This window comes from Zingiber officinale, chromosome 8B (genome assembly GCF_018446385.1).
Source record: "Zingiber officinale cultivar Zhangliang chromosome 8B, Zo_v1.1, whole genome shotgun sequence".
In the NCBI taxonomy this organism is placed as follows: domain Eukaryota; kingdom Viridiplantae; phylum Streptophyta; class Magnoliopsida; order Zingiberales; family Zingiberaceae; genus Zingiber; species Zingiber officinale.
The window spans coordinates 37788456-37839503 of NC_056001.1; the positions used below are offsets into that span (position 1 = coordinate 37788456).

A 51048-nucleotide genomic window follows, 5' to 3' on the forward strand; every position below is an offset into this window, starting at 1 on the left:
AGGGGCACAATCTTATTTGATGGACTAAGTGTCAAGTAATGGTATACACTTAGGCACATCTAACAGTATCCTCCCCATCAGAATCACTGCTATTATTTGTGTGACCAAAGAAAATCAACTATTAATTTGTCATAAAGATAGGTTGACAAGATAATAAAATTAAAACCCCCTCTTACAAATGTTGAGATTTTGTATACGTCCACACTATCGTGCCATACAAAATTCACGGTGTATGAGGTAATTTTATTTGTCAGGTTGACAAGAAAATAAAATTAATGGGAAAAACCCCTCTTACAAATGTTGAGATTTTGTATACGTCTATACTATCGTGGCATACAAAATTCATGGTGTTTGAGGTAATTTTATTTGTCATAAAGATTTATTAACAAGATAATTAATGGGTAAACCCTCCTCTTATAAATGTTTGAATTTGTATACGTCCACACTATCGTGGCATGCAAAATTCCCGATGTTTGAGGTGTTGGTGAATTTAAATAATATTGTTTGAGGAATCAATGTTATTTTAAATTCAAAGATTTGACCAAATATTTGATCAAAGATAGACCAACTATTAATTTTATTTGTCATAAAGTTAGGTTAACAAGATAATAAAATTAATGGATAAAATCTCCTCTTTGATTTTGTATACGTCCACACTATCGTGGCATACAAAATTCACAGGGATTTTAAGGTGTTAGGTCTTGACCAAATATTTTTGTGATTCTTAGGATTTCATATGTTTGTCAATCCCCTAGTTGTTATACTATAGAATAGACTTAGTAGTCCCAATTATAATGATTGGAAATAGGACTTGGACATTAAGGTAGACTGTCCTCTTAGAACTAAGAACAATATAGGTGTATTTTATTCATTAGTTGATACAAGATTAGTGGTGTTATCTACCGGTACTTGGTGTGTAGATACGGGAGCCACTGATCATGTCTGCAATTCATTGCAGGGGTTCTAGGAAACCCGACAACTATATGAAGGGAAAATACCATCTACATGGGCACTGCTGCAAAAGTAGCAGCTGTTGCAGTGGGAGATGTTTATCCTCTGATAGAAATAAAATATGAATTTTCAGAAATTGTCTTTACGTACTAAGTTTAGAAAGAACCTAATTTCAGTTTCTAAACTATTAAAGAATAGATACTGTGTCTATTTTGATAACAAAATTATTATCAAGAAAATAGGAAAGATATCTGTTCTGATACGTTGGTTGACAATTTATATATCTAATAACTCCCATGATGCAATAAATAGAAATTAATAATACATCTTCTAACTTTAATAAGAGAAAGTAACCTTCGGAAATGAACCAATCACATCTTTGGCAGTCTAAGGCTAGGTTATATTAACTTGAGTAGGATTCAAAGGATAATAACCAATGAACTCTTGGGTTCATTGGTAGTGGAAATCTTTCCAACCTGCGGGTCTTACTTGGAAGGAAAAATAACCAAGAAGCTTTTAAATCTAAGGGGTATAGAGCCGAAGATATGTTGGAATTGGTTCATTCTGATTTGTGTAGTCCTATGACTATCCAGACAAGAGGTAGTTTCGAATATTTCATCTACTCCAGAATAGGTGAAGGAAGTTCCCACAGACGACACTAAATTGATCCTGTCCGAAATCTGAGTCAGACAAATGTCGACTAAAAGGGCGTCGGTGTTGACGGAGAGGCGACTTAGACACACCTAGCATATGTGCACCAGAAAGACAACCCCCACGTGGAGTTCAAGGACAGTGGTGATGAGACCAATGGTACTTAGGCTCTGCGCACACTCAGACAAGCACATGGAACGTTAGAAACTAGAAACCAGAGAAAAAGTCCCCGGCGCAGATCCTCCGACGCTCAAGTCAGGTACCTTTTCCCCAAAAGAATAGTGTACGAAGGAAAAAAAGACCTGTAGAAGATGAGTACGAATGTGTGCGTACCTACTCAAGGGAGAGGACCTCCCTTTTATATGACAATGCATACCTCTGGAACCTGATCGATGTTAGAGAATGTCAGGTGTCAGAGTCTGCCAGGTGATAGAGGATACATGGTGCCCTCTCATTGGTTGAAAGAATGCTCTATTCTCAAAGAATGACCGACCAATAGAATATTCCCTGGCTGGTGATAGTTATTCTCTGATAGACGATTACGATTCGCTGACACTGTTGTCATCTAGCGTTGTCTGTACCTGCTCAGGTTCAGTTACAGACCGCTCGGGAGACTACTGAGCTATTGGTCTGGGGCATTTAATGAGGAAGATGAGCTGAACCATATAAAACCCGGGCTGGTAAGAACTGATTGATCGGAGATAGGCCCAGAACTACTTGGTCTTATGTCTCAGATTTGGATACCCGACCTGCCAGTTGCCGATCAGGAGTTATGCAGCAGGTGAGGCAGGAAGGTCTAAACCACCCTCTTTCCTTGACTTTTGACAGTCACATCCTCTTGACTATTGATTATCACATCCCCTTGACTTTTGACTGTCACATCCTCTTGACTATTGACTATCAAGCCCCCTTGACTTCTGACTATCACGTCCCCTTGACTTTTAACTGTCATGCGCTCTTGACTATTGACTGTCAAACCCCCTTGACTTCTGACTTCTGACTGTCACACCCCCTTAACTTCTGACTGTCACATCCTCTTGACTTCTAACTATCATGTTCCTTTGGGGCCCTTACTTATATGCCATATTAGTTTCAGTTGGAGCTGACAGTTGAAAGGCTTAAACTCTCGAAGATCTTTGGTGTCAACTGTTGGTTAGTCCTAGGAAAATCGTACCAGTTCCATTGTAAAAAAAATTTGTACAAGTGTCGAACCTTTCCTTAAATAACTTATTGTGTTCTTTAGAAGTTAAATTAGGAATCGCAAACGGAACTTAACATTATTGATTCCAAATTTAACTTATCTGTTCTTAATGGTTTAGACTTGGATCGCAAGCGGAACTTAACATTATTGATCCAAATCCACCTATGTTATAAATTCAATTAAATATGAATTTCCAAAATTGGCTTCCAGGACTGCATAGCGAGACACATGGCCTTCTTGGGTATGGGATCATCCACCACCGCCTAGATAGAGCCTTTTAAGGAAAGCTAATATTTAATTTTCTTATATAACCCTAGGTTTAACCAAAAGGAACAATCGAATCACAAATTCAAAAAATAAAAAAAAAACACAACTTCGAAACAAATCTGAAAAACTAGAATCTAATGCCTCTTGTGTTTGGAATTCATACAAAGAAAAATAACTAGCATGATGCGGAAAATAATAGCTAATTATACCTTCTCTTTGTATGCTAATGACCTTGAGATCTTCTGCCGTATTCCTCGCCTCGCCTTGGACGTCGTGTGGGCGACGATCCTCCAAGATGAACACCACACAAAAGTTTTCTTCCTCTTCCTCTAAAATCCGGCCACCACCACCACCAAGGAGAAGAGAGCAAAATGAAAAGAAGAGGGGAGAGGGAGGGTCGGCCACCTAGAGAGACTCCACCAAGAGAATAAGAATTGATATCTCATGAGGCCTCCTCACCCCTTCTTTTATATTACTTGCCCAAAACAAATAAGGAAAGACTTTTTACAAAAGTTAAAATCTTCCTCTTGTTTTTCCTTTTTCCTTTTATTTTTCCTTTTCTTTCCTCTTGATTGAATCAATCACCAAACATTAATTGGATGATGATTTTTTTTATTTTCTTTTGTCGGCCCCTTGCTTGGGCACCAAGCAAGGTGGCCGACCACCTCATTAAGGAAAGAAAGAAAAAAAAATTATAAAATTTTACAAGTTCTCTTCTAATTTTCTAAAGTAGGAGTTAAAAAAGGAAAGTTCTAAAAATTAAAATCATGTTTTAAAATTTAAAACTTCTCTTATAAAATTTTCTTTTTTAACATGGTGATAGAAAATTTAAATTTTAAAACTTCTCTTCTTTTTTTTCCTTAAATCATGAAGATGGTTAAAAAAGGAAAATTTTAAAATCTTTTAAACTTTCTTTTAAAACATGTGACCTAATTCAAATAAGGAAAATTTTTAAATTTAAAATCTCTCTTTTAAAACTTGTAGTTTTCTACAAAGAGAAGATTTTAAAAATTCAAAACACCCTTCCTTGTTTGAATTATTGTGGTCGGCCCCTACATGCTTGGGCACCAAGCAAAGGGCCGGCCCTTTAAGAGGAGATGTGGTCGGCCATTGCTTGGTCAACAAGCAATGAACCGACCCCCTTTTTGGACACCAAGATGGGTCTTTCTTTGGATAGACTTGAGGTTTTAATGAGGCTACGACAGGGACCTAGAGGAAAAATTGGTTTTGGCCTTCCGATGAGCTTGAGTATCTCGTGTTCGTCCTGAACACACAACTCAAGTTCATCGATAATAACTCATTCCACTAGAGAGTTATTATTGCACTACCGCATCAATCCCAAATTACATTATGGGCTCCTTCTTATCATGAGTGCGTTAGTCTCCCTGTGTTTAAGATAACAAATGTCTACTAATTAAGTAAGTTATTGACAACTCACTTAATTAATATCTAGCTCCAAGAGTAGTATCACTCAACCTCATTGTCATGTCGGACTAAGTCCACCTGCAGGGTTTAACATGACAATCCTTATGAGCTCCTCTTGAGGACATTCTCAACCTAGATAACTAGAACATAGTTTCCTTCTATAATTAACAACACACTATAAGTAATATCATTTCCCAACTTATCGGGCCTAGTGATTTATCAAGCTAAATCTCACCCTTTGATAAGTTAAAAAAATAAATACTAAATATATGTACTTGTTATTATATTAGGATTAAGAGCACACACTTCCATAATAACTAAGGTCTCGTTCTTTTTATTAAGTTAGTACAAAAAGAACTTACCTTAAATAGTTCTACTAAATACACTTAGAGTGTACTAGTATAATTTATTAGTCAAGATAAACTAATACCTAATTATACTACGATTATTCCAATGGTTTATTCCTTTCCATCTTAGTCGCGAGCAACTGTTTATAATTTATAAAAACCCGACAACATGATCTTCTGAGTGTGACACCATACACTATGTTATATACTATATAAATTAATTGAACAATTACATTTAACAAATAAATACAGATATTGACCAATGTGATTCTTTTATTTCAAAAATAAATATTTATAAAATTTAAACTTTTAGTATACATTCCAACATCAACCACCTTTCTACTTGAAGAAAATTGAGGATTCATTAATAAACAAGGTGCATCATCGATATCAAGATTATATCGTTTTAACATTGTATCTTCACGCATATTGCATATAGACTAAATAGTTGACTAGATAATGTGTAACTAATCAAGTTAGCTATTAGTCTAATGTTCGAATAAAAATATTTTATTCTTTAAAACCTTTATTTTAGTTTGAAATTGTTGTGTGAGTATTTTAAAATTAGAGGGCGTTTCTTGACAATTTTTCAAAGCTAGGGGCGGGTTCATCAAATTTACCAATTCCGAATTCCGATCCTGTTTGGTCCCCGTTTTTAACTCTGGTTGATGGTTCCAGTTTCAGTTTAAGCGAGAAGGAAGCGGGCGGGCGACAGAAGAGAGAGGAAACCGAGCAAGGGTGAGGAGAATCCGTCGCCCAAGATCTGAAATCCTATTTCTTCACATTTAGGTATTCTTCGATCGAACTCTGTTGTCGATTTCGATTCTGTTGCGATTTCTTTGGCGTTTTTTGTTTTCTTCTTCGAATCGGAAGGAAATAAACTTGTAAGTGCATCGGAAAATGCCACTTTGGTCGCACGGATCTGTTAGCCGATCCTAGAATCTTCTAGATCGATTGAGTTTCACTATTCTTCTATCAAAAACAAAATGTGTTTCGCCTTTTTGCCCCAAACGCCACCTTTTGCTCCTGGACGATTTTGTTTTGATTTGATGCAAAAAGTTTCTGTCTTTTGATCGATGGGTCGGATTTCGTCGGTGTAAGTTTGAGAAAATCTTTACGTCGGACGCAATTTCCATTTCTGCAGAGGAATTGTAAATCATGATGTCAGAAATGGGCGAGCACTTTGATCAGGTCAATGAGATGATCCATGAGTACAAGGGTTCATCGTCATCTTCAGATTCGGACAACGACAAGCCTTCCTCTCATAGTTCAAAGAAGAAGCATTTATTTGGGAGGAAGGAACCAGTTCATGCCTTCCTTGGAGGAGGAAAGTGTATGATTCTATTGCCATTAGAACATTTATTTTCCATGAGTATCTGTTGTTGTCCCTTGAATTGAGTCTCTGCTTATTCATTCCTCTGTGCAATTGCTAGAGTAAAACTAACAATGTTATTATGGATTAATGGAGGACTAGAGATAAGATGATAATATATGCAAAGAAGATGAATTGAATGCGGGTTAATGTTAATTAAAAAGGGAGTTGTGAACATATATATAGTTTGTGGAATGTGTGCAGATGATCACTAATTGAACATGGAGCTTCTTGTTCTTTTGTCATCTCAAGGTTGAGGTGTGACTTCCTAAGATTTTCTTCAGAAAGAAGCATTTCAAAGATGAAATATTTTCAAGTTATTTACTTATTTAAACCAGGTGTGTTATAATAGGTGTCGCCTTGTCAGATGATGTTATGTTAACAATTTGTCTTGGCTGGGAATTTTGTTGAGCTAGTACTAATTTCTTACTCTCTTCTTTTGCTAGTAGGTTTCATATTTTGGTTAATGAAAATTTATCAAATCCATTGTGATCAACATAACTTGCTTTAGTTCAGTAATCATATCCTGATTGTGACTTTCTTCTTCTTTCAGCTGCCGATATATTTCTATGGAGAAACAAACAATTATCTGGAAGCATAATTGCAGGAATTACTGTCATATGGCTTCTTTTTGAATGGATTGGATATCATCTATTGACTTTTATCTGTCATTCTCTTATACTTACATTGGCTACTTGTTTCCTTTGGTCTAATTCTGCATCTTTTATCAATAGGTAGGATTCAGTCTTCCTTTCTGTAGTTGAATCAGGATTTTTCATTTAAACCAAAACATGTTTTCTTGGAACAGCAATCTGATTAGACTATGAATGAATAATAAGAGTTTGAATTGTCTCACAAAGTTTTCCTAACTCCTGGTGTTCAGATCTCCACCAAAATTTCCTGAAATTGCGATACCCGAGGACATATTCTTAAGGATAGCTTGTGCAGTAAGGCATGAAATAAATGAAGCATTTGCAACTTTTCGATATGTTGCCTCTGGGAAGGACTTAAAGAATTTTTTGAAGGTATGTGACTTTTTTTCTCTCTGTCTGGAGTTACTTGATTCTGTTGGCTTCAAAATTTTCACAATGTGTTTTGTAGGTGATTGGGGGTTTGTGGATCCTTTCGATAGTAGGCAACTGGTTCAGTTTCTTGACCCTTCTATACATCGGTCGGTTTCTTCTGTTCTATATCTCACAATTCTTTCATTCAAATACTAATTATGTTGGATCTCTAATGGTGCAGTCGTTATATTTGCGTATACCGCACCGGTCCTGTACGAGAAATATGAAGATCATGTCGACACAGCTGCAGAGAAGGCAATGGTTGAAATTAAGAAGCAATATGCCATCCTCGACACAAAGGTTCTTCAGAAAATTCCAGGGGCTCCCTTTTCCATCAAAAAGCAAGACTGAATCATTCTCTTCTACAATGTTTGAGCAACAATTAATCTCTGGAACAAATCTGTAGATCGCAATAATAGATTACTTTTTGGTCGGGCTATTTTTACATAGTTAGTGGATGCTTGACCTCAAGCCATCCATTCTTGCAATTTTCAAGTGTATTTTATGTTTCTTGGCAATTGAAGACACCAATCCAACATTAATTATATATTCTTTTCAATTCAGACACATCAAGTAGATTTTATTTTATTTTATTAAATATTTTTTATAGAAATATCTTTAAATCCCCTATAGAATTTTTAAAAACTAAACATAAATAAAATATAATAGTATTTTGTTTTCATACAAATCAACCTATTTAAGATAGGAAGATAAACATTAAACAACAGTTTGAAGAAATTAATTGAACATGGAAGGTAAACGTTAAACAATGACTATTTTTCTAATCGTTGTTCAACATTTATTTTTTTAATTAAAAAATCTATAAATACATGACGAACTCTCATTTTTTTTTTCATTCATCTCTTCTTTTGTTGTTTCGTTCATCATTTCATTCTCTATTTGTAATAGAGATGGACAAAAATGTTAATGCTTCTTTTATAAATCTTTTGAATTCTTTAAATACTAATAAAAATACATCTTCTCAAAATATCCACATTCCTCCAAACCATGATACACAGTATCCTCAATTTTTATCTCACGCGCAATACCGTCTAAATTTTTAAAATATTTCATATGTTACACGTGCTCTTCCAAATTTTTTAAATTTCCAAAGTTCTCAAAATTTTTCACTCCACCTTCAAATTAATGTCGCCCCAGCTCCAGTTGGTATGTATTCACACCTAGAATTGGTCAGTCATGAGCAATCAATTTTGGATGCCTACTATGCCTTTCGTATTTTCACCTCCTCAACCACTAGTCATGTTTTCGAATGAAGCAAGAAGGATTACTATCGACCCATCTATCAGCGACAAAAAACCTCTAACGCCATCATCTATTCTAACATCTCAGTGGCCACCACACTCATCACAAGAAGAGCGTGAAGTTGAACCAGAGAAAGATGATTCAAAATGAAAATTCTGGTCTTTTGATGAAAACATGGTCCTTATAAAGTCATGGGCAACTATCAGCACCGACGCATTCATTGGTAATGACCAGAAGATCAAGTTTTTTGGAAACGTATAACTGATTATTACAACAAGCATCGGCTCATTAGAACTCTAAAAATAAGCTATCAGGTGCTAAAATCACATTACTATAAATTTGTACCGATGGTAAATGAATTTTCTGTTACCTATAATAATTTGTATACTCATCATCGAAGCAGATGGAGTGACGAGAATGTGTTGGAGAACGCATTAAATATATGGAAAGCCAACAATAAAAATAATGATTTCAAGTATATGCATGTGTGGAGGGTTCTCAAAGAGTATGAGAAATATGCTCCACAATCAGTTGTTCATTCCTCTAACAAAAGGCAAGGACATCCGAATTAGGGGGGAATATTTCAGCATTAAATCCAAATCGTTGATGTGGATGACTATGAAGATTGCATTCGTTTGATAGGGCAAAAGGCAACGAAGAGAAAGGACAAATATAAAGTCAGAGAGTGCGACGCAGTAGAACAAATCCTCAACAAAGAATGACAAGATATTAACGAATATCAAATGGAAAAATGACTTGCAAAAAGTTGAGATATTTCATAAGGATTATGAAATTCTTATGAAGGATATTAGTGAGATGACACCAGGACAACTTAGAAAATTGTTGAAAAAATTAAACAAAGACATGACATGGAGTAGATGTATTTAAGTTTATTTTTTATATATTATTATAGTTTATGCCTTTTTATTTGTTGTATGAATATTTATGTATTTGTTTAATTATTAATGTTATTCCTCGGGTTAGTCATTTATGGATTTAAATTTTATAAAAATTTAATTATATATAAGGTAAAATATAAAGGAGAGATAAAAGAATATATACATATGAAAAATGTGCGACCTACGAAGCTGTTTAGAGGTTTTTTTTAGTAGTGGAGAGATATATAGGGGTTTCTACTTTTTACGTGGCATGGCATTGAAAGAGTTCTTTAAGGGTGTCCACCACTATGAATGCTCTAAGATCTATAAAGTTTGAGCATCCACAGAGCTCCCACTGTGATGTGGCTTCGCCCGAAGAAGGAACTCTCTCCCATAGGGGAGGGAGCTCCTTCAAAGCGGCTACTTCATTATTTTTTTTTGTTATTAAATATTTTTATCTCTAATTTAAAAAACAATATATTAAAGTATAAAAAAAATAATTTGTGATTAATAATCTATGAATTTAAATTTTATTTCTGATTAATAATTTATAAATTTAAATTTTATTAAAATTTAATTATATATAATATAGAATAGAAAGGTAACAGAAATATATATAATGAAAAATGTGGGGCTTATGAAGGAAGTTTTGAGAGTTTTTTTTTATAGTGGAAAGATGCATGAGATTTTTATATTTTTGACGTGACGCAAATGTGACAACGAAAAAACTCATGGAAAGAGGAAGGAATCCTATGATCCGCAAATGTTAGACCATCCCCTAGTCAAATATTTGCATTGGTGGGAAGCAATGACCTCTACCTGTTTAACATGTGGGGGGACATTGCCTCCACCAATCCACTTTTTCTAGTCCAGGAGCGGACTAGGAAAGGTGGTCTAGAGGATCTCATTACCATGAAAAAATTCTATGACTGTGGGTGGCAGATCCTCTAGTCCGCAAAGGCTGGACCAATTCATGGTCTAACCTTTGTATTGGTGGGGGGCAATGGGACCCCACCTATTAATAGGTGGGGGTCATTGCCTCCCACCAATTCCCTTATCCTGGTCCAAGAACGGATCAGGATAAGGGGACCAGAGGATTCGGTCCCTGACTATGGATCCTAAGTATTTTTGATTAATTATGTATTTTAATTGATTAGATAAATTCTAGTTAAAATATTTCTATATGAATCAAAAAAATATGAACATATTTCAATTTGAAAAATATAAGTATTGTTTAATAAATTTTGAAGTGCCACGTGCCCTTTGAATATTTAAGATTTTTAATAAATTAAGTGTAATCTTTTTGTTAAATCATCAAATATAATAAAAAAATAATATAATATTAGATAATTATATATATATATATATATATATATATATATATATATATATATATATATATATATTTGATTAACAAAATACCATTTAAATAAATTATCAATACTATAAAAAGAATTTTGATCATTTAATCGGATAAGCTATGAGTATACTTCTACGTGTATAGATCAATTCTGACTAGTATTCGCTCATTCCTTCTGGTTGTTTATGGCGGTAACAGTTATCTTAGACCCACCTGTCGGCGGGGATAACTCAAGCGGGGGAAGACTGGGCCGCTCACGTGCCAGTCCCCTCCCCGTCCGGTCGCTATTTACAAACTTCCCCTCTCGAGCGCTTTTGCTTATTCGCGACGATCACCCACGCGAGAGCTCTCGCCCGATCTCTGTTCTCCTCCGTCGTTGATCCCTGATTGGGTCGGCGGAAAGAGATCTCGGCGTGGGGCGGTCGATCAGCCGATCAGGTTTCCCGGCGGGCAATGGCCTCGTCCACTCAGGGTTTAGTGCCCATCACCAGGGCTTACTTGGCCCACTACTACGACAAGTACCTCTTGCCTCCGCTGCCGGAGGATGTCGCCCGGTTGACTGCAGAACTTCGAAAGCTGTCCGATGGGCTGGCGAGCGAGTTCCCCCTTACGGAAGGTGATTTCCCTAATTTTTTTTGTTTACAGACCCAAAGGGCTTCGGGATCTGGTTCTGAAGTTGTTTTTCGTCATTATATGTTCCGATTGATTTCCCGAGTATTCTGTTGCACGTTCTTTTGCTTGCTTGTGGACAAAGTTTGGTCGTCTGAAGTTGGTAGACATTGCTCAGTCAATCGGTCAATAAAAATATCTCAAGTACGCGGAGTTTGATCCATAACAGAGCATTGCTGATCTTAATTACCTTACATCGATTTTCTTTCATTTCCAATCTCTTCATCAACTGCAACTGTTTGATGATTCGTAGTCTCAGCTTTGGGATGAAATGATGTTGGTAAAAAAACACGTTGATTACTAAAGTTTCTGTTCGTCACAGCTATTTGCTTTTGGAATAATTTGAGTAGCACATATCTTATAACGCATGTTCTATACTACTAGTTTTTGAAGTGTGACTACATGTAACAAGTGGCAACCACATTTCTTGTTGAGTCACAAGAGAAATGAATAACGAGTACATGTGTTCTAGTTAAGGATAAAATATTGTTTAACTGTCGAACTTTTGTTTGAATGCTGATTAGTCAAACATGTTGATTTTAAGTTTGTGAAAGAATTTAGGAATACTGAACATGTTGAGATATTTGCATTTGTTTAAAGTACTTCCATTTGCAGCTTATGGAGATAACATGAAACTTTAACTTGAGGCATCCTTTCACTTGTTTGTAGTCATTCGATGTGCTATATAGGGCTTTTTTTTTGACAGTTATGTTTAAATTGGATATGAACCATTTAGCTTGATAGTGTTTCTGAGTTCTCCTGTGGTGAATTTGTTATCCTATGGTATCTTCGCTGCTCAACAAATTGCAATCCTCATTGGTTTAAAAGCATGTCATGTGGCTATGTCACAGATGACATATATAACTTTAATCTTTGATAATCACACGTAGATCAAGCTAGTGAATTAGTTTAACCCAAATTTATATCGTTTACTTATTGTCTGTATAATTAATTCAAATATATGAATCAACAAAATAAGATGAATAGAGATTCCTTGACTAAATTATGCGTCATAAGTGTGCATGAACGTTGTTTTGATGATTGAACAAACAGAACCTTTTTTCCATAAACCGTTGGTTTTCATATATCAGTCTACCTTAGAAACTTAGCTATAATCTTCCTTTTTTTTTTCAAACGTTAGGTGACTTGTAATTAATATTTTGACAACTATTTATTTTTTTATAAATTTAAATAATATTTAATAATTTCTTAATAATGATTGCAAATTTGTTGAAGGGGAGCCTTAACGTAATGGTAAAGTTGCTGGTGTGACCTAAAGGTCATGAGTTTGAGTCTCGGAAACAGCCTCTTGCAAAGCAGAATAAGGATGCATACTATAGATCCTTCCCCACTGCCTGCTAGCTTCGTGCACCGGGCTGTCTTTTTAGCTACTGCAAATTTACTAGTCAAAAACAGTATCCTTGACCCAATTGCTTTTAACTAGCATGTGGTTGTTGCATTATGAAATTCTTGATGTTTGTGAATCCCTTGTACCTGAACCTGTTATTAGAAAAGTAAGCTGGTAATACAATTTTGGCATAAACTTTTTCATACACTAATCACATGCCTTTTCCCTATATTTTGAAGCTGAGGAGCTCTTGGTTCAAGAAGTGGATCGCCAACCTGCTCATAAGGTTGATCAGAATTTGTGGAAGAACAGGGAGAACCTTGAAGAAATTTTATTTTTACTCGATCAAGCTCATCGGCCAAGAATGGTACAAATTCATTCCTAATTAATTAAAATTATTTCTTGCTTTAGTTTCTATTTCCTGTTGCCTTGTAAGTACAAAACCATATTTTCTATTTTTCTGTTCTTTAAGCAAATATCGAATATTCTTTCTATTTTACTAGTACTGCGACTGGACGAGCTTTAATTATTTTCATACCTATTTATGCAGTTTCAAGAGAAAGCCAACCGTGAAGATGTAGCTATAATTGCTACACTTGGAGAACTTGAGACGAAGCTTAGGAACACTTTGAAGATACTGGAGGTGTTTCAGCAAAAAAATGCTGATCATGTGTTTAATATAGGTTGGGATACTATTGAACTTGCTCTTTAAGTACTGCAACAGTAAATCATTAACAATCAACACATGGAAAAAAAACAAGTCTAGACACAATTAACCTATAAACCTATGCCATGGAAGTTGCCTTTGCTAATCACATATAAATCAGTGTGCTGTGGTAGTGTTAGTTTTTCTGGAAACCCTTGTTATATAGAGACCAATTTAAAGCCATTTTAGACCTTAAGAGGTATGAAAGGAACATCGTGCAAAATCATATTCCACTTGTAAGGCACTTAATTCTATTCACCACTGATATTCAATCAACCTAATTATATCAGTAATCTATTATTTGAAATTCTTTCAGATTGTTGCCTTTATTTTAGAGTCTGGTCGTGGTTGGTTGTGTAAATACACTATGCACCAATGTAGACTGGGTTCAGGAAACGTGTGGTTTATAGCATCAGTGGAGTGTCTCGACTCTCTTTTTATGGTGGTAATCCTGATGATGTTTGGTGCCTGCTACATCTTTTAGATACTTACATGATATGCAATAGTCGAGCTCACACTGTGCCTTCAATGCTCTATTGTATAATTTGCTTGCATTCCTAAACGTCTTAAAACCTATTAGTTTATTGCTAAGATTCTTTTTTGGGTAATTGATCAGGGGTCTGTAAATGTATTTGCAGTTATGACTTACATGCCACAAGACTTCAGAGGCACTCTTATCAGACAACAAAAAGAGCGTTCAGAGAGGAACAGGCAAGCAGAGGTTGATGCTTTGGTTAATTCTGGGGGAACCATACATGATCGGTACACTTTGTTGTGGCAGCAACAAATGGATAGGTGGATATTATATCCCTTGAATTTTCTTTTGAAGTAGTCTTTTAGAAGATACTATTTCTGGAATGTTTTATCCTACAGAAGGAACCAATTAGCTCAACTTGGTTCTGCAACAGGCGTGTATAAGACACTTGTCAAGTACTTAGTTGGTGTGCCACAGGTACATGTTGAATTTCAATGATAGTTATTCATCTTGACCTTGTTTCTTAAGAATGATTTTGTGGACTTGTATACTATATTTATAAGGATGGCAATGATAGTTCAGAATGTCTTCAGTTTGAGGAGTGTTAAGGAAGAAACTTATACTAAAGAACTTTCTCATATGTATGTGTGTGTACTTCTCACTAGTGAGTCTCACCTATTAGGAAACCACAAGAATCATATGTCTTATTGTTTAGGCTTTACCCCTCAGGTCTTATAACAAGCTTTCAGTAACTCTTGCTATCCAATTTAGCCGGCACAGGTTTTACAAGCTTAGAACAACCCGACAATTTCATCCTCTTCCTTAGATACAACTCGACAGTTCCATCCTCTTCCTTAGACAGTTACCTTTCTATAGAATGTATACTTGGATAATGTCTGAATTCTTGAAGACAAAGGAGAGGAAAACAAAGTTTTTCCTTAGGCCTAGAAAATGTTATTAAGCTTCTACACAAAGACTAACAAACATACAAACTAGGGATTTACAAGAATCTAAGCTAAGAAATTACTAGGAAATTACAAACAGGCAAACTAGAAAATTATAAGTATACAAACTGACTTACAAGTACAAGCTGAGAAGAAATAACTATGGTGGATGCTTCAAGTGTGGGTAATCATCTATGCTGAAGCACGCAGGCTCAGGGGTTTTTGTAGGAAGAAGCACGCAGGCTTTAGGAAAAGAAAAACAATCCAACAAAGTAGATAAAGAAGAATCTTTTTATAGGAGAAGCGAGTTAGGGCATCTTCTTTTCAGAAGATAAGGATTTAGTGGAGAGGTGAGTCGGGGCATCTTTAGTGCATGCTGCGTCAGAAGAGGATAAGGTTGAAGAAGTGAGAGTTATTGAGGCCATTAAATGGTTTCATGATAATCCCTCTCTTGGCATCACTATTTACTATGCGGAAGAATACAATTATAAACTCAAATGCTGGAGGTCTTTCCTCAATGTTCTACTCTGACACATTAGCACCAGGATGTAGGTGTTAGTGTAAGTCCTAAGAGTTAATCAAGAGTTAATTGATTGTATCATATTTCATTAATAAAAGACAATGATTATTATATTACTTTAGATTTATGTTAGATAAATAAATAAAATAATGTCCTACAATAGTAAGTTCTAGTCTATAACATATGAATTAGTTGAATTGATAGTGGGAGTCTGTAGATATATCTTGACACTACTCTTAACTCTTCTTAGTAAGCATTAATATGCAAGGATAATATTAATGCATTGAGATTAGCATGTAGGTCAATTGATGACTTAATCTCACAAGTCATGGATATGAGATATCAAGTTGACACATGGATATATATTAGAGAATATGTACTGAATTGATCTGTCATGAGATGTTTCATGGATCGTTATATGAGTGTCATAAACATTCTCATAGTGACTATTGGTATGAATAGTTCTTAGACATGAAATCACTATGGTTCTCTACATAAGGAGTTGTGTACTTTGGTATCTTTAAACGTCACCTATAACAAGGTGGACTATAAAGTCGATCACTAGTATGCAATAAGTTATGCGGAGGGATGTGAGTGATGTAAATAGGATCTATTTTTTCCATATGACGGAAGTGATATCTATAGGCACCTTGATTAAGTAGGACACAAGAATGTATGGTCGTGCTCAAATTAGTCAATATGAGATATTGTGCTTATTTGATTGAGTGTGTCTATTTAGGGATCAAGAAACACAAAGATTGATAAGAGCATGACACGATTTATGCCTTATTGATCAATCTAGATATCAATGATACAAGGATTGAGTCATACAAGATAATAGACACAGAAATGTTAGGTCGGATCTCAACATTCTTGTCACTTGGGTAACAATGATGCATTGCTAAATGCCACTCATGCTTATGCATCTAAAGTAGTTTTAGATACATTGTCAACGTTACGATAACCTATTGGGTCACATACAAAGAACATGTTGATTTTGAGATGGGTCTATTTTAATTTGACTAAAATATGATGGACTCTAAGGCTATAGGATTAAGTCTAATATGAATCAGACCCATTAAGTATCCAATCGTTGAATTATTGGATTGAATCTAATCCGAATTAGATTCAACCTCTTAAGAAGGTTAATGTCCATTAATAGAAATTAATGGATCATTAATCAAAGAAAGACCAAAAGCAAAAAGACCTTTGGTATTCTTGGATGAGTACAAAAGGATATTTGATGATTTTTGTGTATGACACTTGGGTTCTTGCTTGTCTTCTCCTTCTTCTTCCTCCTTGGCCGAGACCCCCTTTGTTGGTTGCTAGCATAACCTTAGGTGATTCTTCTTCTCCAAGTTTGTGAGTTTTTGAGACAGACGGAACATGTTCGTGTGGATACCGAAAGAGGCGCGAACACTTGATCGTGCTGAGATCCACCGAGGACAAAGTTGATATCGGGAGTTCGTGTTTACGCAACGAAGGTAGAACTCTCAATTCAACTAGTATATGGTTTCCTTCGCATGGATCTTCTGGAAAAAATCTTATTGTTTATTCCGTTGCGTTTGTGTTGTTTTGCACTCAAGATCCTTATAGGATGTAGGTGCCAACTACTTTATTCTTTTAAAAGAGCAAGTACCATTTTGAAAAATTCTTTTACAAGGGAAAGCTCATTACACCCTTTACTTTAATGGACTTTGGGCTTTTACAACAATTATGGATACATGATCTAAATTCAGTGTTAGCATTTCCTTATAAACTTGGTCTCATCATCTAATTTGCCCTAGAAGAACAGGAGAATTTTGTACTTTGTTCCTTTCACCGTTCTCCTCTAGAGTGGATCAATTTAAAGATTGTACCAGTCAGATATATCAAGGTAGATAAACCAGGAATTAATATCCCTATTCTTAAATTCGAAGAATATTCTTCAAATCTTGGTAAAGACTGGACATCAGCTAAACTTATTGAAGATCAACTTAAACACTAGAGATCCTTCATTCAAGGCAGCTCCTGGTTATGGGACAAATATCAAGATCCATTCGACTATATGCTAGCCAGAGAAACCTATACTAAGAAAATATACCGGCCGAAAGATATGGAAACTATTTTTTTTCCATTCAAATACTTAGCATTCCACTCTGTGCCAATACTACCACAAGAAGAACGAAGAATGACTCACAAAAACAAAGATAGCTCAGCATTCTCACAAAAGCCATCAACTTCAACAACACCTCCCTCTCTGGCTCCGAAAGAAGCCAATATAAGCAACATGATGGAAATCTAACAACTTTTGAGAGCACTAACTCTCACTTCTTCAGCCTTTTCCTACGCAGCATGCACTAAAGATGCCCTCACTCACCTCTCCACTAAATCCTTATCTTTTGAAAAGAAGATGACCTAACTCACCTCTCCACTAAAAAGATTCTTCTTTATCCGCTTAGTTGGATTGCCTTTCTTTTCCTGAAGCATGCGTGCTTCTTCCTATGAAAACCCCTGAAACGCGCTTGCTTTAGCATCGATGATTGGCCACACTGGAAGCATCTACCATAGCTATTTCTTCTCAGCTTGTACTTGTAAGTCAGTTTGTATGCTTATAATTTCCTAGTTTGCGTGTTTGTAATTTCCTAGCTTAGATTCTTGTAAATCCCTAGTTTGTATGTTTGTCGGTCTTTGTATGGCAGCTTAATAACATTTTCTAGGCCTAAGGAAAGGCTCAGTTTTTCTCTCTTTTGTCTTTAAGAATCCTCATACCTTATCCAAGTATACATTATGTAGAAAGGTAACTATCTAAGAGGATGGAACTGTCTGGTTGTTCTAAGCTTGTAAAACTTGTGCTGGCTAAGTTGGGCAACAAGAGCTACTGAAAGCTCGTTGTAAGACCTAAAAAAGCCGGATAAAGCCCAAACAATAAGACATATGGTTCTTATTGCTTCCTAATTGGTAAGGTTCACTAGTGAGAAACAAATTTGACAAAAATACCCTTCCAAAGTGCCTAGATTCATCCCAAATCTTCTAAAACACCAAAACAAAGATTGGTTTTGTAGAAATCATTAGCAAATAGTAATTTCATAAAAATATTTGCATGACTCAACTCAATACACAACATCTTTAACTTCAAAATGAAGTACGACTATGTTATGATGCACACCCCATGTGTGCACCCCGTGTGCACGATTGTGGGCACCTGACCACTTGCAGGTGCCACAAAAGTTGATTGCACAGTATGGCACACAGGGGTGTGCAACATAACACACCCCTAGATATATATAGTAGGAATGCTAGATTTAACGATAATATTTGAGTTTTGAAGATAATTGTTTAATACCACATTGGCTATTTAGCTGGTACTATGTTGGAATCCTATTTTAAGGATGTTTTATTTTCTCTTTTCAACTTGAATAATAAAGTTTTATTTTCTCAGCTCTTTAATATTGAATTCTCTAATTCTTATTATTGAAGCTACCACTAGTCCCTAATCCACTGATTAATTATCTAAAGGGCAGCCCGGTGCACGAAGCTCCCGCTATGCGGGGTCCCGGGGAAGGATCCATTGTACGCAGTCTTACCCTGCTTTTTGCAAGAGGCTGTTTTCAGGATTCAAACTCGTGATCTTTTGGTCACAAAGTAACAACTTTATCGTTGCACCAAGGCTCCCCTTCCCACTGATTAATTATCTAATGTGGAAAAATCGATTCTCTCAACATCCTCAATTAAACTTTTTTCTCACACGCCAATTTTGTCTTTGGTTACTGATCCCATAAAGATTTACTCATTTGCAGGTTTTATTGGATTTTATACGCCAAATAAATGATGATCAAGGGTAACCTTGGAGAATTTACTTATCTGTGTGTGTTGTGTAGATTTGCCCTTTATTGGTGCATGACTCGTGTCCCGCTCTATTTTTTTAATCTTTGTGGTGCTTTAGGCCAATGGAAGAACAGCGCTCTCGCTACGGGCCATCTCTTTACAAGCTTACAACCATGGTGCTAACTATCAGATTGTTTCTTCTTCTTTCCTGGGGTCATTTTGAGGAGAAAAAAATGTATTACACACTGTCCTTTTTGTTTATATCCTTTGCTCAGTTATCTTACACCACATTGTTGTATTTGTTGAGCAGAGCGAAGGATGAACTATCTCTTTTGCAGCAAACTATCCATCTCTACACCTCTGAATTTGAGAAATTCATCGCATTTATTGGGTATTAATGACACTGCTTAAATTCTTGAAAGTTCTACTGCATGTTCCATTCATATGTGACAGTTTTTTTTTTTGAAGAAATTTTTATAACCGAAATCCATGTTTTTGTTCATCTGGCTTTTTGTAGCTAATTGTTCAATTTAACTACCATACTGATAGTTGGGGCAAACACAGCTTCATGATAATGATGACAATGTCAACTAGTATTCCCCAATATTTGGATTATAGTTCCACCAGCATACATACTAACTTAGACTCACTTTAGTTGCTCAGAAGGGAGAAGAGGAGAGGAGGAAGAGGAGATAAAGTGCAATCCATCAAACCTGTTTATCTGGGTAAAGGAAAGAGGAAGAGGAGAAGGGGATGGAAAAAGAAAATCACAAGATTACTCTTCTTCCTCATCATTCACCTCTGCTATCATGCTCTGTCCTCACCTCGCCTTGCCTGAAAATGCTGCCCACTCCTCCCCCATCTTGCCCTTGCATGCTTTGACCTAGCCTACTTTCTGTGCCCAATGCCTCACATCATACTGGCCCAATGTCACAGTCATCTCCCACTTGCATTGCACTTGTAGGGAATGGCAGAGAGAACTTTCCCCTTCCTATTTACATGGATTACCTGTGTCCCACCCAATTTTGGGCAGACATGATTTTGCTCCAAAATCCTTCCTCCAAATGCTACAATAGCTCCTTCCTATTGAATTTTTTTTACTAAGGTAAATGGGGGAGAGGCCTCAAAATTTCTGCTCTCCTCTCCTCTCCCTTCCCAGTATGTAAACAGGCACTTAAGGATGTTGAAAATCTGGAATGATTTTTGTTGTATAAAATTTGCAATGTGGGTCTATTGTTACTTCATTACTGGCTCACTTGCTTTCCTATCTTAATTGAGGTTTTGCATTTCTTGTATTGATTCAATTTGTGATGTGTATTTACTACACAAGTTCATATATTTAGCCACAAGCAGGGAGCTTACAGTATTTGATATCAGTTCACCTGTTTGATCTGAGTCCAAGCTGCAAAGAATTAGTGCAACGGAACTTAGTGCAATTCAGGAGTGGATTTTAAGTTTATACTCCTTAGCAAGTTTCTGTAAGTGCAAGTATAGTTGGATACATGGAGGGAAAATCTGGCTTATATCGATCCTAGTTAGGACTTGAATTGATCATAACCTATGATCATATGCAATGATATCTAACTGTTCCTGTTTTCAGTTGTGAGAACCTCAGCTTATATATACCTGAGTCACACAAATAGACATTTGAAGCTTGAAATTAATTGAAAGCGACCCATCTTTTTCATGCTGTCGCATCCAAAATCACTCCAAATTGTATGCACATCTTTTTTAGTTTTAAGTTGACTTTTTTGCTTGTCAATCCCTCACTACATAAAATGCAACCCCTTAACAAGTATATTGCTTGTTAATAATTTTAATAATGCCTTATGAATTTGAAATGATGCAATGATATAAAAAAAAAAAAATTAAGTAGAATTTTCAAAAATTCTTGGTATATTATATCTTATAAATTACAATCCTAAGTTCCAGCTTAAGGATTTAATCCTATTAAGACCTCATCATTCCTTTGCAGTGTCAATCTTGCCAGTCCTGGTCTTAAGTGCATTTAGGTAATTAAGTATCATTTAATTTTGATTTAATTAAATGCTAGGTGTAGTTGAAAGTTTTCAAACTTTTTTTCTAATTTAATGAATGTAAATGAGCTCAGATGGTGCCTAATATTGGTCTTGTTCATCAATGCTTGATTGATTTAGAATTGTGATTCGAGTAAACTGGTCATTGGCTGACCTACCACTGGAAGTCTGTGACTCATTAACATGGAAAAGTGCCCTAAATAGTAGTCTTTCTGGTAATATGGAAAAAAGAACATAAGGATAATTTATGATCTGTGCGAGTTGACTCAGTTTGAGTTGAACAAGTATGAGCAACAATAATAATAGTGGGAGCTACACAACAACAAGCCATGACCCTGAGTCTCACCTATTTGGGGAAATAAATAACATAAAGATGTTATTTTCCTGGTCACTGAGTGGGTTAAACATCACAAACTGGGCTCTTAGATTTGCTATTCTTGAGAAACATTGAGAAATATCATTAGTGATATTAGGCTATTAGCAGCTCTTATGAAAATTTTCAGTGTTTTGATGTATTACTGCTTGTATTTTTCAATTGAATAATCAATCATTCCTTTGTTTCTGTAAGATGCTCACTATATGCAGTTCTGACAATTTAGTTTTATCACAGTGAGGTGTTCTCAAACTCACCATTTTTCATTAAAGCAGAGGATGCAGGAGCCCTTGAGTCAAGGTATGTAGTTTTTCATCTTATACTACTATCTCTATCCACTAGAGGTTAGTTTACTAAACTGAACTGAACCAATGATACAGAGTATTCTGTTATTTATCAGGAATAATGATGATTATAAAGAAATCATCGTACCTGCAGGGAAAACACATGAGGTATGACATATCCTTCATATTTTCTCTTGTGAGTCTGTGACTAATGATGCCTTACAATTGTTATGAATTTGATCTTACAGCTCGTATGTTGGTCTATTTGGTTGATGTAAGTTACAACTAATTGTTTGATATTATTGTCACTTTTTTGGGAACATATCTAACTTAACAAAATTCAGTGCTGAACCAAACCAATTTCTAAGGCTTGTTTGATGGCCTGCTACTCACCATACTGAAATAGTTGATATGATGAACACTAGGACCCACTAATCAGTAAAAATTAGAAGGAAACAAGATTTTAGTACTAATCTAAGATCTGTGTAATACTGATGTCAATTATTAAGACCTTACTGATTTCATCTTTAGCATTATTTTTTTTTGTTGTCATGTTGTTGTTCTACACAGAGAACTTTCTTAACCAGGCTAGATGGCTGGTATCTGATCACTGTTTGCTTAGTTTTAAAGGGAATCACTAGGTTGTTGTTTGTTATGTATATATTGACCAAAAAATGTCCAAATACTATGAAGGTCTGTGTTGTTGCATGTGTTTTTGTTTCATATATTAATCTTGAATCATGTTTTATGATTTTTGGAGGTATTATAGTTATTGTACTCTCTTTATGTATTTGTTTTGGCATTTACTACGTTCAATAATTAGACCTGGCAACACAAAGTGCTTCTAGAGTGTTAGGCCAGTTCATGTGATAGCATTATCAATCATCCATGGGAGTTGAAACCAGGTGTCACTTCTTCTCTGTACTTGTTTTGCAGGTAACATTGGCAGTTGAATCTGTAAATTCATACATCGCGTGGGATTTCTCATTGATTCAAGGGTCACTTAGCATGGTACTTCTTAAATCTTCATATATAATAATGTGTTCTTCATAGTTCTTATGGTTGGATTTAGATTGCGACCAATGACTTGATAATTTAATAATTATCTTATCTGGTCATCTTCTGTGATTAATTTCCATTCTGGTTGTGCTGATTAACATGTATTACGGTAATCTGCATCTACTCAATACCCATTTGGGTTGAAATATTCATTTGAATTGCCTTTATTTAAATCTTTATCATCTTGTCTAGTATCTCAATTAATTGCCCCACGGGTTGGCATACTTGGTCCCTGTATGGGTGTTTGCTTCAATAGGTATTGGGGTCAATTCCCAACCGATGCAAAATGCCTTCTTGGGTGTCTGATCTCTCCCATATAGGGCTGTTGTGCTAAGGCAAAATGCCCTCCTGATTTACCTGTCTATATCTTATGTTGCTGTGGGGCCGGTGATACCTGCTGCTTGAGGTGAGTATGAGTGAGCTGTGAGCATGCTATACAAAATCAGTATGAGTGAACTGTGAGCTTACAAAATCAGGATTTGAATAAATTTAATTTTTTTAATTTACTGAAACTCGTCATTATACATGGATTCTTAAGAGGGTTGACTGACTACACTTTTCTGTTTAGGCTATGACAGGTTGCATAGTTCCATTCGATCTATCTTTGAATTTCCTCAGGTTTCATTTTATTTGGTGGTAGATTATTCCATATTGAGAATTCAAAACCAGATTTGTATATGTAGCTATTATTTTGTTTCTTTCTATAAGTCTGGGAAATTGCTTAAGCTGTCTACTATCCACATTGTTAAAGCATTAAGCATGTGCTAGCATTGCTACATTACTTGCCATTCCTTTGTTTTCGCCACTTATTTGATTATTTTAAGTATGTTTGATCAACTGCAAAGATATAATTTTAAGATTCCACAAGTCACATTTTATTGCAATGAACAGGATATTGGTTTCCGCATTGAGTATGTAAGCCCATCTGGTGGAACAACAGTAAGCCTGTTGAACTTGGTCGAGGTTATATATTTAGGACTAGTTTGGACTGATTTAATTTCAAGATAATTTCCTTTGCCTTCCAGAGGATACTCTAATGTATTTCTTACATTATAGTCTCGTTGTTTGCTGATTTATCTGATGAAGGTTTCTTTTTGCAGTTAATCTTACCATACAGGAGATATGAATCCGACCAAGTACGTCAAGACTGGTTCTTATTACATAGAATTGATATTTTAGTTGAATTTCGTGTCTTCAAATTGATTCATTTATTTTGTTTGCAGGGCAATTTCTCCACTATCTTGACTGGATCATACAAACTAATTTGGGACAATTCATATTCAACATTTTTCAAAAAGGTAAAAGAAGCTTCTTTATTTGTCACATTTTGTTTTGTTCCCGTGTATCATTATCACGAGTCCTAGCTAGTTAATTTTTCATTATCCCAAAGTTTCCGTATTGGTTGTGTTAACCCTAAGCAGATCTCTGAATTGAAAACCTGCTTCTGGTTTTGTGGAAGCATACACAACCTTGGATTCCAGCGTCCAAGTTTTCTGAGTTGTTTGTTTGTTTGTTTGAATAATCTCGACAGAGCTTGCGGTACAAGGTGGATGCCATACCCCCTGTTTCCGATACACCATAACACTTTCAATCCTGATCGAGTTCTCATTGGGTTAGTCTATACACCCTGGACCATATCATGTAACTATTAACAATTCTTTTACACCATTTGTCTTTCTTTGCATTGAATGAAGATCATATAGCTCGAATCACTTGCAACTAAACTGCATGCTTCAAACTGATACTGTACTTGTCATGAAGATGTATATCTGGTAATCTGAAACTGTACCTTTGGTGAAGTTTGCAAGTTTCTTTGCTATGAATATGGTTTTGCAAGTTGTATATTTTATGTAATTAAATGATGACAATATAGGTTTTAAGTTTCATAGAATAATGATCTGTGTTTGCTATATCATAATTCCATTAATAAGGTAACATGAAATAACAACAATTTGAAAAATAGAATACTTGACCATGCTTTAAAATTTCGAGTCATTGGAGTTTAAATTTATGATTGGAACAATATGATTTTGATATTGTATTGTGTCAATATGGTTTTGATATTTTTTTAATATAAAATATATTAATTAAAATTTTTAAAAAATTATGGAATTGCAATATATCCATGAGCCCGTGGAGGTTGTTGTGGGATTGCAGTACTCGCTACGACCACTGTAGGATTGCAGTAGCTTCCGCAATCCCACAGGTTCTTCACAGGATCACAGCACTCTTGCAACTTCGTGGATGTTGACGTAGGATCATGGAGGATTGTGGTATTGATGCTCTTATTGGTGTTAGATGGTAGGTGGAATGGTAAATTTTGTCGGATGAAATTTTAAATTATGATCCTGAGAGTGTTAAAGCTTTAGTTAGTATGTTCAAATAAATAGGGGATCGAATTTTACTATGTAAGTTGAATAAATCAAATCGATAAAAAAAAATAATTAATTCTATTGATTACTAAATTAATCAAATTTTTTTTAGCAGTTTATTGATTCTCTACTTCAGTGGATTCATCTGAATTTTTTAAATTTTTTTTAAAACATCAGTCCAGCACATGAGACGATTGCTTATGATCTATTAGTCAATCATTTTATAAAATTTAAAATCCATATCTTACCGAATAAAATTATTTTTCATTAGTTCTTTTAATTTCGTTTTACTTATATTCATGGTGGTAAGGTAATTCGTTCGCGCCGAGAACATCTCCGTCAGTCCATCTCATATCAAAGAAAAAATAAATCATGATTATTAATCTTGAATAGTTAAATAACGTATGGAGGGGATAGGCATCAGGTGATTCAGGTTACTGATCAAAATTTGACTTTCTAATCTCATTGTGGTAATTATCCGTCCCAAAAGGACAGTTTACTTATATCCTTGCGATAATAATAATGTGAGGCAGATTTCATCACCTGTCGTTAAATTACTCTCTTTTTACAACTTTTTAATTAATAATTTTCAATAATATAATCTATTTCTCTTTTTGAAAAATGCACTAGTCAATATCTCACCAAATGAAAATTTGATTTGACTCTAGTTTTATTTAGTTCATATGTTTTTCTTCAAAAATAAATTATTTAGCTGTTAAATAAATTACAACGTTTCTTTTTAAAACCATTTCACTGTCTTTCAACTAAATCTCGCAGAAAGTAAATTCAGAATAATTCAAGCATTGTCCCCGATCTTTTTTTTTATAAACACTATTATTATTATAAGCATTGTGCACAAACAAACCAACACAATCCATCAATTACACACACTCTATTTTTTTAATAATTATTTACACATTAGAAAAAGAAAAAAAAAAAGGCGGTGGCATTTCTATATACAAATTTAAAGCAGTCACCTCTTTTCAAAGGATTCAAGTGGAAGCAGCAGCAATAGAAGGATCATCTGGTGGCACACCTTTGGGAATCAGATTTCAGAAACCTGACATACTCCTTTTGGGACATCTGGCCACCATTCACTGGATCCAAGGTACACTTATAGAAACTGGAGAAAGAAAAACAAAAAAAAAATTAGAAAAAAAAAATAGAACCGGAACAAGAAAAAAAGACTGCTTGTTGGCCAATTCTGTGACATTGCAGCTAAAAAGAGCAGGATTACTCAACTATTATCAAATCTTGAATTTGTTAATAATAAAACAAACAAAATGAACGACACAAATCATGAATCATTTTAGGCTCTAAATAAGCTCATTTTTATTTAATAAATCTAAAAAGCAAAGCTTGTAATAACCCATGGACAAATTGGTTATGATTTTTGTAGACAGATTTGAACCTTGGTGATTGATCTTGTTTGCAAGTTTTGAACAGGCTTCTTGAACTCATTTATAAGCACAATATGACTGCCATAATTCTAATCATCAATTACAATCTATGGTAGCAGTGTCGTCACAGTTGAATCATGTTTGCCCTAATTGTTTGGTCTAGGTTCATGATCTTTTATATCAGATTTCTCTGCAAGCTTATATCATCATCATCATGGTTATTGAACCAAGTTTGTCCAATCTATCTAGGCCGGTTAATCAATTTTATCTTTTCATTGAGATGTTAAATCAATGATTTTTTGTTTGAAAAAAAAAAACTTCTCTATCTCTTAGATCTTCCACTATAGCTGGTTTAACTCTTCTACCTATAGAAGCTTTCATTTTGATATCCATTGAAGCTTTTAGGCCTAATTGCTCTCAGATATTGGTAATGTTATTTTTATCCTTTTTTTTTGTAATTTTAGGCATTTAACTTTGCATTCGCATCCATTCTACTTTAATTTTTCGTATGTAAATTTTTTAACAACCCAACACTTTGATCCATAATATAAAAGAGGAATCCTTTTAACCTAACAGACACATGGCGATTACACAACCCTTCTCAAGCTCCACCCTTTTTAGATTTTTATCCTATTAATGATATTTTATCAATACTCTCGCTAAATAAGATCCAAAATACTTAATATTGTTGCTACCCATGCCCACCTATTCTAGTCCATAAAGTCCCAAAATATTTTTAGCCAATAAAATATCTTCAATATAATTCAAATTCACTCTAATTCCACTATCAGCAATTAACATGATATCATCTACAAATAACATACAGGATTTACTTTGAACACGATTAGTTTGTTCGTCTAGTACTAACGCTAAAAGATAGGGGACTGATGGCTAACCTTGATGTCATCCTATGACTAAGAAAATCATTTGCCAAAGCAACTCTATTGCCCTATCACTAGCGAACATTATATATATAACATCAAATTCCTCTCTGCTCTAAAATCCATTAAAATAGTTGGCTAACTAATCTATTATAAACTTTTTCCAGAACAACAAAAACTATATGTAAATCCTTGCTCTAATGTAGTATTATTGTAAAGTACTAAATTGTAAGATTGAGCTCAAGATTCAGTAGCTCAAACTGGATCTCCTCAGGTATGCCGAGTCAAAGTCAAATTCGCCTGTTCACCTATATAACTAAGCTGAAACGAAGATTGGTGAGACTTATAGATGGACAAAGCTCAAGCATGAATTCTGTAGCTGAGTTAAATTGAGCCTTGTAGGGATTGCCAAGTCAACTACACATTACGTTTCTCCAATATAAAATTTCCTTCTTTGCGATATTGGCAGCAGGTCATCACAGAAACCTTATTAAAAAGACTTATGGGAACCTAATTTCTTAAACATATACAATATGGAATTTTTTTATCATTATGAATGTCTTTCTTTTGGTAGATTGCACAAGCATGTAAATACCATATATGCACTTTGCAGTGAATTGACCTTATACCGCTCATGTTTTTTTTTCCAAACTTTGATGCACACACATAAAAAAAAGCAAATAACAAGTTAAACATATTTGTATAATGGAAAGGACACATAATCACCAAAGATTTGCATGAGAGAAAAATGGATTGATACCTTCCATCCATGCCAACAATCAGAATACTATTATGAAGTCCGAATGCAGCAGTATACCGAGTGCCTTCTGGCAAGTGAAACTGAGCAAATGACCATTCAGAACTGAAATACTTTGGGAGCACACCTGTGTAATTAAACTTAACATGAGAAATGTTTTATATCTTACCAGCTCGGTTGATTTATTTGAGATTGCATGAAATGAAAGGCAGAAATATTGTAAATCTGTTTCCTAGATTCCATTGCAAAACAATATTCCTTTTTGCAATAATAATTCTAGTCCAGAAAATTGTTTCTTCACTAAATAAAACAAAATACGAACATCTTAGAAAAAACAAATTTTTATCTCACGTTATGCAGTGCAATGCAAAACTTCATAGTTGATATTCGAAGTTGGTATGCAGTTCCAGAACTTAATGCGGCAGTTGAATTTTCCCATTCTGGCAATTTAGACTCCTAATCCTAATTTTCCAGCCCATAAAGGAAGAGATTTAGATAATGAAGGTTTGGTTTCTTATAGTTGTTATCTCATTGCTCAAATAAAGATAAACTAAGCAGCATAGCCATTTTTTACTCTGGCTGAATAATAACTACAAAATGATTCTGAACTCCATTCGAAATGATCAAACTACTGTGGGACAGGAAATCCTAATCATTGTTACTAACTGTATAGCAGAGTCATTTCTCCAAAAAAGCACATTTCTATCATTATCATTTTAAATGAGTATCTAGGCCAAAGAAAGAGGAAAAACTAGAACACCTTCATTCCAATCATGTGATGCAAAAGGTGATAACACTCATTCCAAGCGCCCCTCCACTGCCTGCCCCAAGGCCTTGTGGAAGGGAGGTAAATCACATTACCGAGCAGCCTCCTAGATGGAAGGAACTTATTCCCTAAGGGAATGAACCCCAGGGGATTCGAACCTCGCTCCTGTAATACAAATCTACCACCCGAGTACCAACTCAGCTACACCCGTGGGGGCACCTTCATTCCAATCATGAACATCAATAAAGAGGAGAAAAACACTTGCAATAGTAGACAATTTACCTCTCATAAAGTACAGTGATGAGTTAGCGTTGGCCGCAGCGGTTGGAGATGATAGAGGATCGAACGGAGTGGAAGAGTTCTGTTGTACAATTGCTGGACTTTGAAAAGGTACAATCTGAGTTGAGGATTCTTCTCCACCCACTCTAACTCGAAGGCTGAACACATGTACAGTTCCCTTATCACTGGAGACTACCAGCCACTGCACATTTGGAGAGAGGGCAATGCTATATATGTCAGCCTTATCTAGTCCTCTGCGTACCTACAATTTTGAGTGATGGATGAGTAACTACCACTGACATGGAAATTTATTTACAAACGTCAACAATTTAAGATAGCGTTTCATCTATATCTATGGGGAGATAGATAAACTATGACTTGCATAAAAAGAACCACAAAACCATAGCGTACAGAAGCTACTTGTTGAGAAGATTGTGCCATTCCACAACTCATTCTAATTCATACATCCATCCAAGAGCTGCTTGTATGGTTTCATTATTCTTGAAATCATTAACAAGAACAAAAAGGTAAATATTCTATTCTACTTCAGCAAGCTTGAGCTTAAAACCCCAGCCGAACACAATTTACTAATAGATAGGAAAGAAACAAAGTGGAAAATGATGACACTGCAGCACTGAATTCTAGATGGAGCAAGATAAGGATTTGCAACAACATTAACTACATTTACATTTTAAGCCAGCTGCAACTCAAGATAAATTGGTACAGACCATAACATTGGAAATGGTAACAAAAGTGAATACCAAAGGGCAGGGAGAGGAAAAGAAATACAAATACCTCGTCATTCATGGAATTATTCTTCCTCTAATCTTGTCAAGCTAAATGTGTTATCAATATCCCAAAACATGGATTGAAATCCTATTTCAGTTTCTAGAGTCCAAGACAACTGAATCAGCTAAGAGCTGGTCAAGTCAATTAGTGTATGATGCCAGCATTTAGTACAATCAATAACACAACAATAATTTTTGGGGCATACACAGCTTCAGGATGATGCTGAATAATACAGATCCATTGGCTTTGGCCTTTGCTTTTGTATCATATACATGTCAATCTTCCTGTTCAATGATAAAAGCTATGCAACTATTTTTTTTCTTGAATCAGAAGTTATAACTTCAGTTCAGACTCAAGATTGGCATATATACATGAGGGTAAGTTATACACAACACGTTTATCAAATAGATGTGAACTTTTTAACAATTTTCCTAGCATAGCATTGACACAAGAAAATTATGGAAGTTTTACCTCTTGTAGTCGAGTACCATCCATTGTATTGAATATTCTGATAAGTGTACCCTTTGAGCTTGCAGTTGCAAGAAGAAGCCCGTCCAAGGTCAAAGACATGCAAGATATGCGAGAATCATGAGCATTAATTTGTTTTGTCACATTCAGACCAAAATGTTCAATCCGAATTTCTCCACGGCGTAGACCAGGGCATGCCATCACAAAAGTGTTAGAATGATGTGAGAGGCAGCAAAGTCCCTTTGGATTAGATATAGTCTCCATTTGATGAAGAAGCTTCAAGTCTTTGAAATCGTGTACATAGATCCTGTTCTCAAGAACTATGACAATCCGATCTTGTCTCAATTTCACACATCTTACATTAAATTTAAATGAAAATTCAGCAATACAACGACTCTGATGATCATCCCAGATTATTACTTTGTTAGGCGGGTACTGAATATTTGTCTCACCACCAACCAGAGCCAGAATATTTGAACGAAATAACATTTCAACAATTCCAAAGCCCCCACTTCTCAAATCCCTCCTGAAAGTTTCCTTGAAACTGTCACAATTGAATATCCGGAATCCATTGCTTGTTCCAACTGCAAAACACCCATAATCTTGATTCCATGACACTGAAAGCAGCTCATTTTCATTACCATCATCACTTTCTGGTTCAGGTTGACTAAATGGAATTGTTGGTGGCCAGGATTGTGGTGCCTCTAATGAGGCAATCCTCATTGGAGGATGAATGCCAGGGGATGTTACTGTTGAGCTCATCATGAAGCAAAGGCAACAAGTGACAAAAATAACTCAAAGGTTATCAAAAAGTAAACTATCCAATCTGCAATTTGAACAGAAGATTTCAAGCTTATCACAATGAGACCTAAATGTTAAAGCAGCCTGATGAAAGCAATCAACTTCACAACCGAAATCAAAGATCTTTAATTGCAGTAAGAGAAGAGAGAAGCATTGTTCAGCATTGCTGAGTTAAAATATTCACAATACAGATTTTTTTTCAAGGAAAAAATGTTTAGCAATGCACAGCGATGGCATGACCATTGACTACTGCACTTAATTGCCAATCACAAATCTAGAATCTTAGCATAGGAACCTCTGAAAAATTAATACGATATACAATCTCTATGATTCGTGGATATATAAAGTAAGTTCGTCAGTAAAGAAAAAAATAATTCTCACATAAACAGTCCTGTAATGTGCAACTGGCTTGACAAATAGAAAAATAAAGCTTGAAGATGCTAAAAATATTGCAAGTGAATGATAATATGGAGAAGAAGTAGATATAGCATACATCATATGCTACAATGGTTCGTGTTATCACATTCATAAACCATGTGTTGTTGATTTAAAAGAAAGGAACATCAGACATCTTGAAATATGACCTGAACATAAAATGTCGATCCAAAAAAAAGACATGTAAAGAAAATCTGAATTGTATGCTAACTACCTCATTGTAGAGATCGCCCATTAACATTGAGCTATGCCAAAATAGTATGCACAATAGACCAACATACGTCTTATTTTTTAAGCGTATGGAAGATTGTTGGATTCCATAGTTACCAAAGGAACAGAAGAATGCATAGACCACATTCCCGACTTTTAACACTAGTCCTATTTTTAAAACAGATGAAATATTCTTCGATTCAATAGTTGTCAGATACAAATCCATGTTTCTCAAATCAGACACCAGGCTCCCATCCAAAATAATAGAATAACGAAAGACAAGAATCCCGACTTTTAAGGTCGTTTCCCAGAAACCCATTCCCTTCCTTATTTTGCCCCTAAAAAACCAACAGCATTCAATGGCCAAACGAATAGAACAGCAAGCCAACAACAATCACACGCAAACAAATCATCGACAGAAAGGAAGAAGGAACCAAGAATACCTTTTAGATCCGCGCTCGAACAGGTAAATCCCCAACCGGATCGACCAAGGAGATTATTTAATTTGTGCGCCGCAGGCCCGCAGCGCGATTTTCGCTGACGAATCCCTCGAATCGCAGTGGGGGCGATCTCGGAGAGGTCGCAGCTCGCCCTTAAGACAGAAAAGAGCAGACCGTGATTTGGGATCCTCTCCAAGTTACATAACATAACAGCTCACTTGCTCCGTCCATTTCCCACCACCAAACGGTTCGTTTCTTTTGCACTTGATGATGAACGGTTACAATGGAACGAAGTTTGCGCACGGTGACGTTTGCAATTGTAGAGGATCCTGCTTCCCAGCACAAATCGGCATCAAGTTACCAACGCGAACGGACGGTTGGGATTAAATCAATGAAAATATCTTTCGTCGACGTGATGTGCATGAATGTGTCCCCTTCATATGGGCCATATCTGGGAGCCCACGTCATCTGGACCATGTCTGGGAGCCCACGTCATCTTTCTGGTACAATACTCAATAAACGCTGTGAATAAATTATCTAAATAAGAATATTTAAATTAAGTTTAATAAATATAAAAGAAGTATGATATTTGAACTAATTAATGTAATTAGAACATCCACATCAGATACCCTATTTAAAAATTTTACCTTAAATTTTGAATAAGGTAGTTAAAAATTTTTTACATTAACTACCCTATCGATTCCCTAAATTATACATTTATGAACAGTACTTTTCTAAATTTAGGGAATGGATTCCATTCCCTAAACATTATAGAGGAGAGAGAAGAAATAGGGAAGCTGATATATGATGATTTGAAAAATGGATATCCAAATTTAATAAAGTAATTTTTTATCCTAAATTATGTATTTTGGATAGGGAAACTGGTGTGGATGTATAATTTTATTTTTAATAGTCTAGGTGTCTCGGTTCAATTAGTTCTGGAGATTGATAACCGGACCTCATAAATCGATCATTATACCATGATAATCTAGAAACACGAGCGGCTCCTCATTGTTGCACCTGCTAACTTTCTAGTTTTTTTATTTTATTAGAGAAAAATATCCTACAATATATCATAATTAAGATTTAGATATTTGAGAAAACTACTTATGCATTTTACCGTAGTACCATGGTTAGGATGAGAGGAAATTCTCTATAATTATCAATGAACGTGCACACGTGTTGTATGAACTAGGCCCCATAGATCCGACAAGACTCCCCACCAAAGCTATATGTGGATTCAACCATAATTGTTGTGTAATATGATACATAAACATATACACGTAATAGACTCTCCTTTATAAAAAATTAATTTAATTCTTTATATTAGATATTATATTGATATGAACAAATACTATACTTAATCTTAGTCAAAAATCATTCCCACCAAATCTATGTAATAGTGCAATGTTAGAGTGACGTTTAAACTCTAAATTCTTGATTAATTAATGAATTTTATTTTAATAATACGTCGTAACTGAATTTCGAATTATAGATAATTGATTAATAAGAAAATTTTTTAATAATTCATTGCAGCTGAGTCTAAAGTCTAGATTCATGTGTTTATAGAAATTATTAATAAATTTTAAAATTATTTTTATAGAAAAATAAAAAAACATTAACATAAATTTTTTTTAAACATTATCAAAATTACCTAATAAGGAGACAGATTCTTAATATAATAAAATAAAACAGTATAATAATTATTGAGAGAATTAATCTCCATTTAGGAGGCTCAAGTGATTTGAGCAACTTTCAACGCAGAATAATTTATTATTTTCATAATTTCAGCAGGTTCATACTGCTTTAATTGATTAACTATTGATTGAGGACGTGACCATGTATATTTATCTATTCGGTGTCTATAATTTAAAATAACTCGATTTAGCCGCGAAAATGTAAAGTCATTTTTTTAGGGAAAACATTTGTTTTTATGTTTTTTAAGAAATATTGAATCAAGAAAAATGGAAATAATATTCATGGTTAACTTTTTTTAACTCAATGTAATAATATTATTTAATGTTTAATTTGTAAAAAAAAAATATCTTAGTGCTATTCTACTTAAAAAAAATTTAAATAAGTTGAAAATTTAAAACAACTATATATATATATATATATATATATATATATATATATATATATATATATATATATAGAAATTTGATATCCTGCGCGTCGCACAGTGCGCGACTGTGCGCGCGCGCAGGATATCAGTGATTTTAGTTTTTTTTTTATTTTTTTTTAATTTTTGAATTAAAAAAAATAATTAAAAAATTTTTTAAAATTTTTATTTCTAGGGTTCAGGTTTTGGGTATAGTGTTAAAGCTATTTTTTTTTTTAGATTTTACCTTTGGGGTTTAAACTTTCCAATTAGGTTATAGTGTTTGGTTTTAAAAAAAAAATAAAATAAAATTAATTTAAACTTTTATTGAGTATTGTAATATGTTAAGGGGATATATTAAGATATTAAAAATTTATATAAGAAAATGTTAAATTTTTTAATTGATTTTTTAAATTTAAAATATTAAAAAAATCAAAAAAATAAAAAAAAACTGACCGATCTCCTGCGCGCGCACAGTCGCGCATTGTGCGAGCGCGCAGGAGATCAAAACTCTATATATATATATATATATATTTCCTTATATATATATATATATATATTTCCTTGGTTCCCAAGTTTCCGCCTCCTTTTTCCACAGACGCATCTCTTCGGCCAATAAATTCCACGCAACGTTGTCCCCCTGCTATTTTTATTTATTTTTCAAAAAAATATTTTTCCTATTTTCATATACATAAAAAATATTTAAAAAACAAAAAGAAAAAACCAAACCAATGCTGACGTCATCCACTGATCGTCACGTTTGTGACAGCATCTCCTCGAAGCTTCCTCTGTAATTATTTCATTGTTCTCGTTCCGAAAATACCCTCCTTTTTTTATCTATATATAAACCAAACGCCCCTTCTTCCCGCAATCACCACCACCACTGCAGCAAAGGGACAAGGCCAGGCAGAGTCTGCTAATGGCGTCTTCGACAACGGCAGAAGTCGAGTCATCGTTCTCCGGCGCGGTGGCGCAGGAGGTGGCGAAGATCCGGGACTCGGCCGCGCGACTGGGGGAGCTGCTGGCGGCGGAGATGGCTGGGAATTCCGCCGTCGGGGCCGTGCTCGGGGACCTTTTGCAGTCCTCCTCGAGAGCCTTCTCTCTGGTGAACTGTACTCTTCCGGAAGGCGACATCGGGTCGCCTTCTCCCCGCGAGGCCTCGAGCAAGAAGCGGCGGACCAGCCCCGCCGGCGACGGCAGAGGTGGCTGCCGGAGGAGGTACTCATCTTTTAGAGAAAAAAAAGGACAAAAGTATTCTTTTAATACTTATCGTTGACTTAGTTCGATGGCTTCTTCGAAGTTTAATTTATCAACAACTTGGAATTCTTTAACACTTTCTAAATCGATCGCAGATCGAATTCGTCCGCAAAGAAGGTTTTCAAATCTGAATCTCTCGATGATGGTCAAACATGGAGAAAATACGGGCAAAAATCGATCCAAAATTCCAATAATCCGAGGTAAACTTTCTTCGATCGAACCGATCGAGCGATCGAGTTAATTCCAGAGTTGACGATGAACATGAACTTGCAGGAGCTACTTCAGATGCACTCACAAGTACGACCAAGGCTGCTTGGCTCGCAGACAGGTCCAGCAAGCAGAGGACGACCCCAAAACCTTCGTCATCACCTACGACGGCGAGCACACCTGCAGAGATCCGGCCACGGCGAGCGACCACATGGCCTCCGCCTCGGGTTTCAGAGAAAACGCTTGCCTGATTCGGTTCGGAGCAAGCTCCTCTGCTTCGTTCGGAGCTCCTCCTAAACAGGAGAGCACCGAGGAGGACGTAGCGAGCAATCTGACAACCACGAGCACTTCCTCTTCGTCGGAGTTTTACTCTCTCGGGCTCCCGGCCATGCTCCCTGCCGATGAGAGGCCGGCGCTAGGTGCTACCGCCGCCGGCGATGTCACTTCTGGGATTCACGATGATCTAGAGCTGGAGCTGTTGATTGACTCATGCCTTGGGGGCGTTTTAGGATTTGATGATGGTAGATTTTACTATTTATGAACTCATAAATGTGTACAGGAGAAGGCAGTTTTTATTTTCTTTTTTTTTTCTGTGTCTTTTTTTAAGGTGTTTTCGATCCGATTGTAGATAAGTGGAGAATCAATAAAGTGTTCATTTTACTAGTCTTTAACCTTTTTCTTCTATTTTAGTATAATGCAACTACCACTTATTTCTAATCTCATTAAAATAAATTACTCTAAATAATAAAAAATACTATAGCGTATCGAAACTATTTAGGGAATACCTTTTTTTATTGAACCTCACCTGCTACATCCTTCTAAAATCCCTCTCCTTTGACATTGCTATAGTGTGTTTAGTCATCTTCACGTATCAGATTGGGCACTTTAGTATTATCGTGGGTTGAATGCCAGGCATCATAGGTTTATCTTTGTCATTCATCGAATACCGTCACTAACTATTTGTCTAGTTACGTGACTTGCGGGTTAATATGAAGAGAAAAATTAGAAGAAAATAATAAGAGAATCCGAATAAATAAAATAGAAAGTCCTAGATTTATTCAAAAAAAATTTATTAATAATTGAAGGATCATTCCTCATATAGTTAGACATATCCTATATAAACCTAAAAGAAAGCTGTGTGTCCCGCAAAGAAATACTAAAAATATCATAATTATTTTAAATATTATAAAAATATAAATTATTAGAAATAATAAAGATACTTTGAAAATGACTTAAATAATAAAATTTAGATCTAAAATTTGACGGTCACGAGTTCCTTGATAATAAATGTAAATTTTGAAAATTCACATGCATGGCTATCAATAAATTTGATTCTGAGTACTGTGTTAAAAATTATGATGTTTTAAAATTTAAATTGATCCTGTATCATTATGTTAATATGACAAAAGATAAGGTGAGGAGATTCCACAGAGTGAACACGAAGTCATTTTCTATATCATTTAACACCACTGAGTAAGGAAGTGGAATTTAGATTCAAAACTTGACTATTATGGATTTTTCGGTAATAAATATATATTTTAAAAATTCACATACGTGATTATCGGCTAAGTCTGATTCTAAATATCGAGTTAAAGATTACAATCCTTTAAAATTTAAATTGATGTCACATCGTTATATTTAAGGGTGAGCAATCAAATCGATCAATCTATTTATACCGATCCGAATTGAATCGAAAAAAAAATCCGTCAGATATAGAGTCGGATGTAGGGTCCTAATATTACATTATCCGATCTAGTATAGTCGGATAGTTTTTTATCCCAATAACCGAACCAACACGATCTACGATCACCCCTACTTGTAACAACTACTGTCGATAAGTTGTTACACGTTGTAATAATTACTGTCGATAAACTGCTACACGTTGTAGTAACTACTGATGATTAACTGCTACAACGTGTAATGAATAATATCTATTATCATTTTTAATATATTTTATATTTCATTTGATATAAGGTCGGATATCCAAATAACTGATAATTCATAAGATATCTGATACATAATAACTATCGAATATAAGATTAGATGTAGATCCTAATATTATATTATTTAATCTAGTAAGACCGAATAATTTTTTATTTTAATAATCGAACTAATTCAATTCATGATCATCCCTGATTATGTTAATATGTTAAAAGACAAGATGAGGAGATTCCACCGGATGAATATAAAGTCATTTTTAATATCATTTAACACCGTGAGTAGAGGAATTAATTCATGTCATTCCCTTTTTTTTATACATACACATTACGTTCAACACCGACACAGACGAATCGATAATGCAAGCATTCCACATTGAAATCGATAATGCAAGATTCCTTTCTCGTTGATCCCTCGTCTTACCCCAAATATCAAGGGGGCATGTAGACGACAAAATCGCAAACACTTTGGGGCAAAATGCAAAATTCCGCTCCCAGCAATTTCATACTCGAAACTTATCCGTAAGACAGCAATTTCATACTCGAAACTTATCCGGATCTTACGTCGATGCACACGTGGTACTATGTCGTTGGTTCATTTTTAAAAATCTCCGTCCATAGCGTCATCATTTACCCCCTTCCTCTCGCCGGTCAGAGGCATGTGTGAACGCGTATGGTTTGACTGTCTTCACGCGCTTTTGACAGGCACTAACAAGTGGACCAGGTACTAATACAATCTAAAGCAATAGACACTCCACCATCAAGATTATTATATAAATAATTTTTAAAAAATTCCGAGAATCCAACTCGAAAACAATATTCATTTTATGGAATAGAAGAAGACATCTCGATGTTAATGAAAATAAAAACAGTAAAATATAACTAGAAATCGAAAAGATAAATTAATAGAAGCTCGATACGACACACAAGTTTTTTTTGGATTCTTTCATTATTTGAGTAGCTTGAGCATAATGTATTATTATAGAGCTCTCCAACCGTTTATATACTTCGACTACAATATTTATCTTTTGCGAAAGAATTTAATTTTTAATTAATTAACTATGCGTAATTCTAATATTAAAAATTTAGTAATACATTGTTTGGGCAATCAAAAATATCTATTTGCCTCCACAGGCGTGATATAATGATAAAGTATTTAAAGGATCAAATAAAAGGATTAAAATTTAAATCTAAGTAGGGATAATATTCGGGAGATTTTCTGAGTCCGTATAAATTATTGCTGCCGTTAGATATGGTAGAATTTAGGGTTTAGGAGGTGGTGAAGGAAATGATCGGTTCATCTTCCTCCATTTAATTTCAATAAAATATAAAACATCGGTTATAAATCTTCTTATATATCTCTGTGGAGGTGATCGAAGCAATAGGTAAAGGAGAACATTCATTGAATGAGATTTAGTTTGTGGAAATAGGAGAACGTGCCAATGTGATGATCTTTCCGAGACAACAGCTTCTTCTTCGTGGTGATCGTTGTTGGGACACACCGGTGATATTCTCTGGCCAACAATTTATTTTTCTCTAAGCACTATTAGGGTTGTAAATAAGTCGAGTCGAAATTTGGGATGTTCAAACTTGTTTGATAAGGTAATCAAGTCGAGCCGGACTTAAAATAAACCAAGCTTTTGAAATGAGTGTTCAAGCTTGCCTTGGTTTATTTTTTATGAGCTTGAGCTTGTTTGAAGCTTGGCTTGAGCTTGGTTCGTTTAGATGTTACCAAGCTCTCAATTCAAGTTTGGCTTGAGCTTGGTTCATTTAGATATTATCAAGCTATCAATTCAAGTTTGTTTGATTGTTTGAAACTTTTAGTTATTTGATTAGTTATTGAGCTTAATAATTTAAATTTATTTATTTATTTTATTATTTATTTAGCATATTGGAAAATATTTTATTAATGAATATGGTTTGTAAATATTGTTCATGAACGTCGTTTACAAATATTATTCACGAACGTTAACAAGCTAAACACATATGTATTCAAGCTTGTTTATTTAGCTTAACGGCTGTTAAAATTATTTATTTAATTAATCTTATATATATTAAACGAACATAAATAAAATTTTAACATTAAATTTATTCATAAATATTTGATTTATTTATAGTACTATGCACTGTAAATTTATTTTTGTTTCGTACGAAATTATTTATTACAAATAATAATGATATTAAAGCCAAGTGTACTCGGGAGAGGAGAAAATCCGCGCCGGAAAAAAAAAATGCGAACTGTTTCAAGTCTTCTCCGTTCCCGGGATTGACGCAAGTGCCGATGACCACCTAGGTGGAAGGTGACCTGTGTCCTTAGAGCATCCACATCAGTTTCCTTATCACTATATCTAAAATTTAGGGTAAATAGCTCACTATATTAAATTTAGACAATCACTTTTCACTACACACTACATCAACTACCCTAAAATTTTCATTATCTTCAATTTTTTATTATTTTATTCTCTTTCTTCTATTTTTTATTACTATATTTATAGAATTAGTGGAAGGAGAGAGAATGAGTGGAAGGAGAGAGATTGAAAAGAAATATTATTATATATTTAGGGTAGAGTTTTCATTCCCTAAATTTAGAGAATTACTATTCATCAAATCTAAATTTAGGGAATAGATAGGGTAGCTGATGCAAAGGTTTTTTAGCTACCCTATCCAAAATTTAAGATAAAATCTTTGGATAGGGTAGCTAATGTAGATGCTCTTAGCCGGGCAAATATTTAGAACCGTATCTATTACCATTCATTCATCAAAACAGTTCAGAAAATATTTGATTTTTAATTTTTTATAAATCAAACAGAAATAAAAAAAAAAAAAAAAAAAAAGGAAAAACGTGAGCAGTGTCTCACGTGTGAAAAGAAAAGACGAGAAAAAGTGTGAGAATTTTTCTTATGCGAACAAAAAAAATGGAAACAGGAAGTGTTTTTTCTTCGTGGTAAAATTAATTGAAAATTAATCTTTGTTTTTAATTTTTTAATTAATTATGCTTATTGGATTTGAATTTGTATGATTATCTAATGATACAATCTGAACCGGTCTAGTTCATTTAGATTAAATTGGTCTAAGTATGATCTCAATTTAATTCAAACTATTGATTAGTTTAACTAGGTAGATTAGGATGATTTAATTAAATAAATTTAAATAAAAAAAAAACTAAATATCCCGATTAGATTAGTTCTAATGAGAACAAGAGATTTAGGATCCAGTCTCCCGATCGACTAAAATTTAGTGTGTCAGTCAATTGAAACTCCCCAAATATAAGAAAATTTATTTTTCTTATTTGTTCATGTATTTTATATATATATGTGAGAAAATTGGATTTAACCGATTTTGTTACTAGTTTTGTCAGTTTTATACTTAAATTATTATTTTCAATTACAGCTAGTAGATTAAGGAACTTGATTATGACATGATACATGGAGTCAAATGGCTTATTGGTCAGCTTGACTGACTGTTCTAGAAACTCGAACGAGAAAAATTTTCAATCTTGGACGAACATAGAAGATGAGCTTTAGTTCAATCATTGCCAAGACATCTTAGAGATGTAGCACACCAATTAATAGATCACTCTAAAGGGTGTATCTCATATTCAAATATCTGTATGAATTTACTTCATTTGGCATGAGATCTTAACAAATTTCCGAAATCCAACTCGAAATCAATATTCATTTTATGGACTAGAAGAAGACATCTCGATGATGTTAATGAAAATAAAAACAGTAAAATATAACTAGAAATCGAAAAGAAAAATTAATAGAAGCTCGATACGATTAAAGTCTTCAACTTTCCCACAAGTATTTTTTGGATTCTTTCATTATTTGAGTAGCTTGAGCATAATATGTTATTATGGAGCTCTCCCGAGCATAATATATTGTTTATAGAGCTCTCCAACCGTTTATATACTTCGACTACAATATTTATCTTTTGCGAAAGAGTTTAATTTTTAATTAATTAATTATGCGTAATTCTGATATTAAAAATTTAGTAATGCATTGTTTGGGCAATCAAAAATACCTATTTGCATCCACAGGCGTGATATAATGATTTAGTATTTGATGGGGTTATAATGAAGGTCCATTCAGCTATCACGATGGACGTCATAAGAGGTCAAAGTTAAGATGGTCAATACTTAGATGATATTGGCCGGATTGAGCAAAGCATGTCTCGACCGAGGAGAAGGCTCTCTGATCCGCCGTTGCCTTCAACACGGGGAGCATTCAAACAATCGACGCTCAAGGGAGAACGACATGTAGAAGTTGAGCCGAGCGGTTACCCCGCTCGGCCAGACAGCAGAGTCTGGCATCGACAGTGTGCAACTTTGGCCGAGCGGCTACCTCGTTCAGCCTGACAGAAGATCTCGACAGTGTAGAGTGGAACTTTGGTCGAGCAGACAAGAAAGGGTTATCAAGGTTCTTGCCGACTAGACAAGGCACCAGATCGACGAATAACAGGCCGAGCGGCCAACCCACTTGGCCTAGCGGTATAGTACATTGATAACCATCAACATCCTTTTAAGAATTGGTGCCGCCGACATCGGGCATGGGCTGCCAGAAGATCGTACGGTGGAAGGTTCCACTGTCACTTCAGAGATATGCTCGGCCTGTTAAGGTACTGTGTCAGTGACACTTTACTGACAAGTCTTTTTAAGGAAAACTTTGAGAAGCGTGCTCGCTTGGGAAACGTGCATGCGCACTATTGAAGCTCTATATAAAGGGGGGTCCAAGCATTGCCGGAGGTATGCGATATTTACTGTTTGCGCTACCGTCTTCTTGTTGTTCCGCCTCATTCCTCATCGCCGGTGATTGACTTGAGCGTCGGAGGGCGAACACCGGGGACCCCTGTTGGACCGATATGCCCGCTAGAGGGGGGGTGAATAGCGTTTCATCACTTCGTCGGTTGCTTTGTCTTGATAATATGCAGCGGAATACTAATACAAACACAACCAACGCTAACTCAAGGATTTACTTGATATCCACCTCAAGAATAGGTGACTAGTCCAAGGATCCACACACTCACGCACCCTCCACTATAAACCACTCCTTTACGGTAACTACCGAAGGCGGAGAAACCTTACAAGCTCACAATACAACAAGAATATAAAGAGAAGCAAATACAAGGGAAATCTTACAAGATTTGTACAATAAACCCTAACTCTAGCTTCTTCTTCTTGTTGCAACTCGCCTCTTGACTTGGACGTGCCTCCAAGAACCTTCAAGACTGGCGAAGAGATTTGTGGAGAAGTCGCAGAAGAATCGCAGAAAAGAACGCCAAGTTCTAGCGAAGAAAACGCTCCGCCCAAGCTTTATACAGTGCTCCCAATCGATCCAAATTAGATCCAATCGATTGCCACGTCACATATGCACAATCCCAGCCATCCATTGTTCGTTTCCTGCTCAACGGTCACTTCCCAATCGATCGATCGATCGATTGGGACCATCTGAATCGATCAGCCGATCGATTCAAACCCATTATGTGCTCTCGCGTCCGCGCGAGAGCTTCTCCTCCCCAATCGATCGACCGATTGATTGGTAGATCCCAATCGATCGCCCGATAGATCGGGAAAGCTTCTGTGTTTGCGAGTAATGTTCCCAATCGATCGGTTGATCGATTGGAGTCATCCCACACTCGCAGCACACTCCAATCGATCGACCGATCGATTGGACACTAGTTCAATCGATTGGACACTGGTTCAATTGATCGACCGATCAATTGGACACTGGTTCAATTGATCGACCGATCAATTGAACACCCTGAACTTGCCTCAAACTCAAGTTCAAGGTCTCAAACCCAACTCCTAGTCACCCATGACCTGTTGGGTATCCATGCCTAGCATTTGGCCAACACCCGACCGACCTCGAACTAGCCTTCTAGCCTCCTCCATCAGCCTTACGTCCCTCGGATATCTCCCATCCTTCACGTCTTGTCTTCAGGAGTTTCCTTCGGCCTCATCCTAGTTGTCAGATTATACACCACACTCGATCAACCTCGTGTTAGGATCGATGATCGCGGCTAGAGAGGGGGTGTGAATAGCCGACCCCAAATCTTCGCGTTTCTTCCTACGATTAGGGTTAGCGCAGCGGAAATAAACAAAAGATACGACAACGGAGAATAGCAAACCTCAAACTCGTCGATGTAACGAGGTTCGGAGATGATACTCCTACTCCTCGGCGTGTCCGTAAGGTGGACGAAGCCTATCAATCCGTCGGTGGATGAGACCCTGGAAAACCGGCTAATAACAACTCCTTCTGGGTGGAGAAACCTCGCCACAATAACTTGCAACAACAAGATAGAAATACAGCAAGAAATACAAACAATATGAATGTAAAACACCTTGCTTGCCTTCGACTGGTTTCCGTTGTCGAAGCAGCAACTTCACGGAAGAACAGCAGCAGCTGACCAGCCGGGGAAGCTCACACGAAGCTTCACGAATCAGAGAGCTCAGCAAAGCTCAAGTGCAGCAAGAAGCAGGGGCAAGAAGGAAGAAGTAACACCTTGGAACAGTAGCTCCTCAACCCCTTTTATAACCTGCGAAGAAGACACAGAAGAAACTAACCGTTGCTACGCAACGGCTAGGACGTGGACCGATCAGGCTTCATCCTGATCGGTCCACAAGGGTCCTGATCGGTCACGAGGACCGATCAGGTCCTTCCCTGATCGGTCCCATGACCGATCAGGACCTTTCCCTCCCGAAGGTGATCTCCTTCTGATCAATCACTGATCGGTCTGCTGACCGATCAGACAAGCAACATAATGCTTCTGTTTGGTTACTGATCGGTCACCAGACCGATCAGATAACCCAACATATCACTGGATCGGTCACCAGACCGATCCAGGTTTAGAGCTCCCAGCCCTAAACCCTACTTGGTCCTGAGAACGAGCTACCGAGCCCTCTCCGACTTCGTCGGGTCCAGAGAACGAGCTACCGAGCCCTCTCTGACCTAGTCCGGAGAACGAGCTGCCGAGCCCTCTCCGACTTCGTCCGGTCCAGAGAACGAGCTACCGAACCCTCTCTGACCTAGTCCGGAGAACGAGCTACTGAGCCCTCTCCGACTTCGCATGCCAAGCTAGTCCGGATCTTCCTTCGGCCTTATCCTAGTTATCGATTTCTCCTTGCCAAGCCACGCTAGGACTTACCTTGCCAATACTGTTAGGATCTCTTCGTACGCGGCTAGAGAGGGGGGGTGTGAATAGCCGCCCCAAATCACTCGTTTCTTCCTACAATTCGTTAGCGCAGCGGAAAAATAAACTAGAAACGACAGGAAGAATATCAAACCTTAACACAGCGATGTACGAGGTTCGGAGATGATGCTCCTACTCCTCGGCGTGTCCGTAAGGTGGACGAGCCCTATCAATCCGTCGGTGGATGAGTCCCCGGAGAACCGGCTAATATAAACTCCTTCGGGGTGGAGAAACCTCACCACAATCTTTGCAACAGCAATAAGGAGCACAAGAAGAACAAGAACACAAGAACAACAGGAATGTAAAAACACTTGCTTGCCTCTTGTTGTCGATTGGAACCCAGATGAAACAGCAGCTTCTAGGATCCAAACTCAGCTATAAAACCAGCAGGAAACTCACGCAGAGCTTCAGCACAATGAGAGCTCAGCAAAGCTCTAATCGCAGTAATCAGGAAGAAGAAGAAATTGCACCAAAGCCTTGATCTCCTTTTATAACCTGCGAACCTGCACAGCGAAGACAGGCGGAGCGACCGTTGTGACTCAGCGGTCGAGTCGTGGACCGATCAGGCTCCACCTGATCGGTCCAGGATCGGTCTGGGGACCGATCAGGCTCTGGCTGATCGGTCCCTAGACCGATCAGAATCTTCTCTGATTGCCCGACTATCGGCTTCTGATCGGTCCACGGACCGATCCACTGCTCCCTCTCTCAGTGCTGCGTCTACGATCGGTCGTGGAGACCGATCAGGCTTCATCTGATCGGTCCCGACCGTCGAAGCTCACGAACCGATGATCACCTTGTTTGTCATCCGATCGGTCACCGGATCGATCGATACACAACGATCATCGGATCGGTCTGCGACGATCCAGAGCTTGGTTTTTGCCCAAACCAAGTCCCAAACCTTCCAAACCAATATCCGGTCAACCTTGACCTATTGGTACATCATGCTTAACATCCGGTCACTCCCTTGACCTGCTAAGACTCCCCACCAAGTGTCCGGTCAATCCCTTTGACCCACTTGGACTTTCCTCTTCGTGCCAAGTATCCGGTCACTCCTATGACCTACTTGGACTTCCCATCACCAGATGCCCGATCACCCTTGATCCATCTGGATTTTCCCTTGCCCGGCTTCACTCACCAGGACTTTCACCTATCTTCACTCACTAGGGTTTTCACACTGCCTAACATCCCAGTTAAGACTTTTTCACTGCCTGGCTTCACTCACCAGGACTTTCCAACTGCCTAACATCCCAGTTAGGACTTTCCCACTGCCTGGCTTCACTCACCAGGACTTTCCAACTGCCTAACATCCCAGTTAGGACTTTCCCACTGCCTGGCTTCACTCACCAGGACTTTCCACACTGCCTAACATCCCAGTTAGGACTTTTCCGTGCCAAGTCTCCATACTTGGACTTTTCCAGTGCCAAGTCTCCATACTTGTACTTTTCCCGTGCCAAGTCTCCATACTTGGACTTTTTGCGTGCCAAGCTCCCTGCTTGGACTTTTCCAGTGCCAAGTCTCCATACTTGGACTTTTCTAGTGCCAAGCTCCCTGCTTGGACTTTTCGGTTGTCAAGTCTCCATACTTGGACTTTTTCCCGAATCAGGTCAACCAGGTCAACCTTGACCTACGGTTGCCCCAATAATCTCCCAAACATCTATTCTTGTCCCATATCAAGAATACAACTCTTCCACGAGTGTCAAACATCAACATGCAACTCAACTAGGTCAACCTTGACCTAAGGTTGCACCGACAATCTTCCTAAGTCAAACATCAAAATACAACTCGAGTCAGGTCAACCTTGACCTAAGGTTGCACCAACAAATACCACATGCTTGGACTTTCAACCTTTGTCAAGATCACACTTGGACTTTCCCAATTGCCTGGCTCCTCACCAGGACTTTCTCCCTTTGCCAAAATCACACTTGGACTTTTCAATTACCTGATCTCACTTATTAGGACTTTCACCACCAAGTCTAATCAAGGGAGAACGACATGCAGAAGTCGAGCCGAGTGGCTACCCCGCTCGGCCAGACAGCAGAGCCTAGCATCGACAGAGTGCAACTTCGGCCGAGCGCCTACCCCGTTCAGCTTGACAGAATATCTCGACAGTGGTAGAGTGGAACTTCGGTCGAGCAGACAGGAAAGGGTTATCAAGGTTCTTGCCGACTGGACAGGGCACCAGATCGGCGAATAGCAGGCCGAGCGGTCAACCCGCTCGGCCTAGCGGTATAGTACATTGATATCCATCAACATCCTTTTGAGAGCTGGTGCCGCCGACACCGGGCATGGGTTGCCAGAAGATCGTACGGTGGAAGGTTCCTTTGTCACTTCAGAGATATGCTCGGCCTGTTAAGGTACTGTGTCAGAGACACTTTACTGACAAGTCTTTTTAGGAAAAACTTTGAGAAGCGTGCTCGATTGGGAAGCATGCACGCGCGCTATTGAAGCTCTATATAAAGGCGGGTCCAAGCATCGCCGGAGGTATGCGATATTTACTGTTTGCGCTATCGTCTTCTTATTGCTCCGCTTCATTCCTCATCGACGGTGATTGACTTGAGCGTCGGAGGGCCAACACCGGGGACCCCTTCCTTGGCTCGGCACTGACATAGTTTGTGTTGCAGGTCTGTGTGGAGTCCACAGGAGGTCAGTGTGAGCGTCATATCCCCAGCTTTCCATCTCTTCGACTTTCGGATAGGATCATATTTGGCGCTGTCTGTGGGAACGTCACCTGCATCCGAGCCGAGAAGATAGAGGGCACTAGATGACTCACCATCGTAACGCTCACCCAAGAGGAGCTAGAGATGCTCGTTCAAGCTCGAGCAGCAAAAATGATCGAGCAACAACGACAACAAGCGTTAGTCGATTGACTAGCGCCGTAACCTGCAACATCGAGGGTCGACTAGCGAGTAAGGCAAGAAGACCGAGCGGAGTAACTCTCTGTATGAGTGCAGAACAGAAGGCCGACCGACACACAAGGGGAAGCGCCGTCCGCGCCGATCCCCTTCCATCGCTCCTTGTTCCAAACCCCTTCAAAAATAGCCCAGGCGCATCAAGAACGAGGATTGTCTTCGGATGATGCTCCTGTTCGGGACGCACGAAAGGACAAGGCGCCCCGAAGCAACACGTCACTTGAACAAATCAACCGACAGTTCTCAAAGGAGATCCTACAAGACCCTCTGCCCCGACACTATACCCCGCTGACGATCGGGACATACAACGGATCGACCGATTTAGATCTTAATCTGGATCGGTTCGACAATGAGGCCACGTTGCACCAGTATACAAACAGAGTGAAGTGCAAAGTCTTTCTCACTACGCTCTCTGGATCGGCACAACACTAGTTCCGAAGACTGCCGGACAGCTCAATATGAAGCTTCAAAGATTTCTTTACCGCGTTCCAACATCATTTCGCTAGCAGCTGGCACTATCAGAAGATGAGCGTCAACCTCTTTGCCCTAAAGCAAGGGCCCAAGGAAGCGCTCCGAGCGTACATCTAGCGTTTCAACCAAGTGGTTATGGGCATCCCCTCGGTCTTGTCCGAGACAATGATGAATGCCTTCACTCAGGGACTCGCTGAGGGACATTTTTTCCGATCGCTCATAAGGAAACCGCACAGGGACTTCGACCACATGCTCAAGAAGGCCAACGAGTATATAAATGTGAAAGAAGCCCAAGTGATTAGAAGAAAAGAGGCACCGATCGAACCCTCGGCGCCGACCGAGCACCAACCATCGAGCTAAGGGCTGAAGGAGCTCGGCCCAAGTCCAAGGACTTCTCCAACATGTGCCCTAGAGATGACTTCTCCAACGGGCTAAGGGCTGAAGGAGCTCGGCCACATCAGGAAACTAGGGCACATGTTGTTCAGCATGTGGCATGTGGTCGGTCGAAGGCGTCAAAGGGTAAAATATGGACGTCGATGTTTTGTTCTTTCCACTAGTTGGCGACCCATAACACGCGTGATTGCCGCGGTTTGACACCAATCGTCAGCCGACCGGCTCCGCACCGATATCGCCGTCGATCTCCTTCTCCTGACCGGCAATAAAGGCATCAATCGACAGGAGGGCGCCCGAACGACATCACCAACATCAGCGGAGGGATGACACCGATCCCTCTCGAGTCCCAGCCGAGCGAAATAGATCATCTGCTCAGGAAGAAGAAAATAGGAACAACGCTTCTCAAAGAGAGATAGGCATAATCGCCGGAGGGCCGACCGACGGTGACTCCAATAAAGCCAGGAAGTCATACGCTCGACGGTTGGAGATCCACGTCGTGGGATGCAACAAGGAGAAGGCCGAAGGGCTCCAGATAAGCTTTGGCCCCAGTGACTTGGAGGGAGTGGGCATCCCTCATGATGGCGCGCTTATCCGAGCGGTAATTGTCAATTATACTATTTGCCGAACTTTTGTTGATTAGAGAGTTCGGTGAACATTATTTTCAAGAAGGCGTTCGATCAGTTACAAATTGATCGAAATGAGCTACTGGCCATGACGACCCCACTGTACGACTTTCCCGGCACTAACGTCTCTTGTGTTGCAAGATGGCGCCGAGTCTTTGCTTCGTCAACCTTTAAGCTATATCCTCAACTTGTCATTTTCTCAGCTTTCAGGCAGGATCAGTATTTTTTTTAATCTGAGTAGATTGGTGGGCCCACCCCATTATGGACCAACCAAGTTTTAAGCGAGGTCGCGGGGGGGGGCGGGTTGGAAAATAGGAGGGGCGGGTTCTGCGATTGGTCAAACCCGGCCTGACCCTGCCCCGTTGCTATCCCTAGCCAAGCAGTTGTTTCTCACTAGCTAGACATTAGGATGTCGATAGTTAAATGTAGATGCTAGTTATGGTAATTAATTCATTGGAATGACTTATTGTATACTTCATATGGTTCTCTGCATATTTGGATATGTCTGTGAAGTTCTTACTGTAGCTCGAGTGTAAGTTTTTTTTTGACTTGAGTTATACAAGTCTTCTTGGTCATGGAGACTTATACTTTGACATCTTAAGTAAACATCTCTTGAAGGCGTGAACTTGAGATGATCAGGTATAAATCGAAGTGCCCGAAGGTGTTTGGATCCCCCATAGAGGATTCGATGTTCATTGCGAGAAGACATATCTATGTAACTCGTTATGATTATTACTTAAAGTCTTTGGCCAAAACATCACATGTCAAGAGTATGAGACTTTTGTACATATGTACGAGTAATTTGAATCTGTGAAACAAGAAAGTATTATTTGGGTAAAGTGTGATGTAATCAGCCTAGTGGAGGAAGACACATAGACCATGTCATGAACCAAGTAGGTATAAGATGAGTGAAAAGAATGAGTACGACTCACTGTAGTTGCTGAGGGTTCAGAATTAGTTTTGAAATTAACTATGATATTTCGGTTAATTGAGGATTATGATGTACTACTATGTGTCACTCATGATCATTCAATAACTAAGTAGTTAATTATGGATGATCAAGATAAATCGTAAACCTATTGGGTCACACACACTATGAGTCTTTAAAAGACGTAAAATAAGTTAAAGAATAGAATTCTCAAATCAAGAGATAAATGTTTAATTGTATCATACATAAGATAAATATGAAATTATTTGTCAGAACAGAAGAACGGATGAGTCACATCTCTTATAAAAGAGTTGAACCCTATTTGGTTTAGTCGTGAACTAATTTGGTTTAACCATAAACCAACTTAATTTAGTTGTGAACCAAACTAAGGGGTTAATGAGCTAATTTTTTGTTAAGGTATAATGGGTTGTATTTG

General features: G+C 37.2%; 4 protein-coding genes across 5 annotated transcripts; 3 read left to right on the forward strand and 1 right to left on the reverse strand.

Annotated features, from left to right (window-relative positions):
- The first annotated feature begins 5501 nt into the window (after positions 1-5501).
- Positions 5502-7789, forward strand: LOC122016794 (reticulon-like protein B1). The gene is made up of 6 exons (XM_042574193.1): positions 5502-5631; positions 5987-6175; positions 6768-6948; positions 7098-7239; positions 7316-7385; positions 7460-7789. Exons 2-6 carry the CDS (start codon positions 6001-6003, stop codon positions 7627-7629), a joined length of 738 nt encoding a protein of 245 aa, XP_042430127.1. The 5' UTR covers positions 5502-5631; positions 5987-6000; the 3' UTR covers positions 7630-7789.
- A 3251-nt stretch (positions 7790-11040) lies between these two features.
- LOC122015442 lies at positions 11041-24894 on the forward strand. Of its 2 annotated transcripts, XM_042572318.1 has the most exons (16): positions 11041-11395; positions 13036-13163; positions 13347-13479; positions 14141-14297; positions 14376-14454; positions 19221-19261; positions 19367-19483; positions 19559-19639; positions 21895-21957; positions 22058-22109; positions 22878-22952; positions 23892-23939; positions 24101-24136; positions 24224-24298; positions 24532-24612; positions 24695-24894. In XM_042572318.1, exons 1-15 carry the CDS (start codon positions 11233-11235, stop codon positions 24580-24582), a joined length of 1299 nt encoding a protein of 432 aa, XP_042428252.1. In that variant the 5' UTR covers positions 11041-11232; the 3' UTR covers positions 24583-24612; positions 24695-24894. The 2 variants fall into 2 exon arrangements, with proteins under 2 accessions (XP_042428252.1, XP_042428251.1); XM_042572317.1 differs by having other exon boundaries at positions 11042-11395; positions 24532-24894.
- A 1270-nt stretch (positions 24895-26164) lies between these two features.
- On the reverse strand, positions 26165-32729 carry LOC122015443 (autophagy-related protein 18c-like). Its single transcript, XM_042572320.1, has 5 exons — positions 32602-32729; positions 30716-31538; positions 29459-29717; positions 28414-28537; positions 26165-26495 (listed from the first exon to the last, which is right to left on the reverse strand). The coding sequence occupies exons 2-5, from the start codon at positions 31475-31477 to the stop codon at positions 26393-26395; spliced, it is 1248 nt and encodes a 415-aa protein (XP_042428254.1). The 5' UTR covers positions 31478-31538; positions 32602-32729; the 3' UTR covers positions 26165-26392.
- Positions 32730-35565: 2836 nt separating this feature from the next.
- LOC122015381 (WRKY transcription factor WRKY24-like) lies at positions 35566-36834 on the forward strand. The gene is made up of 3 exons (XM_042572243.1): positions 35566-35917; positions 36052-36156; positions 36230-36834. The coding sequence occupies exons 1-3, from the start codon at positions 35619-35621 to the stop codon at positions 36702-36704; spliced, it is 879 nt and encodes a 292-aa protein (XP_042428177.1). The 5' UTR covers positions 35566-35618; the 3' UTR covers positions 36705-36834.
- Positions 36835-51048: the final 14214 nt, after the last annotated feature.

What these genes read in the sequence shown, in the direction of transcription:
- LOC122016794 (XM_042574193.1), top strand. Translation starts at nt 6,001, where the DNA reads ATGATGTCAGAAATGGGCGAGCACTTTGATCAGGTCAATGAGATGATC. An exon ending in TCTGCATCTTTTATCAATAG is followed by an intron (nt 6,949 to 7,097) that starts GTAGGATTCAGT and finishes CCTGGTGTTCAG; the next exon opens with ATCTCCACCAAAATTTCCTG. An exon ending in CTTGACCCTTCTATACATCG is followed by an intron (nt 7,386 to 7,459) that starts GTCGGTTTCTTC and finishes CTAATGGTGCAG; the next exon opens with TCGTTATATTTGCGTATACC.
- LOC122015442 (XM_042572318.1), top strand. Translation starts at nt 11,233, where the DNA reads ATGGCCTCGTCCACTCAGGGTTTAGTGCCCATCACCAGGGCTTACTTG. An exon ending in CTGCAGGGAAAACACATGAG is followed by an intron (nt 22,110 to 22,877) that starts GTATGACATATC and finishes CTTGTTTTGCAG; the next exon opens with GTAACATTGGCAGTTGAATC. An exon ending in GCCCATCTGGTGGAACAACA is followed by an intron (nt 23,940 to 24,100) that starts GTAAGCCTGTTG and finishes TTCTTTTTGCAG; the next exon opens with TTAATCTTACCATACAGGAG.
- LOC122015381 (XM_042572243.1), top strand. Translation starts at nt 35,619, where the DNA reads ATGGCGTCTTCGACAACGGCAGAAGTCGAGTCATCGTTCTCCGGCGCG. An exon ending in AGAGGTGGCTGCCGGAGGAG is followed by an intron (nt 35,918 to 36,051) that starts GTACTCATCTTT and finishes AATCGATCGCAG; the next exon opens with ATCGAATTCGTCCGCAAAGA. An exon ending in CAAAATTCCAATAATCCGAG is followed by an intron (nt 36,157 to 36,229) that starts GTAAACTTTCTT and finishes ATGAACTTGCAG; the next exon opens with GAGCTACTTCAGATGCACTC.
- LOC122015443 (XM_042572320.1), bottom strand. Translation starts at nt 31,477, where the DNA reads ATGATGAGCTCAACAGTAACATCCCCTGGCATTCATCCTCCAATGAGG. An exon ending in ATCACTGTACTTTATGAGAG is followed by an intron (nt 28,538 to 29,458) that starts GTAAATTGTCTA and finishes TTAATTACACAG; the next exon opens with GTGTGCTCCCAAAGTATTTC. An exon ending in ATTGTTGGCATGGATGGAAG is followed by an intron (nt 26,496 to 28,413) that starts GTATCAATCCAT and finishes TTCTTTCTCCAG; the next exon opens with TTTCTATAAGTGTACCTTGG.